This window comes from Sander vitreus, chromosome 9 (genome assembly GCF_031162955.1).
Source record: "Sander vitreus isolate 19-12246 chromosome 9, sanVit1, whole genome shotgun sequence".
Taxonomy (NCBI): Eukaryota; Metazoa; Chordata; class Actinopteri; order Perciformes; family Percidae; genus Sander; species Sander vitreus.
Genome location: NC_135863.1, coordinates 6,503,322 through 6,564,269, shown reverse-complemented (window position 1 = coordinate 6,564,269; position 60,948 = coordinate 6,503,322). Strand labels below are relative to the sequence as shown.

Here is a 60,948-nt window from a genome sequence, read left to right as displayed (position 1 = left end):
AAATCCCACAGACGTTGCATCTAACTACAGTTTATATACGAATAAATACAGTTTACCGGTAGTTAAACTATAGGAGTTAGCTTGAAATCCTCTTCACACTTTTGTCCTCTTGGCTCATCAGTGGCACTGTTTGGTTGCTAAGGGTAACAGGAGTGGAAAAAAAACGACATGACTGACAGATCCAAGAGCCAATCAGGTCCCGGCAGTAAAATGACGTACAAGTCGTCAGGAGTTACCTGAACCGAGGAGTTTTGCGTAGTCATTTGAGTTTTGCTCACAAGACAACACACACACACACACACACACACACACACACATTTTCGAAGTTTAACAGAGTTTATTTAGCATATTTCAGTCATGACTCTCACAGTAAAACAACAATTTCAGTAAGTTATGGATTTTATTTAAACCAGGACATTTTGGACACAAGCCCGCGTGCCGCAGACAACAGGTGGACATAGGTGAGTAGGCTATGCTATTGGCTACATTTTATTCATTTACCTGTTCAGTGTTGGCCGAGTTCGTCAGGATATGATCCTAATTCTTACACGACAAGTAGCCTAATGAATATTTAATAGTTTGCCGCAATGCTGCTGATCGATTTCAGAATGTGATCTGCTGTGTATTATTCAACAATGCTCTGGTAGTACACCTGACTTGATTCCTCTTCACAGGCAGTTGCTGACTAGTCGTCCATTTGTAAGTTGGAAAAAGACAAATCTGTGCTAAATCTCGTTTTGTGTTTTCTTTTATGTGTTTGAGGCCATATTTTTAAGGGCAATATTGGATTTCACAGTTCAATTCTAATAGCATTTTGTTCCCTTCATGGCCTCTTTTAATATAATAAAGTCCAACAGACCCACAAAGGCCTTAGAAATGTTGAGTTGAATCACAATATGACACAATGTAAAGAAAAGATGTATTGACAGTTGTACTTATAAAGTAAAAGCCTTCAGTTAGCCACCAAAGTTAAACATGTACATTTAAAAAAAAGAAAAGATGGTCAATAATCTTGCATTTTTCCTTTTACATTTTAGTGATCTCAGTATTGGTGTAATGCCAATATGTACTGTAGGCTATTGCAAGTAACTCACTTATAATTGATTATAGATATGGAGGAGTCCAGTGACTTGTATATTGTGTACGAGACAAATGGACCCGCTCCCTGGGCAGACCACCAACATCAGTGTCTGGAGGATCTGGACAATGTGGAATGTCTCAGAAGGAAGATTAAATATTACTTTATGAACCCCTGTGAGAAGTACCACGCTCGAGGCCGAAAACCATGGAAACTTGTAGTGCAGATTATCAAAATTGTTATTATTACTATCCAGGTAACTAATCTCAGACATGACTTGAAAATATGTTAAATATGTTGTTTTCATCACCCTGATAACAGTCTTTTACCCCCATCTCAGTTAGTGTCTTTTGGTCTGAGCAACCAGATGGTTGTCACATTCAAGGAGGAAAATCTGATGACATTTAAGCACCTCTTCTTGAAAGATTTTGTTGGAGGCATGGATACATATGCTGTTTACAGACAGGCTGATGTTTATGATCACATCAATTACATCATTGAACAGGTAACTAGATGTTAGCATTTTCTTTTTATTTCCTCCTTGCGACACATTTTCCTTTTGCTTTCGTGTTACTGCAAATCATTGTTTGAATTTTATAACTGCATGATTATGTGACCATGGCAAGATGTAGCCTATCTCGTTATGGGATTGGACTTTGTTCATGTAGTTAGAATCTGTCATGTTGATTTGTTTATTTTAAATGCATAAATCAAATCCTAAACTGCTGCAGCCACATTTTTTCAGAGAGTTACTTTTGCACCCCAACCGTGTCAAAAAACCTAATTATCCCTAAGATTTCAATTGTTCACTTCTAGTATGGACATCTGCACATCACCACAGTCGGCAATCACGAATATGAGAAAAACGGTGCTTTCTACACCCCCCTGTCGGTGTGTCAGGAGTTCTACAGAAATGGCACTATCTACCCTGGAAATGAGACCTTTCAAATTGATGCCCAAGTGGAAACTGGTATGATGCATGATGCTTGAGTTATGAGTGGAAAATACTTACCACTTAACCAGGTTAAATGAGTTCATTTCTTGCTTGTTTTTCATTGTCTTTTGGTTGTGGCTTGTATCTAACAGAGTGCCTGGAAGTTTATCCGATGTATTATCCGTCATTGCAGGAAGCACATTTTGAATTGCATTTCAAAAGGTTTGCACATAACAGTTAGTCTTTTTCTTGAGGCCCAAATCATTTTCCTCTCTTGGTTTTATACATGATGTGAAAATAACCCTCAGTTAATGTACCTGCTTTGTCCTCAGGATGCTCTCGGTCAAGATCACATTTGTTCTCAAGGCCATAAACTTACAGACAGTGAGACATCGAGAGCTGCCAGACTGCTACGACTTTACTGTTATTGTAAGTCACTTGATTTGTCTTCATGGCTCAGAAAACACTAATGGATCACATCAGACTGTATCTTTGAAAAGCTGTGATATGACACATCTGATCACTTTATTGCAGCTGTAAGGTATTGTATTGTGTAACCTCTCAGTTGAAGCTTAGGAGGAAGTTGTAGTAAACAGAGCTTTTATTTTGAAGGGAAAAACGAAAGTGGAGAAAACTTATTTTCTGACGGTTGACTGTGTTGGGAAGAAATAAAGTGAGACGTGCAGCGCCGTCTTGGTAGCGTGTCTTTATTTTAGAGTCAAACAGTGAGTATAGACAAAATAAGAGACACAGCCATAACGGCGACAAGGAGTCCTTACTGCACTGCACCTGTTCATACAGCACAGATAGGTGTTAAGAGTGTGAATCTTGTGTTTATTTAATAAAACTACTGTTGACACAAATCCGAGCAGTCTTAAAGTAAGGCTGTAGCACAAAGTGCCTTCTATGTTCATAGGTAAATGTTATCTTTAGGGCCTGGAAAGTGAATGTTTAGCTATTGGGTTTGACTGTTATAGGAGTTAGTCCTCAAAAAATGGTCTTTCCTCCTTTAAACACGACTCTCTGGGTTAACAGATAACCTTTAACAACCAAGCTCACAGCGGCATGATAAAGGTTGACCTGGAAAATGACGTTGACATCAACGAATGCAGAGAATGGACAGTAACTGGAGCATGTAAGTTTACTGAGCTAAATTCAGTATGCACAAATGAATCATATGCATTGCTTTAAGCTCATGTACAGGATTCCGGGGATTCATTAAGGCTGCTCTCTAAGCTTGAGACTGTTGTTGTTCATCATTTTCAGATGAGTAAATGAAATGTCTGTTCCCTCAGCTGCTCGACACATATACCTGACTGTGCTGTTTGACTGCCTCATCATTATCACGTGCATCACCTCCGTCACCCTCTGCACACGCTCAGTGATCAATGGGATCAAGCTGCAGTTTGTAAGTTAACTGAACTGACCATAAAAACACAGCAAGTTTGTTTGCTAAGATGTAAGAAAACATGATTGTTGTGTATCTGTTCATTATGCTACTGCATTTTTTTATATATATATATATATATATAAAAAAAAAAATAACTGGACCTGTAAAATGCATTACCGACCTCTTAACTACTATGCTGTTACAATCTGCAATATACTGTATTCTCATAGGTTTTGTATGCGAAATCTTAGTAAAATAACTACAGCTGTCAAACAGTGGAGTGAAAAGAAAAGGTTTTTTTTTCTGAATTGTAATGGAGTAGAAGTGACACAAAATGAAAATACTCAAGTACCTCAAATTTGTACTTATGTACAGTGCTTAAATAAATGTACTTACATTTTACCCCTATTTGATATGTTAAACTTAATTTAAAAAAAATCATCACAAATCAAAAGTACTGACAATTTGCATACTAAGATTAACAGTACAATTACCTGCATTTCCTTCTGCTGTAAACAGGAGTACACACAGTACTGCAAGAATCGTTGCAGTAAAGAAGTCCCATGGTCAGACAAGTTGGAGTTTGTTAATGGATGGTATATTCTGATCATTGCTAGCGACATCATGACCATCATTGGCTCCATTCTCAAGATAGCGATCCAGTCCAAGGTAATGGGGATTTTCTATTACAGTATGAATGAGGATGATCCGTTATTTGCAAAGGGTTTCCACGGGGTCTTAAAAAGTTTTAAATCCATTAAAGTATTGTGTTCTAGGTCTTAAATCATTTTAAAGAGGTCCTAATTTTCCTACGTCCATGCACGTTACCTCTACTGCTCTTTTTTTAGTCTGTGATAGTTTTTGTCTTTTGCTAGCCCAGATATAATTTCGCTGTATTATGGCTACAAATGAGACCACCATCCACAATTTATATTGCAGCCAATCTGCTTTCGTGTAATTGGCGTGAGACTCTTTCGGATTGTACTACAGACATTAAACAGATTTTATTCATCAGCTATGGAGAACTGCAAGTTTAGCGATATTTGGCTTGAAAAAAAACTGAATTTAGGGCTTAGATGATGTTGTGATAAAGGTCTTCAATTTCATTCATGATGTTTTTAAATTTGACTTTGTGAAACCTGCAGAAACTCTGTTGCAATGTCTCTCAATATTACAGCCCATCAATATCAGCTGCTGTTTACACGTGTGTACGCATGTACTCAGAGGTATTCCTTCAGTAGATTTGTCGCATTTTTAAACACCCACTGTTTCTTTTAGGTCCTCACAAGCTATGATGTCTGCAGCATCTTCCTTGGGCTCGGCACCATGTTTGTCTGGATCGGGGTCATCCGCTACATGGGCTACTTTAGGAAGTATAACGTAAGACAGTCTAGATCATATATCAAATACAGCACATGCTCATTAATTTTTTGTCCGTCACATGTAGTACAAAATTCAACAATACCATTGCCACACTGTTTACAATTGAGTTCCCGTACAATGCAAATACAACAGTAGCACAAATCATTTACCAACTGTTCATATTTATAAAAAGCCGCCAAACTTAGTTTTTCATGTAGTTTAAAGGACAATTCCGGCGCAAAATGAACCTAGGGGTTAATGACGTGTACCAAGTCGACTGTTCTCTGGGATATGTTTTCATGCTAATCGAATGTGTCTTTAGCTTGAAACAAGCTAGCGCAAACCGCTGATTAGCTTATAATGCTAGTCTTCGTGGCACTGGTAAAGTAAAAAGAAATCGCTATTTCTATACCACTAACAAGGCTCAATAGCACCACACTTCCACGGTAGCATAATGAGGGCCCCTACATGTAAACCGAAGCATTGAGAACTTTCTAATGGCGTTTTTCCATTACATGGTACCTGCTCGACTCTACTCGCCTCGACACACTGTGCGTCAGTTTTCCATCGCAGATTTTAGTACCGCCTCAGCGTGGCTGGTCGTTATATGCCGGCTCGACGCAAACACCAGCGCACAAGTATAAACATCAGGCCACTTGAGCTTGTTTTACAGTTCTGTGGAGGCTCCACGCAGAGCTTTCGCTGTATACTACGTAAGTGGCCTGATGTTTATACTTGTGCGCTGGTGCGTGTGTCGAGCCGGCCGTGTTTGTGTACGTAGGCTATGGCGAAAGCTCTGCCTGGAGCCTCCGCAGAACTGTAAAACAAGCGGCGCCGCAGGAAACTGCCGTGACCTAACGCGACACACACAACGTGGAAGGTGTGTTGTTGCCACAGCCAGAAGACACATTTAGTTTCAAATGAAGCTGGAGGCAGCAAAAAAAAAAAAAAAACACAGCTGCCTAAACTATTTAAAAATAGCGGGTTTGTTCAGGACACCCCCGTCTGTCGCTTTCACGTCACTTTTTCGGCTCGCCTCAGCTCGCTTGGAACCTCGACTGAGGTGGTACTAAAAAAAGTACCCGTTAGCAGGTACTTTTTTTTCGTAATGGAAAACCAAAAAAGGCGAGTAGAGTCAAGGCGAGTCGAGCAGGTACCATGTAATGGAAAAGCGCCATAAGTGTACAGACAGTTTATTAAAGAGTTTATAAAGACAGAAGTTTATAAAAGACAGTACCGTTCACGTATACAGGCAGGCGCTATCTTAGGAAAACAGGCAGGCGCTATCTTAGGAAAGCAGTCACGATCAGTCGAACGACGAACGCCGTGCTTGAGCTACGTTACTGGTTGCACGACATTCGTCATCGGCGTTATACGCTAATCAGCGGTTTGCGCTAGCTTGTTTCAAGCTAGAGACACATTTAATTAGCATGAAAACATATCCCAGAGAACGGTCGACTCGGTACGCGTGTTATTAACCCCTAGGTTCATTTTGTGCTGGAATTGTCCTTTAAGTTGCTTTGCCAGTATCTGAACACAAACTTTCCTCTTGAAGGGGATTTTTTTTTCCTCACTGTTACAACACATCCTGTGGGAACACACCATATTTCCTACACTTATCGTCAATGAAGCAGGGTACTTTGGCATTTCATGCTTAGGTCTTTGTTCAAAATTTTATCCATGAGGTTATTTTTCCAGCCCATTTCTGATAATTGCCCCAAATTACAGGAACTGTAAAAGAGAAACTCCATTCTTGTGTGTGGTTTTCCAGATGCTTGTCTTAAACGTACATTTTTCAGATCTTTTACCATCCGTTGTTATCTGTGGCTATGTTCAGATTCTCATCCTGACACTGAGGGCAGCTTTCCCAAATGTTATCCGTTTCATCTGCTGCGCTGGAATTATCTACCTGAGTTACTGTTTTTGCGGCTGGATCGTCCTCGGCCCATACCATGAGAAGGTAAGAAGTGTTTACATAATACAAAGAAAGGTCTGCTGGATTTTTACAAAAAAAGCTAACCAGGTTCTGCTCGTTTCAGTAGTAAATCACAGCTGTGGAAAGTAACTAGGTACATTCACAAAAGTACTGTACTTAAGTACAATTTTGAGGTACTTAAGTTTATACTTCTACTCCACTACAATTCAGACACAAATATTGTACTTTTTACTCAAATATATATTTTTTTATAACATAGCTACGAGTTAGTTATTGTATATACAAAATAAACAAAAAAGGTACAATATTACAGGTTAAGCTACCCAACAGTATATACACATTTGTTAAAACCTTTGCCAGCTGCAACATTAAGGTGACACATGTATGCATGTCCTGATGCATCAATCAATTCCACTAATATAACATTCTGAAATGAGCAGTTTGCATAGTTAATATCCAAAAGTAAAAGTACTAAGTATATTTTGATGCAGTTCCTTTTGTAAATTTCTAAACTGCAGTACTGTTACTTTAAGTAAAAGATCTGATGACCTTCCTCTTCACTTTGCCCTTTTGTTTTAGTTCCGGACCTTGAACACAGTGTCAGAGTGTCTGTTCTCCCTGATCAACGGAGACGACATGTTTTCCACCTTTAAAAACATGCAGCAGAAGAGCAGCCTGGTGTGGATCTTCAGCAGGGTCTACCTCTATACCTTTGTCTCGCTCTTCATCTACATGATCCTCAGCCTTTTCATCACAATCATCACGGACACCTACGACACCATCAAGGTGATGGGGTTTACCCCTTTTCTAGCATTTACCATTATTATTTTCCCCACCTAGTTTTGAAGGATATGCTGGTTATTCAGAGAAGAGTGTTTTATTTGCAGTTGTTAAGCAAACTATGCAACACAATCTCACAGCAGTTTGTGAAATGGTCACGTAATTTAATCTATTTGATTCGTGTACACGAACACGTTTCTCTGGGTTTTTTTTTGGTGATTGTCAGCACGTTTTTTTATAATACCAGGGTCAAAGACGAATAACGATTTAACATTTAAAAATGTCAAAAAAATGCCAATTTAAGTACTTTCTATTTTTTGTCCTCTAAAAACATGGGCTACATGTTATATAAATCTTTACTTAAGTAAAGAATAGATGTTAATACAAAATAAACCCTAGATTGAGGTCTTATCTTTGCCATTATGAGGTACCTCCCCCCGCCGTTAGCGTAGCATCGCGTACCTGTAACCAATCCAGCCAGCTACAAAGAACTGGTAAGCATCCAGACTTTTAAAAGCTTTGAGATCAGCACCAGTATATGGGGATACCCCGTTTACCACATAGTGGTACAGATCCCGTGGACTGAAGTCGGGCAGAATTACCTTAATGAGGTCTGTGAAAACAAGGGAGGAAGAATTAAGGGTCAGTATCCAATCCTGCTATCTCCAACTTCTCCAAATACTGCTCTTTGTGAGCACCTACCAGATGCCCTACCTCGACTGATAACGGCACGACAACTTTTTGTTCAATAGAAGATAAATACAGTTTATTCAGTGTTATGTATTTCAAACTGAAACTTTCCGATCGTCTACTACACTGTTTAGCTTGTTATTGCTGGTGATTTTGCCGTCCATCATGGCGTTGTCACGTGGTCACGTGTTTGCAAAGGGTCTATACAGCGGGACGAGTTGGGTTTAGGAAAAAGAAGAGCGGCACGGTTGGGTTTGAGGAAAACAATAACGGGACATGGGACAACAACGGCACGGTTGGGTTTAGGAAAAGAAGAACGGGACGGTTGGGTTTAGTAAAAGAAGAAAGCGACGGTTGGGTTTAGGAAACGTGACATGCAGGCCACGATCCCCGGTCTCCAGGGTGAAAGTCCTGTGTTTGACCCATCCACCACCCCAACCAACCTCCCTCTGCGGATTTTCGGGTTTTCATACTACTCGCTACCGTAGACGCTCTTAATGCTACGTCATCTTCTCATTGAGAATTGTGCTGTGATCATGAAAGATAGTAACCGTTGAAATACATTAGTTTAAAAAAACGTGCTGACAATCACGAAAAAAAACGACAAACGTGTTCGTGTACATGAATCAAATATATTAAATTACGTGACCATTTCACGAACTGCTGTGAGACTGGGTTGAACTATGCCGCACGCTGTTAACTGTCACTTTTTGTCACTCATTGAGCAGCAGCAGCAAAGTGCAACTCCGACATCAGAGCTGCAAAAATTCCTGTCGTTGTGTGAAGATCTGCCTAACTCTGGGGTGTACAGACTCGACGAGAACAGCTGCTTCTTGAACTGCTGCATCAAAAGGTAGGTCAAATGCAGCTCACACTGTGCAACGCTAACTGCTTATATTCTATGTAGTTGCTAGACATATCATCTCCAAAAGAATCTAAGCCGAGCCATTTTCTCCTTTCAGGTGTAGGAAGCATGAGGAGACGCTGATGTCGGAGGCATAGCAGACTGCTAATGTGGAAATATTGAAAGGCTTTACCATATAAACTGTAACCTTACAATTAATGTGCACTTTATACTGTTATATTCAGTAGGAGAGTCTTGAAAATCCTTTTTTTTTTCCCATTTAACATCCCAGTTTTGCTCAGGTGATTTGATTTAATGTGAAGGAGAAGTTTTTCAGTACTGAAAAGACCAAACTGGAAGGTAAGAAACGAAGGAATTCAAGACAGATTAAGTCTGGTCTCTATGATGCTGAGAGCACTTTGTAAATACACTTATTGATATTGATGTATAGATGAAACAAAGTGACATATTTGGAATTTTAAGGTTTTTCCAAAACATGTCCTTTGGAAGGATCCCCATGTTGTACACTGAAGATAATGAACAAGGTTAAATAAGTAAGTTGTAATGTAAAATCATGAGATTTTATTTCTCCATTGTCAGGAGAAGGTTCAATACAAAATCTATAACATTTCTTTTCTCTCACACTATAGTTAATCCCCTGTAAAATCTTGTTACAAAGAAAATGCCCATTTCAATTCATGGCAATAATAACTCTATACAAACCTTAATATAAAACTGACATAGTTTAAGTCTTTAAAAAGCAATATCGGGAAACAGATACTATAATTGGCTCCACTAGCCACCACTGCAGTAGACCTTTATTTCCCCAGAGAGGATGTCATTTGAGTTATTGTTGGAGAGGTCTGAAATCAATTCAAACAGATGTACCACTCTGAAAGACTTCCTGAAATCAGAAATAGGCAGAACAAGCCGTGCAATGTTCCAGTTTGCTTAATTGCTTGAGATAGATTCATATGTCTCTTTTGTCCATCATTATAAAGCAGAAATCCCTTTGGTTTGGCTTATGTCCTTGGATACAGTACAAACTACTCGAAACACCACAACCCACAGTTTGTGTGAGTGGCTTGATGCAAGCCTCCAGAGTAGGCTGACGTCACTTGTGCAGAGCTCTCTGATTAAAACAGGCAGCAGGGGGTGCCACAAACAAGGTGGCAACCCAGAGACACCGTTGGCCATCTAAAAACAAGTCTTAAAAAAAAAAACTAAAAAAAAAAAACTTAAATTTCCCATTTTACAGTCACAATGACCAGTATTGTTTGAGAAGTTTCCCAATAGTGTCGCTTGGTGTCCCTTGTATTCTTGCCAGTCTTGCAGGAACGTTGTCAGGACAATACAAAAAGGCGGGAATCAAAGTATAAAAAAAACCTAACCTATAAAACCCTGACTGATGAAAAATGGAAGCCTGGTTATATATGTATCCTGAGTGAAAAATGACTCATGTGCCTCTTTCACACCAATGACCAGGGTTATCTGACCCATGTTCAACCCTTCTTTTAAAAATTCAAACCAAGCCGGTCAACAAGGGTGGAGCCCTGGTCATGACAATTCAGATACAATCTGGGTCGCAACCTGGGAGTGATGCATACCAATTACAGTACCTCCCGTGCTGGACATGGGTGGGGGGGGGTTATACATCCTATTCAGTGAACAGCTAATGTTGTTACCACCAGAACTTGTGTTTTGTCATTGAATTACTCATTGTTGGCTACAGTTGGCTCTCTGCAGCCTGCAGGTTGAACTGCAGCTCGGGCGAAGAGAGAGAGAGAGGACAAACCTGTGAATAAGAGAGACTGTTCCACAGCGATTACGTTCTAAAGCACAAATAAATAAACAAACACTCTACAGATGATTTTGTGGAGACAGACGCTCTCAGTTCAAGTGAGACTAAAATGTTTTTTCCTCAAAGTGCACAGCGACCTTGACGACTGTGCCTCCCGTTTTCAATCAATTACATAATTTGTCCCACCCCTTTGTTAGTGACCCTGGTCGTGTGCAATTCACATTGAAATCGACCCGTGTCCGACCCACCTCTTGACCTGAGTCGCGAAGCCGAGTTGGTCAATGTGGGTTAACCCTTTCAAGCACAAAGTCAACCCTGGTTGATCCTTTGGTGTGGGAGGGGTAATGGAGTCAGTCTGGTTTGGATTGGGTGACGCTAGGGGGCGGCAGGACTCGCTGCTCCTCCATCCTGTTGGATTGGGAACGCATGATGAGACTGAAGAAATCCTCGTCCGGAACAGTTGGTCCTTTGGTTTTAGAGGGTGGAGCAGCACACCTCTGGTCGTTCAGTCGGGAGCCCTAAAAACATTGACGAGAGACGGCTCAGTCACATTAGCTGATGCTCATCAAGAGCAATTTACAGTTTTGCACGAGCGTCTATGTATGCATCTCTAAAATTTACAAATTGCCTTTAATTGAACCGTTCAAGAACCTAGTCTACACCTTTCCACTCTGTAAACTGAAAAATAATTGTATTGAACACCATCTAAAATAGTAATTTTTAATATAGAAAATGTGCCTGAAAAGCATATAGGTCAAGTTTTATTTGAGAGGTCTGTAATTTTCCAATAATTGCCAAGATGTTTCCTGGAAATAACCATGTCAGGTGTTACTAATTATGGGGAAAAAATACTTGATCTAAATAATAGCTAGTGTAACCTAATAACTAACTAAAAGTAACTAATATTTTACTCTTTGCACAGCAGGTCATATCAACACGCACAAATGTGTAACCTTAGAGAGGCATACAATTAAAAAGGCCAAGTGTGTAACGTGTTTAGTTGTTAATTATCAAAATCTGTGTTGTCTGTTCACAAACTTGTCCTTTTTCATGAATATTTACCGCCACCATCAATTCCAAGTATTCCTTTTGGCTTGAAATTTTGCATTTGCATGAACTGGTGTAGACGCTCTATATTCATCTTGAAATATTTTGGCCGGTAAGGGACATACAGGACATACTGCTCCGCCTTTCACGTTTTCGCTGTCACATGATAAACTCACAGGTGCTGCTAATGCTGCTAATGGGTATCGTAGCTTCCCGGCAAGTTTGAAGAAGGAAACATGGAGGACCACACGTATTCAAAATCCAAATTTTAGGAACAGGAGTCTTCTTCTTCGCCCAGAAAAAGAAAAAAGGATATTGAAAAGAGCAAGAGACCGGCTTTTTGAAGCGTGAGGGCTACCGTAGCTGTGATACGTACTTTGAACTGCGTGGTGCGAGAGAGTTGATTGCGATATATGATCTCAACGCTAGATGGGAGAAATTCCTACACATTGGACCTTTAAAATAATATTAAGCTCTTTCTCCCCGTAATTAGTAACAGACTATGTAGTTCTTTCCAGAAGACATCTTGAAATTACAAAAAGGTAAAATAAAGTGTTAGTAGAATACTATACTGTATGCTTGGGCAGCAAGCAATATACAGGATTTCTTTCTCTCACCTGGCACTTAACTAAAATGTCGAAGAAAACATCGTCCCCGTCAGGCTGCTCAGCACTTGCCTCGAGGCGACTGTAGAGGGAGGGTGTGAGAGAGGTATCTGTATTGGAGATCAGGGCTGGGAGGAGAAATTAGTATTAGTCACGATGTGAGTAGTAGTACTGAGGTAGATGACAGAAATGGGCAGTATGTGGTTACCTTGCGGGGGGACTTGATCTGTGTTGGAGGTGGAGGGTGTACGAGGCGGGTTGGAGGTGTTGAGACGTAAGCCAGGAAAATGGCTCAGGCTGACTCGTTGGTCGTCCAGGCGACGGGCCTGGGAGCTGGCCAGCAGCTCCAGGAAATGACCAGGATCCTGAAACGGCGTTTCGCACTCCAAAATAGCTAGAAACGGAGATACTTATGAGCTGTGTGTGATTTTTAACAACAATGTATGTGTATTACACTTGTGGTGTGCCTTTTACTCCTCTACCCAGCATTTCAGAATTTGTAGGGGGTAAACACAGGACAAAAAGAGTTTGAGAAGGGTTGAGATATTCATGGGTTACAGTTATTCTATGAAATTAAAATAAAACTCAAACCAAAATCAATCTTTTGAGTGTCAGTTACTCATCATAGATTTTGGGTGGTGTATCACTTCATCTTTGAAACAAACACAAAAGGATTCCACAACATTTCATATGTAAAGGACATATTTGTGGAAATGCTGCATTCACACCATATAAGAGCAAAACTGACTGCTTACCACAGCAGACCGAATAGGACGAGTAATTGGCTTGTTATTAATAAGGGACAAACATGCAGCGGAATAAGAAAGGACCATCAAGCACAAATTTTCACTTGTATTTTTCCTAGAATGAGTAGTCAGACAATGTACTATTCCATATGGTGTGAACACAGATGGGAACACAAGGGGCTGACTCACATTTGCTTTCAGCTACAGGTGGGGTGGAGGAGGGAGAGGAATGAACAGTGGGATGGCTCTGGTCATCCAGTAGGGAGCACCTTTGGTCGTCCATCCTGTTGCCCTGGAAACGAGAGAGGAGGTCGAAAAAGCCATCCTCTCCAATGGTGTCCCGTGATCCTGGCTATGGTGTTAAAAAACAAATAGACTTACTAACATTGGAAAACGGCTTCAGATAAATCGAGCAGGATAGCCGACAGGCTAAATACAGGAAAGAAAGGGTAAACATCACGGACACACCGCATCCCTTCCTACTTCTTAACTCTCCTGTTATAGGTTAAAGCAGCAATTTGTAAAGTTAATTTGTCAACTGACAAAACGTATTCAGATTCTTCAAAAACGTTGATTATCGTTCACATTTTTCAAAGGGGTAAAAAGTGAAAGCTGAACTATTCTGTAGAGTTTGTAAAAGGAAGTTTGTTCTTGTGCATAGCAGCGCTTTTAGATACAGTTGCATTCCTGTGTGTGGACACAGAAGGCATAAAGTCATTGACTACACTATATAGTTTGTAATACAAAAGTTTTCATTTGATAGAAAACTATTATTTAAGCTATTCATTTTGAAATTGACTTGGCTCAGTCAGAAACAAAACATTTCCTCCTAAAGTCCTCCTACTGTATGTGGAAGAAAATCGTTGGTAGAGGGGCTGTCATAGGATACATGTTTCACTTTTAATGTTTTCTTGAGGGTGAATCATCACTGCCCATCTTGTGGGTCCCAGGGATGTTATGAGTGAGCAGGACAATCTAGTGTATTTAGAATTACCTTAGGAGACAATGGTGCCTCCTGCTCAGGAGCTGAAGGCTCGTGCTTGTTCTTCTGCTTCTTGCTTTTCAGCCGGTGGAAGAGGAAGAGCTTAGTAGAAGCCTTGATTGTGTTGTTTTTTGAAGACCCGGGGAATATATCCTCTCCCCAGTCCTGTACATTAAAAGTGCAAACAGATTGATCATTTTAACTGAACATCGCTGATAGATTCATGTTAGGTCTGAACTACTTTTACTAGCTAGTTGTACCCATGTTAAACACTGTAGGGTGTTAGGTGAAAAGTTTTTTACATGACAAAAACACAAGTTTCTTTTTGATTTGGACTACATGTTCCTAGAGCCATAGCACATGGCTGATTTAATTAATCTTGCATTTTGAAAATATGCATATGTTTTTAATATGCATCACCTTAAATGAGCATCAATCATTTGGCATTTTCTTAGTCACAACAGCAGTTAAGTCGAAATAAATTAACCATGTAATTTGCCTCAAATGATCTAAAGTAAGAAAATAATTAATATAAATGACAACCAGAGTAGTGCTTACAGTTGGACAGTTTGTTACAAGCTAGATTTATACGTCAAATACAAATTGGGAAGGTTGATAATGTGTATGCAAACTTAAAGTTAAACCATTTAATTTGTTTGAAATCAGAGTGACTTCCACTCCCACTGATTTGCAATGCATTGAAGACAAAAAAAAAAAAAAATACATTACATACTTCACATCATAAGTGTTTGTGCCTTGTAAAGTATTTTCACACATACTGGATGAGCCGATGAATCCCCAGTTTGAGTTTTGTCAGGACTTGGACTCAGTCCAGTCTCGGCACTGTCTCTTGTCCCTGGTTGAGACTTGACCCCTGAAACAAGAATACTAAATTCAACAGTGTGGCCACATGTTTTAATATTTATACCACACTTTCGCAACTACTAGACAACAGTGATGTTGAATGCTTTTTTCCCCTCAAAATTAGCAAAGCCGAGTTTTCAGTCTATTTATTTATATTTATAAATAAATACAGTCCATTTCTCTTTCCTGCCTCCGTTGGCACATTGTTGTGTTTTATGGTGCGTTACTGCTACCTGTAGGTCAGTGAAATAGTGTGACACCATTGGTAGGACTGTGAACCATTTCATCTGTGTGCACATGTGAGTGGATACATACCATTGCTGGAGGTAAAAAACACAAGGTAACTTTATTTTGTTTATGGAGAATAGATGTTCCATAGGACAGGATTTTACATCTTGAAATGTGTGCATGAAGATAACGCAACTGTGTGTTCTGTCATGTTGCTTAAAATGCAATTACACAGATTCACAAGTGTAACTGCATATTGCTACATGTTCCACAATGGATTTGTCAAAATTTCCTGAAAATGACAGGTCTTTCAGAGGAGGGATTTACCTTGGAGGCTGGGGTAACCCTGGTAGCCTGCTGGCAGAGCAGAGCTGTTAGTGTTAGTGTTGCGGAATATGTTGGGGTGGGTGTTGGACTTCAGGCCTACGACCAGCCGTAGGTCTGACAAGTTCATCGTGGCCGTCATCTCACCGCTTTTGTCTCCCGTCTGCAACATCAAAGTTAATGTAACCAAAGCTTAATATGAGCATGTGACAAATCAAAGACAAAACATATTATTGCTAAGTAAGATTCATTTTTATACTGGCTTTGCAGTTTGTATGTCCAGAACAATCCTCAATGAATGCATACATACACATGCTGCATACAAAAGAAGCTATTATTTCCTGCTGTTCCCCATACAACCAGTAGAGGGGGGTGTGGCCTGATGGCAGCGACTGATTGCACTCTGAGGGAGGAGGTACATGGTAAACAGTCACCTCTTTGGCAATTTCCAGATGTTTCTCAGCAAAGTACATTGCTTGCTGATGATTCCCCAGGGCGGTGTGGGCATTTCCTAGACTCCAGTACGCTCGTCCTTCACCCACTCTGCAGCGAGACACAAAGGGAAACAGGCTGAGCAACTTCAGCTGAGATTACGCAAGAATGGGAAGGGCATTCATCAAGCTATCATACAGCTCAATCAGAAAATCCTGATCCTAAACTGAGCGTATGCTGATTTCGCAACAACAGTTAGGATTCAACAATTATTTATCGTTAAATCAATCTCACGTCTGCGTACACATTTCACAGTGTACAAAAAAAAAAAAAAAAAAAATCCATTTTATACAACAATACCTTAGGTTCTACTTATGGAAAAATATTTGTATGAGTAAATAGACATTTTCAAAACCAATAATCACAGTCTGTCTCTCTCTCTCTCTCTCTAATTGTATTCCTTGTATGCGACTAAGCCTATACACACAAAAAAGGTTACAACATTAAAAAGCTAAACATGTGTCCACCTGAAAACTTAAGTTAGTCAAGGAGGAGATTGTTTTAAATATAATCTATAAAAGGATTGTCATGTTTTATAAACTGAATACAATTTGTAATCTGTAAATAGAATGTCTATGTCTTGCTGATGTGCATGTGGATCTGCATCTGCCATTATGTGTTAATTACATTAAATCCCATTGCAAGACCCCAAATGCTGTTTCCTTGTGACTGTCTGCTTTTCTGTGTTTCTGCCATTTACTGTAGCTTCATGGGTGTTGGCAGCAACACCACCACCACCACATTTTGGCAGGTAATTAGTTCAGGGGCCACCCACAGATAAATTGCACATGCTCATTATACTTCAAAAGGCAGTTTGCCAGAAAGCTGACAACAAATGGCTTTATGGCAGATACCTGTCACTGAGATCCTGAGCAATGACCAGATGTTTGAGATGGTAATCAATGGCTCTCTCATAGTCCTGCAGTAGTGTGTAGGTGTTGCCTAGACTGTAACAGGCTTGGGCCTCCACTGCTTTGTCCTTTAAAAGCCTGGCCAGCTGCAGAGTTCTCCTGGGGGCGAAACAGAAGAGGAGGAAGACGGTCAAAGAATGTCTAGGGTGGGAGCAGGAGAATGATAGTTATCTGCTACTTTCTTTTCTTGTTGCAATTTTCCAACGGCCTATGTATCAAGAACATGCTGGAGTAAGATATTAATGTAGATGTAAATAAAAAATTTTTTTGGGGGGCTTCCCCCCCCCCCCATTTATTATGAAGTGACAGTTGATAGACATGAAAGGGGGAGAGAGATGGGGGATGACATGCAGCATAGGGCAGCAGGTCGGATTTGAACCCGCGCCGCTGCAGTACTCTTACTGGGTGAGCTAGAGGCCGCTCCGATGCAAGTATTTTTAAAGGACATTATAAAGGTGTTTATTTATACAGCAGCCTCCGCTTATGAATGTCGACAGGAGGAGTTATAGTTGCTGATAAATACATGAAACACTTATCTGCTTACAACTACATCATAGTGTGTTATAAACTATTTAATGTTTATATACTGCTTATAAATGCTGGAAAAGGGAGTATAAAGTGTTGCAAACAAGACTCATTTTCAGCTGATGTGATGAACCAATTTTTACCATGTGTAATCAGATTTTTCCTTATCTAATTGACTTATGGTTGTGTATTCTTAAGTGAAATCACATGTTCTCGCTTCTTAAACTTTTACAGTACAAAGAAGAAAAAGTATTTCAGGATCAGGACTGTGCTTAAATGAAAAACAACATCAGCGTACTTGTTTTGTTTCCAAGTATGATGATGACATACAGAAATATCTGCAAATGACCCATCACGAAGTGAGAAAGGCCTCGAGCCTCACTTGTTTACTCACTTGTAATGACCAGCCGCCACTTCAAACTGGCTGAGGAATATGTGAGCATTGCCAAGGTTACAGTGGGCCCTCCTCTCAGCAGACTTATCCCCAAACTCTTTAGCGATGAGCAGCCGCTGCCAAACAGGACAAACAGTAGGGTGCACATTACTCAGGTCAGGATTAACCGGAAACATTGAGGTAATCAAGACGAACACAGCTTCCACGATCATGAGGTCAGACAAACCAAATATTTATGTGGATCTTAACGAATGTGTCCAATATCAACTTTGTTGATAGACAAGTTGTCACTTGTCTATCAAAAAGGTACTTGAAAATACAGAGAAGAAAGCCAGTTTGAAGCAGGTGACGTGTAGCAGACACTGAAGCTGTACATGTTTACCACCTACCTTTTCATGTGCGGCTGCTGCAGCGTCAAAGTCACCCAGCAGATAGTAAGTGTTGCCAAGGTTACCATGGGTGCGACCCTGGGCTGCCCGATCACCCAACTCCTTCACCAGGCCCAGGTTTGCTCTTTGTAAAAAAACAAAAACGAAGAAACACATTTACACACGTTTTTAATTTTCACACTTTTTAATTGCTTAGTTTTCATGAAAAACAAAATAAAAAAAAACATTTGTGTTTTCAGGAGGATTTGTCAGGACAACACCCAGCGAGCCCTCGCAACAAAAATGATCCTTTCCCCTTTCTCCTACAGAGATTTTACCTACAGACTAAATGACTGGACAAGAGGGACAACTTTATCAAAACTTGAGGCAGCCAAGGTTTTGTTATACAGCATCCAACCAGCTTAGACTATGCTACATTTTAAATCTGCATGTAGACATTTGTGGGTGGCAAATTCACAAAAAAATAACCACATCTGCATCTTACTTGAGGGTACACGGATACAAAGTAGAGCAGTGGGCTGATGATAAAATATGAATATGGTACTGAGAATGATTTAAAAAGAACAGATCTTTATTTGCCATGCTGAGATCTGGTATGTTACCACTTACTGTTGAAACTGGGTGCTATGTATGAAGGAAAGAAGATTTGATTTTACTGGGAACTGCAAAATACTGTTTAGTAAGATATAAACAAATATTGCTTTTTTAAATATGGATGATGCACAAAGACTGAGTTGGCTGTTCACATTAAATTAGCCAGTTACTTGAGGAAAGCCTGAGAGATGGGGAAACAGCACTTTTATCAGGATAAACTGTATGTAGTTCTTTTCAGTGTACAGTTCATTTGGAATTTGTCCACACAAATGTTATTTGAAAGAACATACATTTTTTCTGTTCTTTTGTTTTTGTTTATGTATTACTGGAAAATGCAGGTTTTGTAAAACAGCCGTTTCCTTGTAATCCCATGCGAGTTGGGCTAAAAAAAGGTTATTGTTGGGGGGAACAAACCTGTGAGGTATTGGCAATTTAACAATCAAGTCACTTGTATCATTCCTCAGGGCTTTCAAAATAAATGCAAAACAACAAATATGTTTCGTAAAACCAACTCACTCATAGTAATGTGCAGCTTTCTTCAGGGCTATCCGGGCCTCCTCTGGGAACTCTCCTGGCTCGGCTCCAGTCCAGCAGATGCTTTTGCCCTTGGCGTGGTAAACGTTCCCGAAATTATACAGCGCTCGAGCCTGCCCAACCTACAGCACGCACACCAGATTTTCACAGACGGAAACCAGAGTATTTCCAGTATGACCAGTGCTGTAATTACATACTTAAAATACACTCACACCAGACCTGCTTTTTTTTGCATGTGGGCTGGCAAACTATTCTAGATGTTTGTACGCCGACGCTTCGCAGTTATCGTGCATACCAAAAAACGTTCTGTGGCTGCAAAGCAAGTCGTGCGGTACCATTGAAAACAATTTTGGATCCATTTATTCTAATCAAAGCAAGCCCTTCTAGTCAGTGACTGAAGTTTAGAATTACAATTATAAACTTTGAATGGTAAAAAGTCATCCATTATCAGTTTGTTAAGATAAAGGGACTAAAGGGATGCTTCGCCTACAGTATAACTAAATATCTATCTTGTTGTAGTTCTTAAATATCACAAAAAAAAAAAAATATGACCCACCTTGTCATACATGGCTCTGGTGATTTCCAAATGTCTTTGGCAACAAACCACTGCTTCATCATACCGCCCTAAAAGCTTTAATGTGTTCCCAAGGTTGCCACTGGCCTTTGCCTCACCAAGTTCATCTCCAATTGTTCTGGGATTTCAGAGGAGAAAAACAAAAAACACATTAGGAAATCATTAGACTGGAGATTAGTGGATTACAGAAGTGTAGAAGTACGAAAACACAAGATGCAAGAAAATAATTTACAGCTGCAAGCAACAATACATTGGAGTCAAGAGTCTAGAAATGTAATCATGGAGAGGGAGACTGATTAAAAAAGTTTTAGCCTTTGTTCAGAATATATTGTTAGAGTTTAATCTTAAATAATTTGCCTTGGACCTGTATGCACGGTCGCTAACCCCAGTTAAAAAATCGTTCCAGCAGAAACACAGGGATTTTTCAATGAAACTGTTTACCTAGTAAGTGTGAGGTCATGCCGATGGTACTCTAGGGCTTTGTTGTACTCTTGCAGGTGAAAGTAGGCATTGCCCAGCTGGCTGTAGATGGCGCTAAGGATTTGAAGGTCCTCTGTTCCAACCTGGATGGCAGACTCAAAGGAGGACACGCCGGCACGATAGTCACCAGCTTTACAGAGGCGCTCACCTTCCAGAGCCAGGTCCAGACATGATGACTCCATCCTGCAGGGAAGTGGGATCTACATGAGAAGTGTCCAAAAGTCATGATATTGTTGAAATAACTATATGGGGAGCTGAATTATATCCCCTATGTTACATTAGTGCACTCAGAGGAAGGGCTTACTGCGTTTGTTACTATGGACATAGATGCAATATTTGAGACAAAACAGCTTGAATACGATAATTGACTGCAGTGTCAAAATGAACTAGACTTCTTAAAAAGGGCAGCAACTAACAATTGTATTCAGTATTGATTCATCTGCCAATAATTATTCCGGTTAATTGATTCATCTTTTACTTCAGTCCAACGGGACCTTTTCAAAATGTATTGTTTTGTCTGACCAATTGTCCAACCAAAGATAGGAGTTTAAAATTATATAGAACAGAGAAAAGAAGAAATATTATATCTATTTTTATATATATTTGAGAAGCTGAAACTAGAGAATGTTTGGCATTTTTTTTTTTTTTGCCAAACATTTAATTGTTGCTCGGAATTTATTTATTTATTTTTTAAATCGATTAATCAAAACCGTATATAAACTGGGAACTATATTCTCAGAAGGCGAAGCACTGCTACTTCTGCAACTTGGGCGGAGTGATTTGCACGCAGCACCTGAGAAGCCCCGTGGTGAGGAGCAGAGAGTAAAATCTGTGCTTTTCAGGTGTTGCGCTAATCACTCCGCCCAAGTAGCAGTGCTTCGCCTTCTGAGAATATAGTTCCCAGTTTGTATACGGTTAGAAGATAGCCGTGTCTCATGTGACCTTGTTATTTGTACACGCTGTGACTATACAAATCACAACATGTAAATAGGAAAATGTTGACATTATTTTGTCACTTATTGGGAGCAGTAGGCTAGATGGAACCGGTTACCTCCAGGATCTGTGCTAACCAGGCTAGCGGTGGGGGTGTCAGACAGAGTTACGACATGCACGGAGATGAGAAGGGTATGTATGGACTTGTCTAACTCTGGAGGTTACGGTGAATAAGCTAAAGTCCCAATAAGTCGGCGTGTTCCTTTAAGCAGAGAGAAGACTAGACCATGTGAAGCCACAGACGTGGACTTTAAATCCAAAATAGGACAGAGCATTTCCTGTCTGGCATGAGTCTAAAAACTCCCAAATTAACCTGAAGTGAAAATATGTGCCTTACATTTAACCATGAACACAAAGTAAACGCATGTGTATGTGGTAAGGATTATCATTTTATAGCCTCCACACCCTTTCTAAGAAACAAGATCATCCATTTTTGTCAACATCAGACTGCCAGTAATGAAAAAAGAAACAAGAGTGAATACGTCATACGATTGTAAAATAAATCCAGTCATCCATTAGTCACAGGACATCCAGCATGTACTTCATTTATGGGATGCAGTGTCAAGATAACATTTTAGCTGAATTTAAGTCCTATTCCAGTTGACTGATTCTAAATTTGGACCAACCAAACACTCTACTTCTTTGTATTGATTCAGACCTAGAAAGAGGTCATGTTTACAAACTGAATTCAATCTTTCTTATACAGAAATTAAAAACAATTTGGTTTTAAATGCAGATCACATTAAAACAAAGTACATTTGCCAGTATGAATTTTCATTTGAATAATCACAAGTTTATCTCTTAATGTCCCAAATTAAAACAAGTAGAGCTGTAGCTCTTAAAAGGGGTGTGACTACTCCCCTTCCATGTTGACTTTTGAGCCCCCCAGAGAGACCCAGTATTAGGGCTCCCAGACAGACGTCAGGTCCTCACAGTCTGACCCCCCCAAATGAATTGCTTCGGTTAGGGTTAAGGTCAGCCATTCCTAGCAAATTAGACAAATTATGTTGCATTTGCTGCAGGACTCCGTTATTTATTATCCAGTCTACTTACTGTATTAATAATTGAGAAATGACTGACCAAATGTGGCTTCATATAATTTGCATATTACAAATCAATGTTGTCCTGCCTTAACTGCTTTCTAAACTTAGAGGTTTCCCCTATCTCCCTTCACTGGTACTACTTAAACACAGCTTGGTGGCAAGATAATCATTTAATCTTGGCTTGACAGCAGGGACCTTCATTCAGAAGTGAGAGTTGATGCAGAGACTTCAGAAACATATATTAGAAAATTAAAAAAAAAAAAATATTGTTGGGTTCTTGGTGCCTAAAGATATTTCTATGATTTTCTTTGATAGTTTACCCAGTCATGTTGGGAAACCTATGGATGAATCTGCCATGAGTATTACTAGAGCTAAAAAACTAAGAAAATGTCATCTATGTTGACATGGTTCCTGACATCTAACAGAGCAATTCATTACCTGAGTCAATGCCAAGTGACATACCAATGTGCAGACCCACCTACCTGTTGCCTCTCCCCATTCTAATGCACTTAAGACAGTTTGACACGACGGACATTTCACGTTTCCCGATCACTCTCTAGAGCAAACACAGCTCTTTCAGTGCAACATCCCATCTTCTTTTCCTTCATGTGCATACACATAATGTAGACAGCCACAGTGTCCCAATTTCATAAAAAGAAAACGCGGCTCCAAAGGATCTGCTGCTGTCCCTCAGAGCGCTCTGCTAACCCGTAGTAACAGCAAAACAAAGGACTTAATCCGCTCAGCATTCACATCAACCTTAACGGTCAGGAGCCGGGGCGATAGACCTTTTGTTTAAGACAACACAGATTAACACCAGGTTGCTACCAATCAGAGATGAACCAAGAGACAACGGTCAGCTAGGTTGCCAAGTTTAGCTGACGGTCGTATTTCTCTACGACTTAGCCATTGGTAACCTGCATCTCTAAGCCACCTGATGTATGTGTCACTTCCAATTAGGCCAGATCTCAGTGGTAATTAGAGCGGTAAGTTTCTCCAGTGAACCCTAAGGCTATTTGCTCAACACTCCAAGAAATAAGCATTCAGCAGCAAGCAGCATGGGTGGGTGAGAATTATTCTATAGACCTGTCAAATTATTTACCTGTACGATAGTATACATTTTAATGAGACAGACTATTCATTGTTGGATTTCTGTTCTAAATTGCCGTTCTCAATTCTCAATGATTTCTTAGGGCAAATCCCATCAATCCCTCCAAAGCCTTTAGTAACTAAGCTGTAGCCGATCCAGAGAAATCCACTTGTCTGAATTAACCAAGAAGTCTACACCAATGTGCCCTCTAGGGGGAGAAACTGGAATAAGCCATGTGACAGCTGTCACCTCAGTTAACCAAAAGTCATTCAATCATTATATAATAAGGGTGAATATTGGGAAGAAACCAACCATTGTGCATGTTTAAATTTAGACTAGTAAAAATCTAATAAAGCTTTCTGAATGCCTTTTCTCTTACAGCAACTCTGAGCACAGAGTCACCTTAAGGGCAGATGCTCTAGTGCCATTTGCCCTTGTCACTTTTAGGCGGGCACCGACATTTTAAAACAAACCCAACATCTTCCTGCTATTTCCTATCTAGAAGGTATATTGCTGCTAGTGCTTGAGGCTGGAACTGCAAGTCTCTGGTTATCAGATTGTATTCAGTAACAGGTAACAGACTAGCCTGCAGCTTATTGACAGAGTGTGGAATTCATTCGAGGAAAATGTGCCGATGATGCACCAACTTGACAAGGCTTGTGTGTAATACCCAACATTACAATGGGGTGAGGCAATATATCAATTCTACCCTACAATGACAACATCCTGCAATCAGGTGCATATTCTCACAATTGTTTCAGTCGTACCATGAAATATTTACATTGTGGTTAGTAAGGACCTCCCGTAGTCTACTCAGCATCCTTCAGTTAGCCAATAAGGTGTCATGTTACTGCCACAGAAAAAACTGTTGCTACTATACCCACATCTATGTGGACACACAAATCTGTAAAATTACCTATAGTAACAGGCAGGTGTTACTTAAAGGAAACTTGATAAAATAATATTGAATTATATTTGAACATTGAACTGATTATGTTGGATATTCCCTTTTGAAATGTATAAAATCATTTAAAAAAAAACAAGAAAAAACACATTAAACCAGCAATATAGATAGAAGAATAATCTTTACATTTTCTCAATTAATTGATTGGTCAATAAAACATTTAAGCAGCAGATATTTACTTGCTGTAACCACAGAATTTTGGCGTTTTTGCTTAAAAAGTTATTTCAACTATTATACGATTATTATTAAAGTTTTTCCAATATATTTTTTTTAATTGATGGACTAACTAATTAAGTGACTTATTGGTCAGCTCTAGTCTAGTCCATATTAAATAATATGAGGTTAATCTATAATGAAAGTATTTAGGCCATCTGCGTTTATCACAATATATGAAGAGCAAAAATCTGTAAACTCTCTTCAGATACTAAGCAATGATAACCGATAATTGTGCAGTCATTTTAAATTTAGAAAGCATAGAAAGATACTATATTTAGGTTATTGTGACACTAAATATATACAGCCTACCTCTGGCGGACATGAAGTAAATGCCCTCTGTCCAGTGCATAGTGCAGAGAAATGCTGCCATACATGACAGTCAGCCTGGTAGTCCTAACTAGAGCCAGAGACTGAACCACATGATGGAGCCCTGTCAACTGTCAAGCTGAAGGGGTATTTGAAAGAATCTGGGGACTAACTTGACAATGACTTGTCATTGTCATTGGTAAAGGCTGGTTTCCATTGGACAACACAAGAATTCCGCCGTCATACTATCTCTGTCTCACCTCTTATCTTGAAACTGGAGCTGGGAAGCAAGAGCACTCACTGACACACACTGTCATGTGTTCGCACCAGCAACGTCTTGTTTCATTCATTCAACAAACAACCAATCAAGTACTTCTGAGCGGATGCAGATGGGAAAGCACTTGAATCCGCAATGCCCTACATTTTAAATATATTCATTGATGCTTCAGTTGCCAGACAGATATTTTGTAGAAGCTGCCAGTTCTAGAGCAGAAACAATTAGTCACTCAAGCGAAAATTAACTGGCAACAATTCTGATAATTGTATAATTAATAATCATTTTAGTAACCTTTTGAGCAAAAATGACATCAAATTCACTGGTTGTAAAACGTGCATATTTGCTAGTTTTCATAGTCCCCTATAGTGAAATACTGACTTTAAAATGTAAAACTAATAGTCTGGTAAATTCAATTCAACATTTTGACTCTCAAAACCTCTGACTCATTTGGTAGACCAAATGATTAAATGATCAAGAAATCCATTGACAGACTAAATCGATAATGAAAATAAGCACCTGTTGCTGCCTAGTCTCACACTACCAGACCTAATCAAAGTCTGGCTGCACCACTTATCGATTCTGGGAGAGAGGAAAGCACTCTGGCTCGTTTGTATTTATTTAAAACAATGTTTTTTTTTTTTTTTTTAAATGATGTTTATACTTGTGCGCTGGTGCGTGCGTCGAGCCGGCCATGTGTGTGTGTGTGTGTGTGTGTGTGTAAGTAGGCTATGGCGAAAGCTCTGCCTGGAGCCTGCACAGAACTGTAAAACAAGCGGCGCCGCAGGAAACTGCCGTGACCTAACGCGACACACACAACGTGGAAGGTGTGTTGTTGTTGCCACAGCCAGAAGACACATTTAGTTTCAAAAGAAGCTGGAGGCAGCAAAAAAACAAAACACAGCTGGCTAAACTATTTAAAAATAGCGGGTTTGTTCAGGACACCCCCGTCTGTCGCTTTCACGTCACCTTTTTGGCTCACCTCAGCTCGCTTGGAACCTTGACTGAGGTGGTACTTAAAAAAAAAAAAAAAAAAATACCTGTTAGCAGGTACCAGGTACTTTTTTTCGTAATGGAAAACCAAAAAAGGCGAGTAGAGTCGAGCAGGTACCATGTAATGGAAAAGCGACTTTAGTCAGTTTCCAGCTGAGGCAATACTGACAACTTTCCCTCATGATTCTATAACATGCAATACGCAACTTTAACAAAAAAATAAATACAGAAAACATGTTGTGGCCACTTTTGCAGATAAACCTAGCAAGTACTGGGTAGGATAGGGTTCTGAGGGTATTTTCAGACACACAGATGATTTTGGCCTGCTCTGATATTGTTTTCAATTTAAACAAATGTAAGCAGTATTTTCCAAGTTGCATTACTTTTTTTGTATTCAGCACAAAGTCAGCTACACTAATATCTAAGTAGAATGTATTTCATTGTAAAAAAATAAAATAAAAAAAATAACTGGTAGATGAACACGTTTTAAAAAAGTACTTTAAGAAGTGCGATGGAAACTGTGAAAAAAAAAAAAACCATTCTGTTATACGGTACCACTCACACAAATAACAAAAAGTTAATTTCCTGCCTAATTTTACCAGCCACTTTTTCCAGAATTCAAATTTATAAAAGAAAGTGCACTAGCATATTTTGAATTGCTTCAATACATCATTATTTATTATTATTATATATTTTATTAATATAGGCAAATAAAAAGTGATGCGAGACCATGGTAAAATTGTGTTGTGACTCATCTCTCAGTAACATAGCATTAACCAGTCCCTCCAGGATTTCGCTGCCTTTTTTTGAGATTGGTGCGGCCCAAAATGCCTGATTTTGCGGGAGCTTTTGTAAAAAATTACGATAAAAGTTGCGATGATGAGGTTTGTTGCAATAAAGTTGCGAGATACAGTGAAAGTTGCTTTTTTTGTATAGTTCTTTAAAAATAAAAAGGAAACTTATTTTGGGGAGAATAAAATTACTCTGGGCTGAGTTGTCCTAGTAACCTTAATAAAAAGGCTCAGGATGCTGCAAATGGTGGTATAATATGAAAATGGCTGGTGGATTTAAGACAAAAAAAATTATAATTTATTGAATGAATCAAATTTGAACATTTGTCAGTGGCTTGTTGATCTTTACATTGTTAGTTAATGTCCTAACCTGGCCTGGGACACACATCCATACGATTTTATAGTAAGTACTTATTGGACTTCAACTTATCATTGCACTTACAATAACGACCGCAGCTGTCCACAATTTAGGTCATCGTGTACGTCTCATCTCCATTTTTCCTGCATCCACCATGTGTGTGGGTGTGGGTGTGTGTGGTGGGGGGGTGTGGGTGTGATTCTGGGTGTGTGTTCAACTGAGCAGCAGAGAGCCGACAGGATTAAAACAGCAGCAGCTCTCAGCGACCGAAAAATTGTTAAAGCGTACATTGATGTTTAATACAGGTTGGCAGGACCGTCTGAAATGTTTTGCTTTGTCTTTCGCTGTACATTTTGTCAATGCGCCACTTGTTCGAAAAGTAGGCTACCTTCTCTTTTCCTTTACTCCGCCCTCAACAGTTTGTACATTCATAGCTAATGCTGACTCCGGGGATATGTCGCCACCTCAGCTCAGCTACATGGTGTCACGGACTAGCGCTGAAAACTACTTGACAAAAGTCTGGAGTTGACGGAAATATGCATGGTCAAAGCCCCGGCTGTGAACGGTTTCATTTCCTATAAGTTCTTCACAATAAAAGTCCTCCGTTATTTTGGTATTTGAATGTTTTTATTATGAAGCAGCAAAATCCGGAAATGTTGGGCATTCATTAGCAGTAATGTAACGCGACTCCTATAAGCATTGGGCATTGTTTCTTAGCAACAGCATTCTTTGACAAAAGCTGTCCAATCCGTTACAAGGAATGTTTTACAATCCACCCGCCACTGTGTCTGGTATACAAGGCAAAGTCACCCGCCATTTTGAAAAAGTACCCGCCATTGGCTGGTGGCGGGTGCTAATTTTCCATCCTGGTACCACTACATCTCTACTCACTACATATCAGTTTCCAGCAAAACAGACCGAAAGCAGAGAATACATGTCATGTAGGCTACTTCTTTACAAATGAAATACATGTCAGACTGACTGTTGAATGTGATTCGTTTTTAGAAATGTCTCGTGATATATTGTCTCTAGAAATGAGTTATTCAACTTTTGTTTTTGTTCAAGAAGGAAAAGAAAATCGCAATACCCATGCTGCGTTCCAGACACAATTTTTAGCCCGTAAGTTACGACTTCAAGTCACGACTCACAACTTGGTAGCGTTCCAGGCAAAGTCACGACAAACCCTTCTAGCTAGCATTAGCGTTAGCTAGCATTAGCGTTAGCTAGCGGATACCTACCGTTGACGTTAGCTCGCGCTAGCTGATGCTAGCGATTTCTAGTCGGCAACATATTTCGGGCTTAATTTAATAAACATAACCTGTAGTAGTACACAATCGTATGTGTATTGTTTTGATAACAATGTGTGGAATTACTTTACGTTGCCTATTTATGTCCATTTCTCACAGTTAATCACTGGCATCTGTACAGCATCAAAGTGAGTTGGGTTTGAGCTATCCCTGTGGAATGTTTACTGCTGTGACTAATTAATTAATGTGAAAAGTTTTATGTTTAATCTAATACAGATGATTAAAAAAAAAATTACATTATTTGGCAGTGGACACATTGTAAAGTGTAAATTATATGATTTCTGTCAATAATTTTGTCATGCTTGTATGATAAAAACTCATAAAGCTAATACATGACGCATATCCTAATCCCTAATTCTGATGAGTTCCGCTGGCCAGAGGGTTAATTTAATGTGGCTTTTTTGCTGTATTAGTATTACATTTAAATAGGCTCATGATCAGCAACAATACTTAGTCACCAGTTCGTCAAGGATTCGTCCTATTTGTGCAAAACTCCCACGAGCATGTCACAACAGAAACTTCAGCAGGCCAGGGAACATTTCATCCACTCTTCCTCCCATTTTGGTCATCATTTGTTTAGATATTTCTGCACATACCATTGCATTGAGCTGTGCTGGACTTGTCTGCCTCCCTGTTGGCCTGAATGAGCCCATTATCCTATGACCTCATTCACTGACTGAAGTGTTTTCACCCAAAAATCTCCAGCTGACTGCATGATTTTATGTTGATTGCATCATCCAAAGACAGTGTAGGCAACTGCGCAAAAATCCCGAGGGTGCAGCGGTTTCGGATGCACCGACCACAATGTCTGGCAACAATCACACCATGGTCAAAGTCACTTTAGCTCTTTGTAATATTTGTCAAACGGTAACTTCCCTTTGTGACCTGTCTGCATGTTTTACATTATTTTTTTCCAGTTGCGTTTAAATCGTGGGTTGTAGCTATCAAAGTAAAGAAAAAGAAAGGCAGCATAAGCTATCAAAAAAATACTAGCACCTTTCTAATCCCCCATTAAATGCACAGTAAAAAGCTGCAGATTGCACTGAAAAGTATTCTTAAACAAATGGAATAACAACAACACGGGGACACACTTTGCAGTTACATTTGCACAGTTTGTCACTGCCTCTCATGTAGCATTACAATAGGTCAATCAATATCAAGAAACACTGAAGGACAAATCCAACAGGAACTGAGATGTATGGCCATGTTAAACAAAACCACAACAGAAAGTACCAAATACTTGCCCTTTCACTTTTAATTTTATCGAGCCCATCTTAATTTGTGTAAATGTAATGTTAATATCATCTGTTTGTAACTTTAACTATCCCTAGAGTAGCTCTCTGAATTGCTGGAAGGATTGATGTGTAGGCCTTCTGTAAATGAAGTGAGAGCTATCAGTTGACATTTACAATTCCTATAGGCCTTTATAAAACAGAGCTCCATTAACGTCGCAATGACAGAACCACGACAGGAGTGTGTATGCTAGCCATTAAAGTTCAAAATCCTAAAAGGAAGCCGTTTTTCCCCCACCACACAGAGTTGGCACAGCATCAATGTGCCAAGTGTTAAAAATGGCACAGAAAAGCTTTAGTTTCTTTACAAACACCTGCAACAAATATAAAAGCTGTTACTTGACTCTTTTTTACTTTAGTTCTTAGTAGAAAAATGATTACTCGCACAAACGAAAAGTACTGCCGATATGAAACGGTATAAAACAGCTCTTTGCTTTGAGTAAGTCATTTAGTCACATATGCTAGAGATAAACCATAACCACTTCAATATGTAATGCAGCCAACTAATCCCTGTCCAATTAAGGGATGCTCTCCAAAGTGAAAACCATATTTTCTTTTGAAGAAAGAGTCATTTAAAAGAACCATCATTAGCGACTCAACCCTAACCCTGCGTGGTAAAAGAGGTCAGGCAAAGTTAAATGATAAACGGAGCTGCAACACCATCACAGTAGCTAGGCTTCTCCGCAATCACAGCCATTCTAGATTAGTTAAGTGTGCTTCATGTAGAAGTGAAATGACAATTAATAATATAAAGTGTAAACGTGTAGAGAAGATACTCGGTTACTGGAAAGAGAGCAGATTTAACGTTAATAACTGCAATTAATTACCATTGCTGCGTCCTATAAAAGTAGTCAGATCCTGTTGTTATGAAAGCTGCAAATTAGTCAAACTATTTATGGTGGAGACTCATGATGACACAACCACCATGATGATGATGACTGTTTAGCAAAAACATACTAGACTGGAAACGAGTCAGTTTACTATGAACATGCCATCACATGCTCGCTGTCTGACTAAACGGCAGACAACATTGAAGCGGAGAGACGTTGTCTACTAAGTATAAAGTCCAAACCGAGTACGAAAATAGCTAAATAAACCAACGTTTTACGCGTTTAGCTAACGTTGACTTTACTGGTCATTTGGGTAATGTACCACGACAATAAGTCGAACACAAAAAACTGTTCAGGTAACGTTAACTTTAATCATTTTACCTACCTCAAACTGAAGTACGCGAATACACCACAAACATGGTTTCAGCTTCAGAAAATATTTCCAGCGACTTAAAAACTTTTTACCAAATATTTCGCCTAGTTGTTTAATAAACTATACTCACTCGTCCATATGGGAGGACGATGACGCCGTTGTCTCGGGAAGCAGAAGTTGAAGAAGCCACTCCTCGCGCTGAAAATCTGCCTCCAATTAGGATTCCATGGTTGCTGCCTTCATGTGCCATCGGAATGGTTGACATCGCAACTTAAACGCAAACGATCCACCAATCAGATCTGTAAAAAAAAAAAAAGTATTTAAATGTGACGTTTAGAGGGCGGGGCAATGTAAAGGTCCTCACTGATGGATTAAAGTCATTTTTATACTGCAAAATGCGGCCACAGATTAAATTAATTCAGCAGCAGTTACACTCGATAGATAGATTTGAAGGTCTCTCCCGCCCCCTGTCGGACAAAGTGGCTCTGTGCTACTCAGTTAGCTAAACTAAAATATAACAATAGCTCCTAATTAAATAATTAAATAAATATAGGCTTTTTACAAAGGAGTTTGTAAATTCTGAAGTTGGAGTTGGATAATTCCGAGAAACGTATGAAAGCAGCCTGAGGTTAAACAAATAATCTAACATGTCAAAATAAAAGTACTGTATGTCCAATGTAAATTGTACCTTTCGGCTTAATGTCTAATCTCCACAAGCACCAAACAGAGTGAAGTTCTAAATACATTTTATGATGGATCTGTTATAGCCTGGGCTATGTCAAACTACACATCTGTTGAAGAAGATATAATGATACAATCAAAAGCTCAATAACAGCTAGTGGACCATGTGGTAGTATTGTTTTTGTCAACTGATGTTTCGAAGTTCAAGATTCTCGTTGTGTATTAAATGCCTTTTACACCGCTCAATTCACCCCGGTGTAGCACATTTCAAGATGCCTCACCTCACATTGACCAGCCACATATGCTCCCTTAACTTTACCAAAAATCATTATGTTCCAAATAAATAAAAAAATGAATCTCATGATGGGTCTGCTTTGTCTGTCAGAGAGTAAAAACAACAACAAGCATATGCAAATAAATGTAGTGACCAGTTGAAATTCTACAATAAGTTGTACAAAAAAGGATTTCTTCAATTCAACAGTCACTTTGAATGAATGCATACACAAGTTAACCCTCAATGTAATTTGTCAGTCTGAGGGGAGCATGGTCCCACCAGGGCAGGGTGGTATGTGGTATGTGAATGGATGTCAGGGCAGCAGAACAGCAGTGTCACAGCCTCTCACTTTGTTTCAGGATGGTTATTAAGGACTTTTTTTCAGTCATCTTTCAAACCACCTGTCAATAACTTTGTACTCTGCTTTCCCCAAGGGAGTTTCCACTGTCCTTTAAATGAAGACAGACTGCTGCTTCTTGACTTGTGGGCTTTGCTCTATCTTGGCAATGTTTCATCTCATGGTGTATTATAGGTATGTGCATTTGTCATTGCTGTTGACTGCACATTGCTTGAATTATGGTTGGTGACTGGTTATATGGAGGGCAAGTTTCTGAAAAAAAGGAGGGATGCATTGTTTATTGAAGATCAGACTAAGTGACACTCTCCACTGCTTCTTTCGTCTATGTCGCTCTGCTCTTTCTAAAAGCTCGAGTTTCTGTGTCGACATAGGCCCCCTTTGGGTTTTTCTCACTGAATGTATTTTTGGTATTTTTTTTTGTCTAGTATGTTTGTGCTTCCTCACAGAACTTTGTACTTTTCTTTAAATGTTTTCTTAAAACATGTTAGTTCAAGTTCAAAGAAAAAGAAAAATCATTTCATCCATTATCAGGGCATGGTAGTGCAATGTGTTACAAGGGAATTCAGTACACTGGTTGTGAGAAATCACTGCTGCTGAATATTTTAGTGGTGCAACTAATGTAAATTAATGAATTAATTGTTTAGACTACAAAACATCCAAACAATGCCCATCACAATTTCCAAGAACCTAAAGCAATGTGTTCAAATGTCCTGTTTTGAAAAGCCCAAATCCAAATATATGTTTAATTTAGAAAGCTATAAAACACATGGAAAGCAAAAAACTCACTCATCCGTAAACCCAATTAGCAGATGTTTTTTTTTCTTTCCAAAATTCTTTCAGATTAATTATCTTTCAATCAACGAATCAATAAACCGACTAATCTTTTTTTGCTCTTAGATTCAGCTCTAAAATCTAAATTCCTTTGCTTTATACCACCAAAATAGATACTGTAAGTATTAGACTGTTAGTAAGTGAAGTATATAAATTCATCAAGCAGTTGACAGGGGATTCAAGATTTATTTAAAATAGTTAAAATATTTGAAGCCATTTTCAAATACATGTATGGTTTTAGCTTTGGCTGCTTTGGGAGCAGTATTAGCAGCAGAGAGGTAATTTCAGGGCCAATGAGAAGAGATAGCATTCCTATCATTATCATAAAAAAAGGCTATTACTGCCTCCAGTGACAGGGAGCGGAGCAGTTTATCGGTCCACCCCTCACGTTAGTTAAACTGTGGTGTAGCGAGCAGGACCAGGACAGGAGCGGAAAGGAGAAGTCCCACTGGGGAAATCAGACAGGAAGGTTGGGTTGTGAGAGGGTGAGGTCTCCACCAGGGCCTGCCGTCTCTTGCGGTCACGCCTCTTGTAATGGAAGTCATTGGGTGGTCGGAGTGCCACGGGGCCTCCTATCTCTTCAGAGGATGAAGCAGAAGGACCAGCACCTGGGGGTCGCTGTTGCTGGTTTACTAGATCTTCAGCAGACTCACTGGAAGATGAGCTGAGGGGAATAAAGGGGTTAACCACAACAGGGGGGTCAAAGGGCAGAGGGAGAATGGGTGTGGGGTCAAACGGTGGTGGCTGAACAGCAGGGGGCAGTGTGGTGTAAGAGGGAACAGGCAGCAAATCATTTCCTGGGTCATCGAACAGAGTGGGGAAGGTTGGGATCTCATGGTCTTGGGGGAGTTCGTGACCCTGAGGCTGCACGGGTCTGAAGATGTCCACATCCTGCAGCCGAAGAGACACAATAACACAAAACTGTTATTTAACTAACTCACTCTCGCTGGCTGCTAAAAGAGTCTCAGTCATGCAATATAACATTACACACCACAGCCCTGAAAAGGAGTTCGAAGACGCCATAATTATAGCAGAGAACCATGCAATTTGACATATCACACATGGGTTTAAACACATTCGAGCACAACATACATTTGAAGACACAACACACAAGATATGACCTAATAATGATATGGCCAGTGGCATTCATTCAGAAAGTTGAGTTATCATTTTGAAGGTTGCTTTAGTAAAATCAGAAAAAGAACACAGCATAAAGCATTCATTAAATCTTGGCCAGTCAGTGGGTTATTACATTCCCAAATGCATTTCCACATTGTGATGTGACTGGCAGTTCATTTTACATGTTTTTGCATTTTACATCTTTTAATACACTAGGATGTTCTGTTATTTTTTGAGGGGTATATGCTTTTTTCTGATATTAGTATTAAACCTTTCTGCTGCTTTTTTTCTGTATTTACTGTACTGTCATGATAGATAATCAAAATGAGTCAGATTTGACATGTAGGTGAAAGTATTCCCATAAATCGAATGAGTTTGTCAAGAAAGAACAGGAAAGCTCTGAAAAATGTAGCAATATGTTAGCAACAAGTAGATAGAGGATGGACTTTTTACGTTCTTTTCCTTTCATTTTAATTTTGGACATATTGATTATGGCTATTTGTTGTAACTTTATCTTGGTCTCACTTAAAGCTATAGTGCGTAGTTTCTGTCTCCCCCATGAGGAATTCTAAGTAATGACAACAAAATTGTCAGCACATCCGCATGACCACCCCCACCCACTCATTTGCTTGTAACCAAGGAGAACACGGAGGATTAAAAAAACATGATGGACTTTTCAGAAGAGGTCTTCTTCACTTGATCTGTGCACGAAAGTCGCTGGTCGACACCATTTTTTGAACATAGCCATAGTGAGAAATACAGAGAGAGTTGTGTGGAGCTGATAGTCTTAATTAGCTTTGTATCAACTCATTCGACGTTGATTAATATAAAAAAGTTATGCACTAAAGCTTTACGAAATAACCGTTTCCACTTTTAATTAATTCACTTAGGGATAAGATGTATAACATATTATTGACTGATATTCAACACAACACCAAGGCAAATTCCTTGTATGTGAAAACCTACTTGGCAATACACCTGATTTGGATTCTTATGGTGACTATTTTTTAAAAGCTCCCTGTACCTGTGCTTTGAACATCTCACAGGACACCCGGACATCAGGATGGACGCTTAAGTCTCCGTGCACAGATCCTGCACAGAAACCTGCAGTCTGAGAGGAGAAGATGAGAAGTTTTATTAATTTTTTATCAGACACTGGGTCACAGCTAGAAAAAAATGAAAAAAAGGAGGAGAGGACCTGTCAGGCTTCTTCAATAAAATAAGCAATCACTGCAGCCATTTAGTGGTGTCGGTTTTAAAACAAAAAAATGAATCTGTCATGTCATCAAGTAACAGTACTTCCAGAAGCTTCTTCATTGATAGTAAACAGTATGCTGCCTGGCTGATTGATGTTTATTTTAGTTTTCTGAACAACATTAATTAGCGCCATAAGAGTGTCAGACTGTCAGCAGAAATTAATGAAGTACCTTCATTCAATCCAAATCAAGATTGGAATGATATGCTCCAGTTCTTGTGTAAAATGTCTAGTATCATAGTGTTACACTAATTTAGCATGTTACTTGTCTAATTTGGTATGTTTATTGTGTCGAGATAATGTCTTGTTTTGAATCTGTTGACTCTGGACTCTCCTTGTTGAGCACCTCTGTGTCAGACTTGATTGTCAGTCGCCGGCAGGTGCCTCTTTCTGTCACTCCCTCTTGACACTGTTGGACTGTGTACTCCACAAAGCTAGCTTTCACTGGCACAACCTGAAATAGTAAAAATAAAATAGTAAGAAAGGGGCAAATAGAACAAATAAACACACAAACACACAGGCAGATACAGAGAGGCGGCATGGTAGCTGTAGTGTAATAGCTATCATCTTGGTTTTAGAGCACAAAAACATGTTAGCTAAGGTGAATTAATTAGTCTGAGCTTTTGTCCCCAAGCAAACTATTCAATTTCTCATTTTCTCCCCAAACAAAAGCCTGGCGAGACAGTATGGTCTACAGTGCCTTCAGTAATTCTTTGCAACCTTGCCAGAGCTTGTGCATCATTATGGTATTTGTGGAGCAGTAAAGGTACTCATCTGGCACACATGAGCTCATATGTGCACTGTGCCATCTGCTCACGTACACCCAGAGTCTTTTCTTGAGTGTCATTTCCCAATAAACGTAACATTCAACACATTGTTGTGCAATGACATGAACCCCTGAGCTTTGTTTGTCCAATCAGAGTTAATAACTGTATATCCAGTTGTACCTGCGCTGCAGCTCTGGCGATATTCTTTACTCCGAGCTCTGCACCCAGTGTGGACTGTCTCTTATAGGATGCCAAAGTGGCCTGAGCAGCGTTCACAGCCTGTGGACTATCTACAGGGAGCAGGAGGGGGCAGGTTGGACAGGTCTGCTGGAGCTTCTCTGGGGGATCTTTACAGGAACCAGACAGAGATAGTATAGATGAAAGGTTACATTTGCACTGAAATTAAAACTATAACAATGAATCAGTGACTTCTTTTAAATCACTTCTTAAAACACATTTTATAGTCTTGCTTTGATGTGATGCTGTCTTTTTATCTTTTTATCCTTTTTATCCTTTTGCCTTTTCTCTGTTCATCGCCACTTACTGACTGTCCTCCTATAACATGCTATTTCCACTTATCTTCGATCTACTTGTGAATTTTCTTTTTTTCTGTCCTTTAGAGCTGTCCCATCTGTTGTTGTGTATGTGTACTGACGTGCTGTGTATATTCATATTTTGTTATGCTTTTGTTTCTTCTGTTAACACACTTTGTAAGCTGTTATTTTTAAAGGTGCTATACAAAAAATAAAAATAAAAAAAACAAGTTATTGCATGCAGTATATGTTGGGCAGAAATGCATGGGCATGTAATAAAAGCAATAATTAGTTTTGTATTAAGTATTAAGTATTAAGTAAAAGCTTAGAGAAGAAGCAACAAAACATGTTTTGGAACATCTCTTGTTAATGATGTAATAAAGCCCCCATGTACCAATAGTACACTCACACAGGCATTACGTCATTGGTTGTAAGGGAAGAACATCTTACAGCTTTAAGATTCCTTAAATATATATACAATATTTGCAGTTTGAGCAGAGGTCTAAACAGGCAAAATAACTTAAACAACTGTGTCCAGGGCTTTTAAGTGATCTAAAAAATAAACATTGAATTTCAGTTTGAGAGTAGGGTGAAACTAATAGACATTTGTCATGGCCAACATTTTAATTTGTCATATGGGGAAATGCACAGGTGTAACTAATGATATTAATTACGGCTCAGTTCCATTTCGGTGTGCCAGAAAGCCATTATTAATGTTATGGTTTTGGTGTTTTGTCCTGTCATATTTTGGTAGCCTGTTTTCTGTCTTGTCTCCTTGTGATTGTGTGATTTTCGGTCGTCTTGTTTTATGTTCTGTTTCCTGTTTTATTTTGATAGTCTGGTTTTCTGTCTTGTCTTGTCTGGTTTTACTTCATGTCTTGTGTTTTCCCGCTCTTGTGATTGCCTGATGTTTTCCATCTGTTTCCCAGCCCTTGTGTCACCTGCTTCTTGTTTCCTCGTTACCCCTCTGTATTTAGTCTTTGTGTTCCCCTTGTCCTGTGTCAGATCATTGTGTGTTTTTGTGTTTGCTCGTTCCTGTCGTATCTCCCAGTGTCAGCTCCCGTCAGTTTCTGTGCTTGTTATTTATTCCAGTTTTTTGCACTCCCTTGGTTTTTTGGATTCTCTTTGTCTTCATTTTTGGTATTGGTTTTTGCCTGCTGCTGCGCTCAGGACTTCCTTGGCTTATTTTTGTGTTTTATCAATAAATCCTCGTCTTCAACTTTCTCCTGCCTGCCTGCCTGCTCTCTCTGCCTTTGGGTCCTCAACTTCCCGGAACCTAACACCTTGTATACTGAGCTGATATTGCTACATTTTACTTGCTGAGAAATTCTAACCAGCACCCGTGGTTGCATGATCTACTGATGCAGTTGAGAATTCTTTAAGATATAAAACCATCAAATTTTTTTGGTATCAAATCTCCCTATGATATTGTATTGTAGCATTGTCCTTGATATGTTAAAGCACCTTGTATTCAATCTAATGACAGGTTAACGTTACCTGGGACAAGAGTGCAGTCGTAGCTGTACAGGTAGGAGTATCCCTGTGGTGTGTGGAGAATGGTGGTGTTACAGTTGCCAGAGATTTGCTGAAAGGAACAAATACAAAGGAACTCCAGTTACAACAATCAAAGCCACTTTAGTGCAAATATTTGGCAACATATGACATAACTAACAAACTGACTTTAAATGTGTGTGTGGTCTTGTACTTCTATCTCTGCGAGGACCAAAGTTTTAGCATTTTTGGGAAGTGAGGACATTTTGGCCGTTCTTCCCTAGAATAAGGTTGAAGGATTTACATGTAAAATCAGAATAAGGTTTAGGCCAGCGTGAGAGCAAAACTGGCCTAAGCTGTTCACCAACTAAGAACGGCCATGCACTCTGGGCCACAGCAAAAGTAGGGGAGCCAAATATGTTGTTTTGAGTACATGAGTGTACATTGGGTGTCGCTCTGCTATTACCTGGGGCAAGGCTATAACGGTAGGATCCAAACTGTTGTCGGCAGGTGTTTGGCCCGGAAGGGCAAAGAGTTTTTGACTGCTGTGGCACATTGCCACTAAACCTTTGTTTGAAATGCTGTCTTACAGTTACACGTGGATTTGTACACGGATGGTACATGGATTTAAAAAACTAAAATGTATTGTTATTCTGCAACACAACAAAAGCCTGCAGATTCTTAAACGCTACACAACAAGGTAACATCAGGGTAGCGCATCAGCCAGGTCCCTCCTGGGTTAAACCACATCCGTAGCTAACAGTGTTAGACTGAGCTCCTTAAATAAAAACATTATGGAGAATATAGAAATTAGCTGGTATCAAACAAAAACATCGGCCAATGGGATAGGCTAAAATGACTTCATAGGATTTCTTAAAGTAGCCATGACACTTCAGAAATTCAAGTTAAGGTGATAGTGTTAGATATTGTGACTCTTAAAACCTTTAAAGACCTTTTTGCCAGCGAAAGTCCTCACAAGTATAGTACAAACGTAAAGTACAAATGTGTGTGTGTGTGTGTGTGTGTGTGTGTCTGTCTGTCTGTGTGTCCTACTGTTTCCATGAATGGTCTGACGTCACATCGTTTCCATGGTTTTGGGCTGCTTATGTGACACTTGGTCTCCAGGACATCCAGGTCCAGGTAATACACGTTGCCTGCTGGGCCCTGACATGCACAATGCATACACAAGTAATAAGAGAGAGGATATACAAATAATGCTGTGTGCTCAGATTTTCCAACAGTACTGTTGTATGCAGCAGTATTTTTGTTTATGTAATAAATAGAAGCATTACACACATTTGAGGCTGAGATTTCTGAGAGGTATTCGGTCAGGTACCTTCATGTATTCAGTAACATCTTGAGGAACCCTTTAGGAGGTGCTTTATGTAATACCCTATAACACTTTGGGCAATATAAATGTTAGAGGTAGCACTGAAAACAAATCTCAACAATTTGACCAGGCATAATGGAAGCCTTTTCAGGTCGTGAAGTTGAACTGAGCCTCTTAAAACCTCATACTTTCCACAGCCAGGCTACAAAAGCCTTCAGCAGATGACAGCATGAAGTTCATAAAGCCTGTAGTGTAAGATATGTCCCAGCGGTCCTGGACTCAAATGACCTGGACTTTTATTAACAGTCATTTCGGTCATTTTTTCATGAGTCGTGAAGGGGGAGGTAACTTGACTTGAAATTCTGTATGCCAATTTGACTGTTACGTTTATTATAACCGACACGGACTGATGACAGTCATTCACAACAAAGTGCAAACAACAAATCTTTATTGCTGTTTTCATTCTTTAGTGGTTGCACACTAATGTAATTGCTGCTGTTTCTCTCGTCTTTAGTAATGTAGTTCAGTGGTTTCCAACCTAGGGTCTTGGGACCACAGTAAGTCCTCAAGAGGCAAAGTTTAATTTCATTATCAGTTCTCCAGAGTGAGAGTCGGCACATTGTGACAATGTATAAGGGGTGCTTTCTGATTAGAAGTTTGACTGTGCACACTGTTTGTCATTTGTCACAACAAAACACAAATCTGCTCAAATGGAATCCCACTGACATGAAGATTGGCCACGGCTGGTTAAATCTATCAGCGTGTGACTTCCTTTTTTCACATGGATGTTTTGATATTGCAGCAACAACAGAAGGCAAACTAACCTGTCCTCCCCACTCCCTTTGTTAAACATGAACAAATCACCCACTGACAGAATATTACAACAACCCCAGGCAGCTTTTCCCACTGGGCATTTGTCTCTGTACTGACCTGAGCGTGCAGGTGGACATTTGCAATGCGGTTGAGGGCAAACTTGTAGCCATCGGAGCGATCCTCATTGATGTAAGTTACAGCCAGACGAGATAGCTTCTCCACTGCTTTGTCATTACAGGGGATCGGAGCAAGTTCAATAGGCGACAATGCAAAACCCTCGGCGTACACACACAGAGTGTAAACGGACAGCAGGGATAATAGCCGTAATAATGTGCATATGGATTCAGCCATGGTGGCAGAGATTCCAGCAGCTAAAAGACAGAGCTGGTTTAACGTTTGTTCTCTTGTGTTTGCGTTCAGCCTCTGCAGTGACTTTTGGAATCAAAACAGCACAGCGATGTTGAAATGATGCCAAGGACAAAGTTTATTTGATGTCAATAATAATACTCATGAATGAGTGTCCCAGTGTTTCATTTAACTTGAGGTTCTTTCTTTCCTGTAGGACAAATAGAGTGGATGACACAAGTTTCATTCATAATATAGGCCTACATAAGTTTATGTGCAGGCACTATTCTCAGTGCAGGGGGATGTTCTGTTTGAGCCTGATCAAAAGATGCATGTAGTGTATTTAAAAGGAGCAAATTTAATGCAATAGTCCCCATTTACATTATAATTTGTACAGTACATTGAGTCACAGTTTGTGGCTGCCATATGAGCATCTCACCATGAGGGGTCACTGTGAGTCTGGTGTGCTGTACTGGAGGGAAATCTGGTAAAACTGTTGGCCCACCAGTCAGAACTGGGTTAATAATTCACTGATATCCAGTTGATTACTATCAATATTAGACTTGCTGCTGTATTAGAACCTTGTAGCTCTGATATTTGTGTTTTCTGTCTTGATTTCCCCCCCCAAAAAATCAAGATTCAGATTGACCCTTAATCTGACTGAATTGACTTTACTATGGGCAAAGGTAATTTATTCCAGCTGCTCCAGATCATCTGCATTATTTACAAAAAATATTTTGAATACATTTCATACAAATAGGATGTACAGTATTTTTTATTTTTTTTTATTTCAAAGGAGTAAACTGGTAAACCAGGCTCAACTGTGTGTTATGGGTGGGGTTCACACTTTTGAAGCAGTCAGATTGGTTCCATTGTTCACGACAAGATCGATTAATGTTTGTGACTGCAGTCGAGTACAAAGTAGAACACACACACACACACACACACACACACACACACACACACACACACACACACACACACTCTATATCGCTGTCTGCCTAACACATATTTGATTCATCAAAGTTTTTACACAGGTTTTTTTAAGTGTGAAACAAAATGCATGAATGATAACTTAATTAATTAACATTAATTTTTTTTTATCAGTGTTAGCAGTGTGGCTCCAGGGATGGCAATGTTGGTTGGTCGGTCAATCTACCACTTTAATCCAGACTGAAATATCTCAACATCTACCAGAAGGATTGTTGCTACAGATATTAATTATCCCTGCAGGATAAATGTTCCCAGTTGATGCTTTCTAATGACTTTTCCCCTGACTTATAGTGTGAAATGTGAATGAAATGTCTAGACTAACTATTGGATGGATTGCCATGAAAAGGCATGAATTGTAAAAACTTTCATAGAACACCATCTTTAGGTCAACATTTCAGTTTACCAAATACTTGTATAGTACATTAGTTTTGAATACCTGCAAAACTAAAGACATCCCCATCAGTCTCAGCTGTACTTTCAGTTTCATGCTAATTAGCAAATGTTAGCATGCTGATGTTAGCAATTAGCTCAAAGCACCTCTGTGCCTGTAAGTACTGCCTCACAGGACAGCTAGCATGGCTGTAGACTCTCCATGTTAAAACTATTACAAACTGCTATTCATTTTCAGGTTTGAATCATTTGAGCAATCGTGTAACGTATAAATGCCATGATTATCATGAAACAGTTTGTTTATATGTCTTATGTAAGCACGTTCACTTTGGTTGTGTTTTTGGTTGAAAGTATCCACCCTAAGGTGGTTAACATATTTAACATAACATTCAAGTTTAGTGGGTTCTTTCTGAAAACAGGAATAATCATTTAACCCATTTCAAATATTCACTGAACCAGGTTCAGCTCTCAACAGAGGCTGGATGAGGGAGAGAGAGACTCAGCAGAACAAATTCTACTAATATCAGAAAAAAAAAGAGCTGTCTCAATGTTGTGTGTGTGTGTGTTTCGTTGTGTGTGTGAGTTTGTGCGTGTTTATATACAATAGTATGTGCACCGCTGTTTGTCTGTGTGCACATTTGACCGTGCAGAGCCATGATTGCATGCGCCAGTGTTACCGGCAGCTAGTTGTGTTGCAGCAGAAAGCAGAACAAGTCTGTGGGGGAGAGATAAGAACGGAAAGGCTGCTCCAAGGACTCGCTCTACCAGCACAACGCCAGACCCAAGTTAGACAAACCTCCTTTGATGTGAGCACAGAGTAATCTCCCCTTCTGCTCGCTGCGGAGAGATGCCACGCTGTAGTGATGCCCAGGCCCAGATACTATGGGGCTGCTGCCAATGGGGCTCCTGCTGTTCAACATCGTACAGTGATGGGCCTGGGGTCAGAGGAGAACATTTCAGTTTGACGTGGTCTAAATAGTGTTTTGAAAGGTTTTATTCGAGTTACTCGGAGTGGAAAGTTTCACTCTTACATGGTCTAAAATGCTGTTTCAGGGAAGTTCATTAGCATTGTTTTCAGTGGAGAATTTCAGTGTAGCATGGCCTAAATGCTTTTTCACAGATATTTCCAACTTGCCAAGAACACGTTTCTGGGGGAAAAACTGACAAAAATCTCCTCCTGTGTCACATCGCCTGCCAGTAGGAGAGGAAAAGAATTTGGTTTCATTACTGCACTGCACGTTAAAGAGAGAAAAAAAAGCCCAATTCTATTTCTTCTCTTTCCCTTTCTAACCACATTCTACCTGGGTTTCTCAGTCAATGTATTTACATGTTTACTTTTATCATTACTTTGTCCATCTCTCACAGATGGGTGTAAATGAATAGAGCAAAATTACAGGATGGCAGCCAGCATTCATCTTCTGCAAATCAACCTCCTTATCTCCATGCTTTTTTTCCCCACATGCACACTATCTTTGCCTTTGTCTTCTCTTTTGCTATTTATCTCTTACTCGCCGTTCACTGTTTCTGTCACAAGATACTTCTGGGATTTCTTTCTTATCTTATTGGTCACAGTCTGCACAGAGAAGGGAAGACATTATGATGGAGAGAGCAGGAAGAGGGATTATTCCCTCATTTAATTGGTTTCAAACTTTTTGTCCCCTGGAGGAACTGCTTCCTACACTGTTGTGGGTAAAACATGGACATTGATGCTAAACCCATTACATTTCACTGTAATTGGTCAAGCTATGAGCTCCTGTTAACAAAGCTTTCACAGTTGATTGGCATTCTCTGCAGCAGTGGTCACAAATCCCTGTCATTTTAATTTGACAAAATACTCAGCTTTAGACTCTTAATTTCCCCATCATGTACTGCAGCCACAAGTAAATGAAACATTAGTTGTGATATGAGAAGTTTCATGTTTTTATGCATGCAGTTATGAGCTTTAGCTAATGGTTTCCTTTGTAATTATTTGTGATTTTATTTTGTTTTTTAACATATTTATGTTATTTGACTCTTTAATTGTCAGACTGTCCTCATACAGAAAACGACCGTATAGGTTGATTGTGCAAGCAGCTTATAATGACCCATATTTACGTTTTTTTGTTAGGCAACAACCTCCAGTGACCACAGTCATCATTATAGGAGCAAACATGAACGTAAGGTGACAAAGTATAATTGCGCCAAACTCCCCATAAGGAAGTGGTGGATGGGTTCAATAAATACAGGACTTGTTTTTTAAACGATCACCAAATTTACAGAACTAATTCCAACATTTTTGCATTTTTGCATGACTCATCCTAAGCAATCCCTGATGTTACCCTAACCCTAACTATTTTTGTTGCCTAAAAAAAATGTGCTTAAAACTATGACCGTTACAACAGTCACAAAATTAAAACTGCCACCGCAGTCACGTGTTGCAGCATCAAATGTTTTTTAGCCACTAGAGGGCCGAAGAACAGACACAGAATTAAGCTTCTATGACTACTGTGTTGACAAACAGTTTACTGTCTACTAAGTCTACTTTCACGCCCAGCGAAAAAGCTATATAATAGTCCTGTTGGAGTTGTGTTACTAGCCACCTAATGAATGTCAAGTCGAATAGTCACTCTTTTTTGTCATTGTGTTCGTCTCCACTAGCTTCTGAGAAAACCATCAAGGTGGAACGATTTTGCAAAACCACGGATTATATTGAATACCAACGTTATTTTTAAACTTGCTTTTGCTTCTGTGCCATTGTGATTATTTCATTTGCAGGTATGTGACAGGAAAGTTTGGTGTTCTTATTTAAACACCCACCACTCAAACCTGCAAGCCCTTACAATCTGGGCACACTACTTCCTGTATGCTGGTATTGGACGTAAATTGTAAAGTTCAGAATCTGTATACTGTATAGTATACTGGGCTGTCTTTAGTGGCTAGATGTTAGACTTACTATAGTTTATATCCACGACATTCCACTTCCGGGATTGCTCCTGTGCCGCAGGAAATTCCGCCAGATGCATGTCTTTTTCACCGACGTCCCTTTCCGTCCACTTTCTTTGTGTTGGAATTTTAAACTCCGGTGGATTTATGGGGACTATGGTAAACTGCTCCTCAGATCTCTGCAGGTTAAATCCAGACAGCTAGCTAGACTATCTGTCCAATCTGAGTTTTCTCTCGCAAGACTAAAACAACTTTTGAACATACACATGTTCCACCAAAACAAGTTCCTTCCTGAGGCTATTTTGCAGCGGCTCCGTGCGGAGCTTAGCGCCACCCATGACAATTGTGATTGGTTTAAAGAAATGTCAATAAACCAGAGCAATTTTTTCTCCCATCCCGGAATGCTATGCGGAATAGCCAGACCCTCCACCGCAGCGCTGTGGAGGAAGGTCTGGCTATGCAAGAATAGACTTACTATGACAGTGGTGGTCAGACTTTGTTTGCTGAAAAACCCAACCAATTAGCCGAAAGAGGCTATTCAATTGGGTGATTATTCTCTGTGGTTTTGTCACTATGAGCGACCCTCTTTCACACACACACACACACACACACACACACACACACACACACACACACATTAATTTGATTCCCTGTTGAAACAAAAACATTAAGTGATGCAGAGATGTTTTGGCATGTCATTCACAGAATTGTTTATGATTAAAAGTAGAGTGAGTAAGAACAAGAGACTTGGCAAAAGCGATCTAAACACATTACGGGACACAGATGCGTTGCACAGCCATTACAGTAAATGAGGGTGAAAGCACAGTTGCATTAGTTTGAGTAACAGAGAGAAAATACAGGGGAAAACAGTCATGTCAGAGTGTATCATAAAAACCCAGAGCTGGGATGATGACGCACAGTGTGAAAGACTGGCTCAATCACTGGATGTGATTGAAGTACCATGTGTGGTACTCCAAAGTCTGGCCCTCTATGCATTGGCCTCTCATTTTACCTCCTCGGCCAACTCTAAGATGTATCACTACCAGTCACCTGCTACCCACTACCTGGCTGGATGTCACTGCCAGTTATGCTGACAAAAAAATTATTATCTGGCAGCAATTTTGTGGCCATTAGGAAAATGTCTTCACCTCTACTTGTTATACTTGCCTATTTCAGGCGTGTATATGCATAGAGTACATGCTGAATATGCTCAAATGTGTTTGGATGCATGTGTTTGTTTGTGTTTCAAAGCCTGTCTGCAGGTGGTTGTCTGCCCCTGTGTATCCATGAACTCTTCGCTGTGTGTGAGAGGGGTTAGGGAGAAGTCACCGAGTCAATGCATGACCTTGTCTAACTGACTGTGTATCAAACTCATGACAACTAAAACTTTTTCAGGCCTAAAGTCTATTTATACACCCACAGAAGACTCTTTGATGTCGGCACTTAAAAGCACCACTAACTCACCCTGGAGGAAGAGCCTGGCACACAGAGGATGCTCTGGATGTCTCAGCCTGTGTGTTTGTCTGGGTATGTGTGAGAATGTGTGTGTGTGTGTGCTGTGTGTGTGCTCGCCATCCGTGTTTAGCTTCATGATGACTAACCATTTTAACTTTCATATTTTCTAGACTTTACACCTCTCTTCCCTTTTATGTCCATCTGCTCCAATGTCTGAACATATACAGTCTTTGTTTCAGGGTAGAATGTTTTAATAAGCTCTCACACATTTAAATTCTCTCAGGAAAATTTAGCATCTCATTTTTTAAAATATTTTCTCTTCAGTTTAAATCTAAACCTGTAGCGCGATGTTTCAGATGGTTGAGTATATATACTGTACCTGTGTCTTTTCTGTCAACAAGCCACTGATCCTGATAGCCTATGTTGTATTTCTCAGACTGCCTTATATACCACAGGGATGTCCTTGGCAGGACGCCATTTCAATTATCTTTCGCTTTCACTTTCTCAGGAGTAATCTTTTAATCTTACTGTTATCCACCTTAGTCTCAGCCCAGTCTTTGAAAATCACTTAGATTTTTTTTCTCTCTCTTTAATGTCCATCAAATCCTTTTCTTTGGTTTTCATTTTGTTTGCGTGTATTTCATTGTACATGGGTGCACATGCATGATGCGGTACACATGGTACATGGTTTCACCTATTCTCTTCAACACAAGGTGGAAATGTGCCAAAGAAAAGTAGCAATGAATCACCAAAATGTAGGGATGATAAACCCAAAAGGGTTTTGGAACTGTAATGCCCATACCAAGATCACTAATGGGTGTGGTCGGAGGTGTAATGTGTTGCACCTGTCCAAAAGGGACGTCACACAGGGGCGTCGGACTGCGGGGAAAAGGGGGACTGAGTTCACATGGTCCTCATTTGAGGAGGGCAACATTTACTAGAATAAATAGCTGAGATGCAGGGAGAGGCCCATAGAGAATACATATACAGGGTCCAGAATATTGTGCTACACCCCTGAAGTCACTCGAGTGCACTTTTACGTCACTGCAGCAATGTGAGATGTTAAACCATTTGAGGTCAGCAAAAATACAGTTTTCAGCTAGTGCTCTGGTATAAAGTTGCTCTTTCATCAATCATACAACTGTATTCTAACTAGAGGAAACTGATGAGTTAAATGTGTCCAGTTTTTAAGATAATAAAAACATCTAACATGTCACTGGCATTAAAGAACACTTGCTCTATTCACCTCAACCTCACCTTTCCTTCACTTCAGCTGGATTGATCCTGGTTTGATGTTTGAATGAAGACGGCTGGTTAGGGTGAAATAAAAATTCAGGTCCCGACACCACTCCCACACAGTCTGTCTCCGTCTGACTACCACTCTTTGCTTGGCTGCCTCTGACCAACTATCTGCCTGATTGCACTCTCTCTCTCTCTCTCTCTCTCTCTCTTTTCATCAGATCAGTGTTGCTTACAGCCATGGAGAGAGGATGTGTGAAAATCTCATGCAGAGAGAGCAACCCCAGGAAATGCCTGCCAGAGAATGACTGAAACAAGGAAAGTGTGTCAGCCCATGTGTGCGTGACTGATTGTGTGTGTGTGTGTGTGTGTGTGTGTGTGTGTTGCATGTCACCCCTCCCCCCCTTTTTTCTACCTGTCTGATTCTCTTCACTCGAAAGGATAAGACCCTCAGCCTGACAGTATTATAATGCATGGCATGAACTGTGGAATATTAAAACCTTGTTTTAGTGAAAAATGGGGATGCTATAAATATGTGACAACTTCCATCTAAATGCACAAGCTCACACACACACACACACACACACACACACACACACACACACACACACACTCCTAATATAGAACACATTTACATTTAAGTGTGACATTAGCACATTGCATTTCAGAGCCAAACATGAAAGGCATTTTAAGACGTGTGTGCACACTTGCCATGATATCACTAAAGTAGTTGTTCCAAATCAGGATGCACATGAGCGACATTCAAGAGACATGATGATGTAGTCGTTTCAACATTTAAATCATAGATGTTTCAACACGTAAAGTAAATGCTGTTGGAGAGGAAATGGAGAGCTGTGCCCTCTGCACATAATATTAAGCATTAATGGATAAGAAAACCCCTCTACACACACACACACACACACACACACACACACACACACACACACACACACACACACACACACACACACACACACACACACACACACACATATGCATGCACACACCTCAGTGGCTCCTGAGAGGAATAGTTCTGCAGTTTTATCAACCCTGAAATGGGAAGCAGTTTGTGGTATTAAAAAGGAATATATGACTGTAGCAAGCAAGCAGAGGCGAAAAGGGTGTTGGTCAGGCGGAAGAAAGAGGAAAAGGTGACTGTAATCCTAATCAACTCTGCCATGTAGCATGATTCTGGTCCAGAGAAGAGCCTCCCTTTGGCTGATGCCTAACATGGAGAAAGGAGTGGGTCGACTGCTGGACAAATCACTGAAAGAGGAACCAAATGATGACAAACAATAAACAAAATGCACCCAAGCAAACCAGAAGACTGTTTCAATGTACCTTCTTGTAATTCAGTGCATAAATAAAGTTCTTCACCTCCTCCAAAAAATTACAATGCTACTGAAGTCTAGAGTTCATATCAGCCTGATTTATAAGAATACATGTTTCTTAGGACATGCCATCCATAGCTTAAGTTGACATTTTAAAAGTTTTCTTAATAGACTACACTAAATATTTATCATGTCACATGCATTGTCTATGGAAAAAATTACTGGCACTTTGCAAAGCTACAAAGAAAACAGTATGAAACTGGTTTGGTCCATGTTTTGAAAATAGATAAGAGGAGTGTAGGTACAAGAGGCTAAATATTGACATCCTATAGAAAGTATGACTTTAATTTCTTCTAAAAAGACACCACTTTTGTCCCAAACATTTTAAAACAAATGCTTATTTTAAGAGAGGTGCAATTTGGCTGCTGCAGGTTGGACCATCAAAGTGTGACCACAGGTGAAGACACATGGCTGGTGCATGATTTACAGCATTGTATTGAGCGCCATTATGTTTTTGCATGTATAATTATGTGTGAATAATGCCAGTGAACTGTGTGGGTACCTCCCACTGTGGATCCCTGTGTAGCCAGTCCCTGTGCTTTCACATCTGGCTAGAGCTTTGAAGTGGCAGGTGCGTGTGTGTGCCATCTACATGGCACACACACACACACACACACACACACACACACACACACACACACACACACACACACACAATGCCACCATATTGGAGAATGATAGAGAGAAATAGCCCTTTGTTGCCAGGTACAAAGAACATACACATTGTTGTTTTGGTGTTCAGGGACTGTTTTTGATACATACAGCATAATCAGATGCATACATCTTAGGTTAGTGAGGCTTTAATGAACAAAAAAAAACAGATTTAAAACCTACATGGTTGTCAGGGGTAAGTCATCTGGGAAGAGCGTTAACTTGACTCGAGTCTCACTGCTCATGTGAGAAAGAACTGATCTAACATGATTTCCCTTCCCAGTGACACGGCATAGTTGTATTTCACATTAAATTATGGGATTTACACACATGCGAGTGCATGGTACACACACACACACATACAAAACGTGCCTTGAAATGATGTGCAAGTGAGCCAAAGCCGCAGTAGAATAAGTCAAAGAATTACAGAAAAGTCATTGTCAGTTGCCACTATTCCACACATCAGCATGGACGTCTTGTTTTGAGGGTTGACTAAACTATTTGGCTAAATAGAACAATTTTTTCCTTCTCTGGGGATGCATAAATGTGATCCCTAAAAACATTTTTCAAACTAATATGTAGATTTTTCAACACTGTGTGTTGTGTTTTAATCTCCAGTTTATTTTGCATGCAGGAACACAGAAAGCAAACTAACACAGCAGATAGACGTTGAAAAACAACACATATAAAACCATTTTGGAGGATTTTTATTGTCATATGAGCAGCGGTGGAAGAAGTAGTCACATCCTAAGTAAAAGGACAATACTACAATGTAAAAATACAAGTGCATTCCATGACAAGTGAATTTAAAATATTACTTAAATTCAAGTACAGAAATGTTTTCAACAAATATTAAAGTATCAAAAGTAAAAGTACTAATATTGCAGAAAACTGGCCCCTGTGACTGAAATATTATTAATGATTATATTGTTAATATTGATGCATCAAGTCATAAAGCATGGAAAACTGTGAGATATTATATATTAGTAATACCATTGGTCTTTGTTTGGGCTTTTCCAGCAGCACTTGAACAGATTACTGAGCTGTTACAATAAAGTTGCATGAACTAGAAACACTCACATTAACCTCAAGTTCCTGAACATTTTAATTAAGTACAGTACTTATAAGTGAATTAGTTACTTTCTATCACTGCGTATGATCCATCTTTAGGCCATATAAAAATAATAATACATATGAATAAGTGATAGTGATATAAGGTTGTAGGGTAGCCCTGATCCTGAACACACACTCAGAAAACTTTCAGAAACAGCAATCCCAGTTTAAAAATAACCAGAGTCTAATTAGTTTTTTGCTGTATGTGTGTGTGTGTGTGTGTGTGTGAGTGTGTGTGTGTGTGTGTGAGGGCAGAATAGGGCTGCAATGACATGAGTCATTAAGAGAAATAAGTCTTTGATCTTAATGAGGTTTTTCTAACCTCATCAGTGTGTGAGAGGGTATGCATACTGTATATGTGAGAATGGGTGTACGTGTGTGTGTGTGTGTGTTTATACTTTCTTAAAGTGCCCATATTATGAAAAAAACACTTTTTCTGGGATTTGGGGTGTTCTTTTGTGTCTCTGGTGCTTCCGCATGCATGTAAACTTTGAAAAAAATCCATCCATGCTGTTTTGAGTGAGATAAGGTTTCTGAACGTTTCCTACCTTCAGTCTCCGGGTGAGCTGTGACGTCACAAGCCGAAACGAGCTGGCTAACCGCAACCGTTAGCTCGTAGTGTTAGCATGCTAACGCTAATGCTAACGCTAGCATGCTACCTTGTTCTGAATAGCAAAGCACTGCTACAACACACAAAAGTTCACCATAATCTACAAAAGAACTACTTACATGTGCACCCTCATTTAGAAGTCTCCCAGCTAATCCTGCCTTATAACTGACCGAAGTTGGAGAAACAGCCTTTCTTTTACTGTCTATGGAGCTAGCTAGCTGACATGATCTACATCTGAGCTACTGCGCATGTGCGAGTGCAATCAAAGATAGTACAGAAGAAGAAGAAAAGAGGTCTCACTCTGTAGCTAAAACAGAGACCAGGTGAAAAGAGGATCTGCAGCAGTGAGAGAGAGCTGTGCAGTACAACAAAAATATGGTGTTTTTTGAAAATTAAACCATGTAAACCTATTCTGGTACAACCTTAAAATACAATTATGAACCTGAAAATGAGCATAATATGGGCGCTTTAAAAAAAAAAAAAAAGTCCTCTTAAATAACCCAGTCTGAAATGAAAATTAAACTCCAATTCTGTGCAAAACAGCAGGGTACTTTTATTTGTCTGCTCTGGTGACATTCTGTTTTTTGGTCACAGATTGCATGTCATTGCTTTGAAATAACAGATTTAGGTCATTCTGAAAAAAAACATCAGTTTTTCCTTCCCAACTTTATGACTAATTGACTGGAAGATAATTTGAATGCTGAATAGTGGCAGCAGGAGCCCACACCATTCAGAGAGATTGATGCATCTAAACAACAGCAACAAACATGGCCCGCAATCACTCCAGAGGGGGTGCTCCACTGAGAACATCATTACCAACTCTGTTTTGTCTGCTAAATCAAAGTAGCTTCCCTGGCGTTGATAAGAGAGGCTGGTGCCGACCATGGTGGGGGTTTGCTTCTGTGGTTACCAAGATGACAATCGTCCGAAAACCAAAATGTGTTAAAAAATTAAACAACAAAGAAATAGAAGAAGGAAAGGTTTCGTAGTCATCATGGAAATGAGAGAGCTGGACTGAAAACCGCCGGTTGAAGCCAAATAATAAAAAAAGTAACATTTTCAAAGAGAATATACAGTAAGATTGGAAATATACTGTACAATACTCAAAAATGACTGTAGTGTAAAAGAACAGAACATAGTAATTTCAACGTTAGTATCATTCATTTATAAAAGCCTTTATCACAACAGTCTCAGGTGACTTTATGTGGAGAGAAAGAAAGAGATTTTGTACATCTAATCAATAATCAAACAGCATGGCGGCCAAACAAAGCACAAGACAAAGAATGGTGTGTGGAAGAGACATCCCAACAAGTCCTCCAAATTAAAATTCAAAACATACTGTTTGTCCATGTTCTCCAGAATGACACGTTTTTTTGATCTGACGCCAATATGGGCAGGTCGACATAGTTTGTCTGCGCTATCCAAAATCACAACTCAAGTTAGAAAAATAAATCGGCTTTATGATGTGATAACAATGTAGTTAAAGGTACCCTCTGAAGTTTTGGACTACTAGTAGTGCTAGGAGCAACAACAAACAAAAAAAGTAGTAATGTGCCAACGAAACAAAAGTGCATCCATCAAACAAGACAACAATAATTTATGTAATTTTTTGACAGCGGATCAGTTTTAATTATTGCAGGAAGCAGTGAAACAAGGAGTAGCCACACTGAGCCAATAGATGATGAGCTGCAGGTGACAGGTTGCTACTTCTAACTCCTGAGCACGGTAACCAACTTCACTGTGCTCTGCTGTTGAGTGGAAAACTACTTGTGATGGAAAAAGGCCAATTATTGACTGACTTCTTTATTAAAACAACGTGAGTTTGTTGGTTGCACGGGTGGGGGCCAGATAAAGGAATTTAACTTTAGATTTAGATTAGATTCAACTTCATCGTCGTTGCACAGAGTACAAGTAATGAGACAACAGAATGCAGGTTAGCATCTAACCAGAAATGCCAAAAGCAGTAAAGTGCTTAAAGTATATGCAGAATGAACAATAATACATTGAATAAATAGAAACAAACGGAAGGTATAAACGGTAAGGGGAAGATATGAATACGCTTGATATATACAGTATGAATGAGTATGAGTAATGTGGCCAAAGATTTAGAATGCCAGTATGCCACACTGAAAACTGGACTTGTTGCCGGGGTCATAGTTTAGGGAACATAGGGTCTGGAAGAGTTGGATAAAACCTGTTTAAAAACCCTAAAATTTGTCTAAGACCTACAGTAAACGCAAGGAAACTCGTTTTGATCGTCTTCTGTATAAAGAGGCAGTTTAATGATCAGAGAAGTACTCACATACAGACTAACGTCTGCAAACTTCGACTTGTTTAACACTTTGGAATACATTGTGAAATGCAGAGATCATACTGGGTAAATTAACAAATGTTTCACACTTTTTTTTTAAACTTGACCTTTTTAGAGCGCAGTCTGTTTTGTGTTGGTGGGACACAGACGTTCGGTGTCTTAATCAAACTGGCGCATTTGGTCCACTTTGCCTCTGACAGCTTCAGACAGTTTTTCATTACTGAGCTGCTGGCATTTAGCATTTAGTCATTTTAACATTCAGTTCCGCTCTTGTCTGCTGACTCAGAGCAGTCTGTACCATGCTACTCCAAAACACACCCAGATACACAATCCAGTGGGACATTAACAAGGTTTGAAAACATTTAATGGAACGGTAAACACTGACTAATAGACTGATTAGGAGTGATAAAGAGATATAAGACGGAGTGACGAATGTTTTTTACTTGGTTTGTTCATTTTTTTAATTCATTTGTTTAGTTAATTCATTTATTGTGTTGGTGGCTTGTGACTCTCAGTTTTTAGTATTCATACAACACACACTTGCTGCCTTTTACTGCTGTAAAAAAAAAAAAAGCCATTATATTGCACCACAAGCAACATTATCAGCATGTCACTGTGAAAACTATTTATTTCCCTTCAGAGCTTAGTAACGAAACTTGGCCGGTGTGCGGATGATACACAATCTTGTCAAAAGACAAACAGTTGGCCACAACTAAACTTCTCTGAATCAATAGGCCGTCACCAGCCTATCAAATTCTCACACTTCTTTGTACCCCCGTCACTGTCATTTTGTTTCATGAACAATGGTCAGTGAAAAATGGACGAGAAGCTGATTACAACCATTCAAAGCTTCCCAGTCCTCTACTACTTTGATTTGAAAGGCGACATAAATAAAGTGATGCTTGGAGAGTGGCTGCATCTCTCATTGAGGTCTATGTCAAAGGATAACTCGTGCATGATTGAACATTTTGCTCATTTTCTGCTTTGTCCTCCAGCTTTGCAACACGTTTCAGTGCTTACCCTACATTTTGGGATATCTTGCGTTGTTTCAAGCAACAGCAGTATCTTGTAAATAACAATACATGAACTCCCAATTAACAGATCCGTAATTTTGAAGGAGTATCAGACAGCAAAACCCTGTACAGTTATCATGGTCCTAGTCAGTTTATCTTCTGGCGTGATGATTTTGGTGTAGGCTAAATGGACTGGTCCCTTTTTTTTTTTTTAAATGCAGGTGAAACCAACAGACGAGTTGGTAGTGGGAACGACTTGGTGAAACAGAAAGCAGAAGTAATTAGTTCCTTATTGTCTCACCTTACCCCTTCCAGTGTTTTGACATTAGCATAGTAATATGGATCTCTTAAATCCATGGTCTGTCTGACAACACTGTGATAATAGTGATAATAGAAACCAATCTCACCACAAGGTCCATTTAGTAGCTGTTCTCAGATGACTTCTGCCAAGTTGTCATTGAAATTGTAGATGTTAAGATTTACAGTTTTGCCAAATGCAAAGCTTTACAATTCCAAGACAAGTATAGTCAAACTGCATCTGAAGATCATTTGATACGATCAAAAGCTCCAGAATAGCTAATGAATGAATCTTTTTGGTGATATTTTTGAAGTTTTCTCAACTGCTGTTTCCGAGGTCAAGAACGTTTTTGTCCTAAAGCAGTCTTTTAATACAACCTGTCCAACTCACTACTCCGATCTGTTTCTGCTTCTAAATGTCAAAGTGACTCACTCAGGGAAATGCTATCTCTACTACGGCTGTCTACTTGCCAGGTAATGGGGCTTTTAAATGACTACCACATGCTACCTGTACTGCACAGCCTGCTGCGACACAACACAGTATCAGAAGATTATCCCCTGGTGTACAGTGAATCCTTATCTTTACGTTGCAGTTGGGATTACTTTTCTTGGTGTTGTGGAGGCGCCAGTTTGAGAGAAGACTCGGAGATGTAATAAAAGCACAACTTATCAAATTAAAAAATAGACCGGACACCGACTGGAACTCTATATATACCAAATTACTCTCCGGTACACACAAGTTAGCTGCAATAACATTTGGCAGATTTATTTCTTTTGTAGCGCATGACTCAGAAAGAGGTGTACGTCCTGTTCATTTCCACAGCAGTACCACTTACATGCCAGCCAAACACACACTTAATCAACTTGAACTAAAAAGACTGGTAGAACTGTCAATCCAATATGCATAACATGCGCAGGAGAATGTGTATTTTTTCAACCTCTTTGTGCACGTGTATTTTTGTGTGTGCATGTGTGTGTGTGTTGCACAGACGGATGCTTGACTCCCAATAGATGTCATTATTTTCCACTTGCAAGCTCTCATCACAGCATGAGTGCAGATATATTTTCATTATTCTGTCTGTGTTATTTTGTGTGTGTCTGTGCATGCACACATGTGCGTGGATGTGCGTTGTGTGTGGATGTGTGTGGTAGAGGGAGGCAGGGAGGAAGGGGTGTTTCTGTGTGCGTTTGTGTGTGTGTGTGTGTGTGCTTCACAAAATTTGTGTCTCCTAAAAAGTTCCAGACACTTTCTGATGCTTTCTGTTTAGCTAAAAATGCGGAAAAATCTCATTTTCTACTAAAATTTCTGCAACAAAGAAGCTACAGCGCATCAAGTGTCACAGCGTCAAGGGAATCGGTTCAAGTCACTGGCACAAATAACAATCTTTCATCTCGTTCAGGAGCAAGCTTTTGAATTAACTCTGTATGTGGCGTGACTGTCTATCAGGCTGGCAGGCACAGGGCTCATGTTTTTCAAGATGGGGATGGGGGTTCACCCTGAGAGGAAAGAGATGACACGATCAATTACATCAGCAAAAAAGCTTGCAGAAGGTGCTTTTGTGAGTGCTGCACTTGGATAAAGGCAGTCAAGCATTGCAGTGTTGCTGTCAACACCACGGACTGAAGTGCCTGATCAGCACCATGGACAGCACCCTGTTCACTGCACCATGATTTCAGGCCTGATCACTGTGATTCATCTCATTTTGGACTAACTAGTCCAAGTAGATTTATTAAAGAGAAGTTTCATGAATACATCTGAAATCTCCTCCACACTGAAACCAGGCAGGTGCAGAATTGCTGCTCCTGTAACTCAAATGATGCAAGTCTAAAAAGTGGAGGGCATCTCAGGGGGTTGTCAGTTCTAATGCCTGAGTAGAAGGCCTGTAACAATAGCACAGTGAGTCCAACCTGACCGGGACCGAGTCCAGCTGGGTTGTGTTGACACTGACTTTTCAAAAGGAATGGAGCTTTGAAAATTGAAATGTCTTACACAGCGCTGATAGCATACAGCAGTGCTGCAAATTTACATTGAACATGTATTTCTTGCTATTTTGTTCAGGTTTTTGTTTGTCTCTATTCATAGCCTAAAAGTAATTGTTATTTGACATTTTTATTTATGTCATTATCTTCCTTTACTGTAATTGTATTCTTTCTTTTGAATTGTAATTCTTTTATTTTATTTATATTTCTTTACTTTTAAAGATCCACTATGTGATTCTAAGCAAAAGAAAAACATACTTACGTAGACAAGACTTGATTCCTCCAATAACCGATACACATACGCATTACAGTACATTGAGAACACTTTGCATCATCCGATTTTATCTGGGATATTGACACAATGCAGGACTTGTCGAGATATCTAATTGTTTTTTGTTTTGGTTATCAGATTGCTAATGTCCTAGTTGATCAGGGTTATATTAACTCTTAAGTTTATCAAGTTACATTTAAGACTTTTTAAGATGATTTTAACTATACCGACAAAAATCACTGGGGACAATATAACCTAGCATTATATATTATCATATGATATTTTTTCCAGTATTTCTTAGCTTTCTAGTTCATATAAATAATAAAAATAACATAACCTGGACCCAGATAATCAGTAAGAAAATGCATTGATGCATTAACCAATAAAACATAGAAACCCTAGTGCTGACTGAAACTCCACAAAAAAAGTATTTCTGCATGGATAGCCCACAGTAAAAACAGTAGTTTTTTTTTTTAACAATCTTTCAGTTTATAGGTAATGTTTTCGACAGCCTGCAATCAGATACACAACATTTTATATCTTAGATTACTGCCTACAACAGGCAAGAGACAATATTTAAGACTTTTAAAAATTGTATTAACACGTTTTTTTTATGCCTTTAATTGAGGAATTCAATGTTTTTAAGACTTTGCAAGACTTCAGATACTGTGTATAAAGATGACCATTTCCAGTTCCTGTCCTGGTTATCAACTTTTACTTATTGGCAACAGCAAATCAGATTTGGTGCAAATCTACCCAATTACTAGCGGACCAAATGCACTACGCTCTGTCTTTTCTGTCCACTTTTATTTGAGTCAGCTATTGTACCTCAGCCCTAATAACTTCATAGTTTGTGCTACGAATCATCCCCACTCTCTGCCACGCAAATTAAATGAAATTCAACTCTCTACTTTCATTTCGTTTAAAGTCAAATTAAATGAATTAGGTTCCCTGCTATTCACAGCCTTCTCAATGTTTATGAGAGGCCTGGTGCTGAGCGTGTTCTAGTAAAACACATCCATGAGTTGTTAAGGTTTTTATAGTAGTAGTAGTCCATCACATCACATTTTACAGAATTTCCATTGGGTGCAATATTTTGAGTTGTGGTGACTTTCACAACCCTTTTCTCAATTACGTCAATGTTATTATTCTACTTCACTCTTTATATATCTAAAATAAATCTTAGTCATCAGGAAACAAAAAAACAACATACAGATAGGTAATGCCTTCTCACCATCTCCTTACTCTCCACTCTGTCTCCTTCCTCTCCTCTTTCATTGTGAAAACTGTGACTAATTTGATGCTGAATAACTCCCTGCAGCATTGAGAGAAATAGAAAGAGACAGACAGAAAGAGACAAAGAGTGACTGGGAGGGCAGAGAGATGAAGAGAGCAGTCAGTGGAGAGAAAGGTAGAAAGTGAGACAAAAAAAGAGAGGCGGACAGAGAGAGACAGATAATGAGGACAGACAGAGCAGAATATTTCACCACTGGAATATTTCACACTTCACATAATATTTCATTCTTCCCGTCAGATTCCAGGGTTTGAGATTCTACCCAGGGCGGACAGATTGACAGACTATTTTTCATCAGCCATGCTTTTCCTCCCCAACTCATGCAACTGTAAACCTCACCCTAAATGACTGCCATAAATCCTCCACAAATCCACATATATTTCTGCCATATTTCTGGTGACAGATGATTATTTCTGCAGAGGTTAATGTGTGTGTTCACAACTACCAGTGTATTAATCTAAGTAACATAATCAAATCGATGGAGCCATCATTGCGATTGTGGGTGTGTGTTAATTCAATCTGATACAGAACAAGGGTCATTTAAAAATCAAAATAAGTTTCCTGACCTAAAAAAGCATAATCATGGTGACAGGCCATGTAAATTATTATGTGGCCAATTTACCATTCCTAGCAGTGACTGTTACACATGTCAAGCTTACCATTCTTGCACCACATGTATGCAGTTTACAGTGATTAACGGTGGCATATTTACCATCTATATTCATAATCATTTTAAAAAACAATGGGTCTTTGATTCAGAAGGACAAAGCAGCCTCGGCATCAATTTGCCATCTGAAATGAGAAGTGTTGCTAGCAGATTTTATCAGCTGCAGCTAGCTAGCTAATTAAGCTAATGTTAGCTCTATGATTGGGTTGAAAAAAGCTGTCTCTGGCTGACTGTTTCCAGCAGACCTGTTTTCAAAACAATCCTGTAAAAGTTGTCTTAAAAAGACACTCAATTTCGTTTTTAAGGAGTAAGGGTTAAGCTACATTTCCCAAGCAAAATGTCAACGTCCTAAACAGCCGATCATCAATAAAGGAACGCTAAGTAGAGAAACAGCATTGTTTTTGTATATATTGCAGTATGGCTAGTAGCAGCTAGTTAGTTTTGGTATTATGAGCATGAAAAGGTAAAATATAAGATAATTTCTTTCAAACAATGCTGCTTGGCATTTCTTTTACATTTTTGTGTTTTCAAAAAGTGTTTCAATTCACGTCTCAGGAGAAAAGGCTTTTAGGACGAGGTCTACCCGATGTGTGTGCAAAGGTCGCGCTAACTCGCCTTGCATAAGCTGAGGTTGCTGGACAGATAAAATCCAAGAGCAGGACATACATAGGAGTTAACAGTAGCTTAAAGTTTGATAGCATCAGGCATTAGCTTTGACGTAGTGGGGAAATGCGTCACTTTGAGACTAATAACACTAACAACACACCAGCTTCCAAGCTTTTTAAATGTCGTAAAATAGATTAGGCTTCACAAAATACTGTAATGGGATAGTCAAAGAAAAAGAAACATAGGCTGACATGTCTGAGCCCAAAAATCACCAAGTGAGATGAATATCATGATGAGCTGACTGTCTTGTATGACCTTTGACCCTTATTCTACCCTTGAGGCCACAATATCCCTGGAGTCTTCATTATACTGCTGGAAGAGCAGAATTAAGAATAAATGTCTATATTATATGTGATCTAGTTTTCTAAGTGGATTGCTGTGTTGCATCCTTTATTCCTCACTCTTGCTGAGGAGAGGTGAGCAGACTTTCATCACAGTATCATGAAATTGTTTAAAGGTCCAATATGTAATATATTTATTGTAATAAATCAAAAAAATGACCCCAATGCGTCATCAGATATTAAGGAAACATTCTAAGTTGAAATACTATCTTT

General features: G+C 39.4%; 3 protein-coding genes across 7 annotated transcripts; 1 reads left to right on the top strand and 2 right to left on the bottom strand.

The window, feature by feature from the left end:
• The first annotated feature begins 256 nt into the window (after nt 1-256).
• mcoln3b (mucolipin TRP cation channel 3b) lies at nt 257-9,645 on the top strand. 2 transcript variants are annotated; one of them, XM_078258470.1, is made up of 14 exons: nt 257-461; nt 1,111-1,334; nt 1,419-1,583; nt 1,895-2,048; nt 2,165-2,234; nt 2,345-2,441; nt 3,048-3,147; nt 3,308-3,420; nt 3,922-4,071; nt 4,681-4,782; nt 6,602-6,724; nt 7,280-7,486; nt 8,896-9,023; nt 9,133-9,645. In XM_078258470.1, the coding sequence occupies exons 2-14, from the start codon at nt 1,113-1,115 to the stop codon at nt 9,170-9,172; spliced, it is 1,671 nt and encodes a 556-aa protein (XP_078114596.1). In that variant the 5' UTR covers nt 257-461; nt 1,111-1,112; the 3' UTR covers nt 9,173-9,645. The 2 variants fall into 2 exon arrangements, with proteins under 2 accessions (XP_078114596.1, XP_078114597.1); XM_078258471.1 differs by having other exon boundaries at nt 258-461; nt 8,899-9,023.
• Nucleotides 9,580-31,611, bottom strand: LOC144523132 (G-protein-signaling modulator 2-like). 4 transcript variants are annotated; one of them, XM_078258466.1, is made up of 15 exons: nt 31,465-31,611; nt 20,466-20,704; nt 20,007-20,142; nt 19,433-19,572; nt 18,323-18,446; nt 17,934-18,049; nt 16,958-17,113; nt 16,046-16,154; nt 15,615-15,774; nt 14,975-15,069; nt 14,208-14,360; nt 13,403-13,565; nt 12,676-12,861; nt 12,480-12,595; nt 9,580-11,333 (listed from the first exon to the last, which is right to left on the bottom strand). In XM_078258466.1, the coding sequence occupies exons 1-15, from the start codon at nt 31,597-31,599 to the stop codon at nt 11,166-11,168; spliced, it is 2,196 nt and encodes a 731-aa protein (XP_078114592.1). In that variant the 5' UTR covers nt 31,600-31,611; the 3' UTR covers nt 9,580-11,165. The 4 variants fall into 4 exon arrangements, with proteins under 4 accessions (XP_078114592.1, XP_078114593.1, XP_078114594.1 ...); XM_078258467.1 differs by having other exon boundaries at nt 20,466-20,687; nt 31,465-31,554; XM_078258468.1 differs by having other exon boundaries at nt 20,466-20,687; nt 31,347-31,517.
• A 2,260-nt stretch (nt 31,612-33,871) lies between these two features.
• Nucleotides 33,872-41,137, bottom strand: LOC144522924 (alpha-2-HS-glycoprotein). Its single transcript, XM_078258171.1, has 7 exons — nt 40,904-41,137; nt 39,697-39,807; nt 38,650-38,737; nt 36,800-36,966; nt 36,199-36,306; nt 35,622-35,708; nt 33,872-34,369 (listed from the first exon to the last, which is right to left on the bottom strand). The coding sequence occupies exons 1-7, from the start codon at nt 41,135-41,137 to the stop codon at nt 33,872-33,874; spliced, it is 1,293 nt and encodes a 430-aa protein (XP_078114297.1).
• Nucleotides 41,138-60,948: the final 19,811 nt, after the last annotated feature.

What these genes read in the sequence shown, in the direction of transcription:
- LOC144522924 (XM_078258171.1), bottom strand. Translation starts at nt 41,137, where the DNA reads ATGGCTGAATCCATATGCACATTATTACGGCTATTATCCCTGCTGTCC. An exon ending in CGACTGCACTCTTGTCCCAG is followed by an intron (nt 36,967 to 38,649) that starts GTAACGTTAACC and finishes GTTCCTGTAAAG; the next exon opens with ATCCCCCAGAGAAGCTCCAG. An exon ending in CAATCAAGTCTGACACAGAG is followed by an intron (nt 35,709 to 36,198) that starts GTGCTCAACAAG and finishes TTCTCCTCTCAG; the next exon opens with ACTGCAGGTTTCTGTGCAGG.
- mcoln3b (XM_078258470.1), top strand. Translation starts at nt 1,113, where the DNA reads ATGGAGGAGTCCAGTGACTTGTATATTGTGTACGAGACAAATGGACCC. An exon ending in TGATGCCCAAGTGGAAACTG is followed by an intron (nt 2,049 to 2,164) that starts GTATGATGCATG and finishes TGTATCTAACAG; the next exon opens with AGTGCCTGGAAGTTTATCCG. An exon ending in TCGGCCCATACCATGAGAAG is followed by an intron (nt 6,725 to 7,279) that starts GTAAGAAGTGTT and finishes CTTTTGTTTTAG; the next exon opens with TTCCGGACCTTGAACACAGT.
- LOC144523132 (XM_078258466.1), bottom strand. Translation starts at nt 31,599, where the DNA reads ATGTCAACCATTCCGATGGCACATGAAGGCAGCAACCATGGAATCCTA. An exon ending in AAAGCTGCACATTACTATGA is followed by an intron (nt 18,447 to 19,432) that starts GTGAGTTGGTTT and finishes TTTTTTACAAAG; the next exon opens with AGCAAACCTGGGCCTGGTGA. An exon ending in ACATTTTAGTTAAGTGCCAG is followed by an intron (nt 11,334 to 12,479) that starts GTGAGAGAAAGA and finishes CAATGTTTTTAG; the next exon opens with GGCTCCCGACTGAACGACCA.